This window comes from Cervus canadensis, chromosome 28, assembly GCF_019320065.1.
Source record: "Cervus canadensis isolate Bull #8, Minnesota chromosome 28, ASM1932006v1, whole genome shotgun sequence".
Classification (NCBI taxonomy): Eukaryota; Metazoa; Chordata; class Mammalia; order Artiodactyla; family Cervidae; genus Cervus; species Cervus canadensis.
The window spans coordinates 26,036,026-26,108,114 of NC_057413.1; the positions used below are offsets into that span (position 1 = coordinate 26,036,026).

The window sequence follows — 72,089 nt, forward strand, 5'->3', positions numbered from 1 at the left end:
GGATAATTCTATTCTTATACTCGAGTTACCACTATGCACTGTTCTTGAATCAGTAGCAATAGCTATTTGACTCAAAATATCAGCCATCACATTTAGCAAATCCTGTAATACAAAGCAAATTAGGGTTGCTTTACCAGATTTACCATTGGGTGGGGTGAAGGGAGAGAGGGCGTTGGCTAATTTAATGCAGACCTTGAAGGGTTCGCTGTTCCAGAAAATATACTTGTACCCTTACTATGGTCCAACATTTGCACAGAATTTGAGGTTTGGCCTCCAGCAGAGAGCTTTTTCCATGGCCTGGGCCCCAGAGCTGGCAGTCAGCCTTGTTCCAATTCCCGTTCAACTGTAAACTGCATAGATCCTTCCCCCTGGATAATGCAGTCCTTACCATTCAAAACCTGCCTCTGTCAGATACTGAAACAGGGCCCCTAATTCTGTTCGACTGAAAGCTGGACACAGTCCTCACTATTATGACAATTGCAGATCCTTCTTACTGCAATGGGTTCCTAACTGCTTTTTTTTTCTTTTTGAGATGCTTCTACAATGTTATTACTGATATGTTGGATTCATATGCTCAGAAAGTACCCTGTAAAATATAGCCTTAGAGAAAACTGCCTTCACAATTGGGAGCCTTAACCTACATTCCTTTGATTCACTTCCTTATTAATAGTTTCTTATGTTCTTTACATCTTATGTGAAGATTGTCGGAGGATTGATCAAAGACTATATCACTATTGAAAACTTACATTGAAAAACCTCGGAGAAACTAACAATCTATTTTACTCTTGTAGGAAGAGAGGAGATATTTGGGAAGTGGATATTAGGGCTGTGTTTGAAGAGGAAGGATGTTGACGTAAATCTTTGCATAAACCACGTTTACATGAATTGTGATGTATTATAAAATACTTTCTTTTCTAGCTAATAGGATGAAGAAAGGAAGGCAGCATCATTTGTTTCTGGCAGAATAAAGTGTTCAAAAGCCACACTCAAGTCGTGATGGTGGGGCAGGGATGAGGGGAAAGAAATTCCATTTACATCTCACTTTAGTGAAATTATTATATGGAATATTTGAATAAGGAGCATTACATAGAATTTCTGAGAAGCTATCTACCCACACCATCCCCACTGTATCTATTCTGTTTCTTCTTCTCCCACAGGCATTCATGGTTGCCCTGGGATTGTGGCCATAAATATGTAAATTTCCAATCTCAGTGAGCTCTCAAGCACACTTTTATATCCTTTTGTATATTTTTGGCCTTTTTTTAAAAAAAATTGAAGTAGAATTCTAGCTGAGCTATTTAAAATCCTAAAAGATATGCTACTAAAGTGCTGCACTCAATATGTTAGCAAATTTGGAAAACTTAGAAGTGGCTACAGGGCTGGAAAAGGTCAGTTTTCATTCCAATCCCAAAGAAAGGCAATGCCAAAGAATACCACTGTCACATCAGTGGGTCAAATTCACAGTTGATTTTATGAGCATGTTTGTTTGTTCAGTCACTCAGTAGTGTCTGATTCTTTGCGAGCCCATGGACTGCAGCATGACAGGGTTCGCTGTCCACCATCTCCCAGAACTTGCTCAAACTCATATCCATTGAGTCAGTGATGCCACCCAATCATCTCGTCTTCTGTCGTCCCCTTCCAATGAATATTCAGGGTTGATTTCCTTTGGGGTTGACTGGTTTGATCTCCCTGCTACCCAAGTGACTCTCAAGAGTCTTCTCCAACACTACAGTCCTAAACTCTGAACTACAAATACAGTTATTCATATGAGCAAATACAGTTTAGTAGACAGGAGCCTACACCATGAGACCTGATTGGCATATCACGAAACTCACTTAGGACTGAGTGAACATAAGGAAATTAAGTATCTTCAAGCATTTCCAGAAGTAGAAACACTTTAAGATGTTCGTACTTATGGTTGTCATTTCTCTACAGGTGTGTGGGTGAGAACCCATTCTTGGTTTAAATTCCAGCACTTGATCATGACCTACATTATAAGGATAATGCAGTACATGTTCACTCAGCTGACTGCTAAGCCTGTCTCTTCTCTTTTCATATGGGACACTTTTCTAGACAGAGAAGCAGAGCACCCTAGAAGGAACACCCATAAGTGCTATCTACATTTCCTCTCCCCCAGTCTCCACAATGCCTCTCCTCTAGCCACACTTTGGTGACAAACAAACTTTGCAGAAGTTGGGTTTAACTGAAACCAAAATGAGACACTGAAAATTTGCCTCTCAGGCAAGTTAAGACCACATGGGAGGCAGCATCATTTGTCTCTGGCAGACTTAGCCGTGAAAGACTATAAGAAAAAGTAGTAATAGAAAAAGCAGGACTTCCCTGGTAGTGCAATGGTTAAGAATCTGCCTGTCAATGCAAGGGACATGGGTTTGAAGATCCCACATGCAACTAAGCCCAGGGGTCACTAAGCCTGCACTCCACAGCCCGAGTGCCACAACTGCAGAGCCCCGTGTAACACAACTGTCTGAGCCCGCACACCTAGATCTGTGCTCGGAAACAAGAGAAGCCACCACCAGGAGAAGCCCGCAAGCAGCAACGAAGACCCAGTGAAGCCACTAAATAAGTAATTAATTAAAAAAAAACTTTTTTAAAAAGAAAAAATATCCATTAATGAGGGCAAATGCTGCAGTCCATGGGGTCGGAAAGAGTCAGACACTACTGAGTGACTGAACAACAACAACGAGAACAAAAGTCATACATTTAACAAGTAATCATTAGTAAAAATATTACAAAACTTTTCTGAGACCACCAAAGAAGATGAATAAGCAGGGGAGATTATGTTGTTCTGAGGAAAGAATATAACACATAGATATCATGACGCTTCCATCAAAAGCTACATGGGATATTGAGCTTTCAAAAATCAATATTAAAAATTACCTATTTATATAAGGTTGCTACCCTATTGAGCAATTTTTAATAAAATACTTAGCTTTCTTTTCCTCTGTATTGCTTAATTTTCAAAGCTGCTGTTTCTTTTTTGTATTATTTTGTTTTTCTTATATGAAGATGATTTATTCCATTATCTCTGATCACCACTTTAGTGATTACAGTTTGGGCCTAAAGAAATAAATCCCAGAGACAGATTCAAATTACCAAAGGGAACGAACAAACACATCCAGAGTGGCTTTACAGCCTAGTCTTGCTCAGCTCAAGTCCCACTCCACCACCACCTCTTGCCCACAAAGAAAGCATAAGCTAAAACTGACAAATAACGTTTGCAGAAGATATATTTAAGTGGAACTGCAATGTGTCGTTGAACATGTTCTCTCCAGCCAATGAGGATCAGGTATAGGGGAACATCACTTGTCTCTGGGAAACAAAGTTATCCAGAGAACTCACAGTAATGGAACTACAGTGTACAGAAGTGTCTGTCTTCACGATAACAACACAATGTAATGTGTAAGAAGCAAAGAATGTAACAGAACTTTACTAATGTATTTAATGTAACATGAAGAGCTGAAGAGATAAAATATAAATCAAATGCCACTTGAAACTGTAAAATTAACAATGTGATTCTGAAAGTCAGTAGGCATGATAACTAGATAAGACCAATGAACACTTTATTAACTTCACCACTTGGTTTATAATTACTGTCTTCTCAACTACACTGTCTAATTTTCAAAAATGTTTCCTTTTTAAGCATGCATTTCCTTTTCTTAAGGAGACAATAATTTCTCAAATATTTCTGTATTTTGAGGGGATGAAACTTTTCCTAAAGTCAGTAGTTGGAAGGGACACACATGTATGAACTAACTTTCCAGCCCTAAGTCCCATCTGGAACTTCATGGTGTCTGCATTTATCATGGAAGTGAGCTGTACACTGAATAGTGAATTTCACCTTTGTTCTGACTGTAAATTGAAAATCCCTTGTCACCTAACACCCAACCAGTAATGTCAGTGGTATATGCAAGGTATTTGAGAAATACAAGGCTAGAAAAAAGCTTTCTCAAAAGTTTATGCTTGTAACTTCCCTGATGGTCCAGTGGTGAAGACTCTACCTTGCAATTCAGGGGACATGGGTTCGATCACTGGTAGGGGAATTAAGATCCCACATGCCACAAAGCAGCTAAGCCCACGAACCACAACTACTGAGTCCATGCACTCCACAACCCTTGTGCCACAACTAGAGAGTCCGTGCATCACAACAAAATATCACACATGAAGCAGTGAAGAGCCCAGGTGCCGCAACTAAGACACCACAGAGTTTAATACATAAATACATTTTTCTAAGTCTATGATTGCCTCATATGCTTGCAGCCTGGAGGAGGGACCTTCACAAACATATCTACTCTTTCCATACCAGATGCTTAGGCTGTCACCTACAAAACTCGTCTCATCAGTCTTTCAAATTCTGTTGCTAGGGTGCTTTTTTAAGATTTTTTTTTTTTTTGATGTGGACATTTTTTTTAAGTCTTTATTGAATTTGTTGCAATATTGCTTTATGTTTTGGTTTTTTTGGCCATGAAGCATGTACGATCTTAGCTCCCCAACCAGGGATCAAACCCATACACCCTGCATTGGAAAGTGAAGTCTTAACCACAGGACCACCAGGGAAGTCCCACCAAGTTATTACAAAGAAGTAAGCTCTCCTAGGTTTATAACAGCTTGTATTCAGTTATCTGAAGGACCAAGAATCTCTCCTTTTCAACCCCAAAGATCTGGATGGCTCTAAGGAAAACAGATTTTTTTTTTAATTCATTATAGTAATCCATGGGGTGGGGAGTGAGAAAACCAATTGGCGTATTATAGAAGAGTAATTGCAACATCATCTTTTTAATGTGATTATTGTGCTGAGGACACTGACTGCTAATTGGGCTGTTCACTACCATGTCCTAAAAGCTCATGACTTACAGGTCACATAACCTTCTAGACTCAAAAAGAAGAAAACCAAGTTGGCAATGGTAGGAGAAGGAAAACTGTGTACTTGATCAACATGGTTAGTTGAATCTGGGCTCTAGACTTGTGCATGTCTCTTGTCCACACTTTGCCCACTTAGCAAAACTTAGATCTATATGTCCTAAAGCACAGCCTCTATGTTTTAAGTATTTAGATGACTCTACAAAAGTGATTACAGTTCACTTGACAAACCTCTCAAAAATATCAGAGACATCATTTTCATAAGCTACTAATATTTTATTATAAATTTCAACATCTTGACTAACACCCTCCCCACCCACTCACCCCACTCACCCGCCCCCAACCCACTCTGGTTGCCATCAGTCTCCCGATAAAGAACCAGAGTTCACCTGAATTCCAGCCACACCCTAGGTGTTGTGACATGCAAAGCATCTCTTAATATAGTCCAAACGGACACATCCATACCTACTGGAGACAGATTCCTCAACTCTTAGAGTGATCCAGATTTGTGGACATTATTTGCCAGAGACTATATCTTGTGCTTATTTCTTCCACAAATCAACACCAGAGAATCAATATTACTCATTATGAGAGAGAACTTGAAGTAGTAGACAGCTGTGAAGCAGTGAAGCTTTGAATAAAAGAAGCTTACTATGACATAAAGATCAAGCTGTTGTTGTTCAGTCACTAAGTCATGTCTGACTCTTTGCGACCCCATGGACTGCAGCGGACCAGGTTCCTCTGTCCTCCACTATCTCTCAGAGTTTGCCCAAATTCATGTCCATTGAGTAGGTAATGCTATCTAACCATCTATTCTCTGCTGCCCCTTCCTCCTTTTGCCTTCAATCTTTCCCAGCATGAGGCTCTTTTCCAGTGAGTTGACTCTTCACATCAGGTGGCCAAAGTATTGGAGCTTCAGCTTCAGTCCTTCCAATGAATATTCAGGGTTGATTTTCTTAAGGATTGATTGATTATCACTATGCAAACAAGAAATATCATCTCCTGCAAGCCACCACCAGTATGTCTCTCCATGAACCTCCTCTTAAGGAAACTGAAATATAAAATCACCCTGGAGTTGTTCCCACTATCCAAAGAAGATTCAGAATGTGATGCCCTGTTGTACCCTAGATCAATTAATTCAGGATCTATAAAGAGAATCTATGAACCACGCATCAGTATCTTTAAAGGTCTCCAGATAGTGCCAGGATACAGTCAACTTTGGGACTAGTACTGTAGAGCAGTAATTCTCAAAGGCAGTCCTCACCACTCTCTGCTGAGAGGATATTTGACAGTGCTGGAGGCACTTTTGGTTTTCAGTGGCATCTAATGGATGGAGGCAAGGGATGCTGATAAACTTTCTACAGCACACAAGACAGCCTCCCAACAACAAATAATTATATTGCCCCCAACATGGATAGTTTTAATGAAATAAATGTTTAAACTTTAAATAAAATAGTGTTCACAAGTTGAAAATAACACCTCAACAAATCCTCTCCCTAATCCATATGTTCTGGAAGCTCAGAGCAACTAATTGTCTATGTATAAGAAATGAACAAATTGTAAGTCACTCTGGGAAAGGAGGAGGGACAATACCACTTGCTTATCCCTGATGTCAAAGATGTTGAACATTTGTCATGTGTGGGTTGGCAATTCACAAAGTCTTTTATGAAATACTTTGCCTTTTAATTTTATTGACCCTTGTCTATATATTACTGAATTATTGGACTCCTTGATACGGTTCAAACACAGTGTTTTATCAGATATGATGCAAGTATTTACCCCTATTGTGTAGCTTGCATTTAGATGATGCTTCTTGAGGAGAAGGTTTCAATTTTCATGAAATGCAATTAACCAATCTTTTTAAAAATGAAGCTTTTATCATTAGTAGTTTTACAGTCTAGGTCAATAACTACCTCAAGGTCCAATGATATTCTCCTGTTTTCTTCTACACACTTCACAGTTTAGCTAATAAGTTGAAGTCAATTTGGAATTTTTTTTATACATTAGGAGTCAAGTTTATTTATTCTGTACAGATATTAATTTATAAAGTGTGAATGGGGATGCTAAGTTGCTTCAGTCATGTCTGACTCTATGTGACCCTATGGACTATAGCCTGCCAAGCTTCTCTGTCCATGAAATTTTCCAGGCAAGAATATTGGAGTGGGTTGCCATTTCCTCTTCCAGGGGATCTTCCCGACCCAGGGATTGAACCCATGTCTCTTGTGTCTCCTGCATTGGCAGGTGATTTCTTTACCACTAGTGCCACCTGGGAAGCCCAGTTTGTACAGGACCATATGTTAAAAGGATTATTCTTTCCCTGCTGAATTATCATGGTACCTATATTGAACACCAAATGATAGTGTATGTGTAACTCTATCTCTGGTCTATTCTGTTCCATTTATTGATGTGTTTATCTTTTACTAACACCAAGCTCTCTTTTTTATTGTAATAATATACACTAATCCAATATATCCAAAATATTATTTCAACATACAAGCAATACAAAAATAATTAATAAGATATTTAAATTTTTTGTTCATACTAATACTTTGAACTTTGATATGTATTTGACACAGCACATTTCCATTTGGATTAACACGTAAATATTCAGTAGTCACTCTGGTGAACATATTGGACAGTGCAGACATTGATTATAAGTGAAGAGAGTTGCAGAATAAGTTATATGAGAATCTGGGATTTCGAAGCTGAGCACTTCTGCTTTTAGGACAAAGAATTTTAAGCCAGAACTCAAACATTCTTGCTGGCCTTCACCTCTCATTTTTCCATAAATTGAGGGTAACGCCATACCTGCCTGATAATGCAAGTGTGAGACTCTAACAAGATAACATCCCTAAAGCACCAGCCATAGCTTATTGAAAAACAATGATTCTCTTACTAGCTGCTCCCCCTCAACTATCAAACATCCATGAGCCATTAGCAACCTTAGCTAGAACACAGGCTCACAGTGCTTGAAAGCAAAGGCATCTTTATTTAGAGTTGTGTTTGTGTGTCCTTTACAAAATCTTCACCCATTTTCCCAATCCAGATCAGGAAAGGAATTGTTGGGAGAAAGATATAATGCTATGTATTCTTTTAAAATGCAAAACATTTAATTAGACACCAAGGACTGAAAACCTTGATTCAGAGTCCAAAAAGGTTCTAAGGATTTTCCCCCCAGCTCTATTGAGATATAATCGACTTACTTACATTTATAAGTGAAGGTCCACATTATCTTGATTACTATAGTTTTTTCCCTCGTAAGTCTTACAGAATCCAGAGAAAACACTAAAAGATTGTTTAAAGTCACTACGTTTTGGAGTAATTTGTTACATTAAAAATCTGACTGATGCCACACTGGTCAAAGAAATTGGCCTAGTGACAATTAGTGTTCCTGTGTCTCGCAGACTCCCACAAAAACAGACTGCCACAGAGAGAAGGTTGGATGAATGAAGTAAAAGCTATAGGATGTCCCTGGCTTGTGCATGTTCAGTCATGTCTGACTCTTCGTGACCCCATAGACTATAGCCCTTGAGGCTTCTCTGTCCATGGGATCTTCCCGGCAAGATACTAGAGTGGGTCTTCACTTCCTCTTCCAGGGGATCTTCCTGACCCAGGAATTAAACCTGCATCTTCTACATTGGCAGGTGAATTCTTTACCACTGAGCCACCTGGAAATCACCTCTGGCTTAGACACCATTGCTGTTGTTGTTGTTGTTAAGTTGCTAAGTCATGTCCAATTTTTTGCGACCCCATGGAATGCGCCACTCCAGGCTTCTCTGTCCTTCACTGTCTCCCAGAGTTTGCTCAAATCCATGTTCATTGAGTTGGTGATGCTACCTAACCATCTCATCCTCTCTTGTCCACTTGCCCCTTCAATCTTTCACAGCATCAGGGTTTTTCCAAGTGAGTCAGCTCTTTGCATCAGGTGGCCAAAGTATTGGAGTTTCAGCTTCAACATCAGTTCTTCCAATGAACACCCAGGACTGATCTTCTTTAGGATGGACTAGTTGGATCCCCTTGCAGTCCCAGGAACTCTCAAGAGTCTTCTCCAACACCACAGTTCAAAAGCATCAATTCTTCTGTGTTCAGCTTTCTTTATAGTCCAACTCTCACATCCGTACATGACTACTGGGAAAACCGTAGCCTTGAGTAGATGGACTTTTGTTGATAAAGTAATGTCTCTGCCTTTTAATATGCTGTCTAAGTTGGTCATAACTTTTTAATTTCCTGGCTGCAGTCACCATCAGCAGTGATTTTGGAGCCCAGAAAAATAAAGTCAGCCACCGTTTCCACTGTTTCCCCATCTATTTGCCATGAAGTGATGGACCAGATGTCATGATCTTAGTTTTCTGAATGCTGAGCTTTAAGCCAACTTTTTCATTGTCCTCTTTCACTTTCATCAAGAGGCTTTTTAGTTCTTCTTCACTTTCTGCCATAAGGGTGGTGTCATCTGCATATCTGAGGTTATTGATATTTCTCCCAGCAATCTTGATTCCAGCTTGTGCCTCTTCCAGCCCAGCATTTCTCATGATGTACTCTGCATATAAGTTAAATAAGCAGGATGAAAATATACAGCCTTGACATACTCCTTCTCCTATTTGGAACCAGTCTGTTGTTCCATGTCCAGTTCTAACTGTTGCTTCCTGACTGCATACAGGTTTCTCAAGAGGCAGGTCAGGTGGTCTGGTATTCCCATCTCTTTCAGAATTTTCCACAGTTTATTGTGATCCACACAGTCAAAGGCTTTGGCATAGTCAATAAAGCAGAAATAGATGTTTTTCTGCAACTCTCTTGCTTTTTCGATGATCCAGAGAATGTTGGCAATTTGATCTCTGGTTCCTCTGCTTTTCTAAAACCAGCTTTGAACATCTGGAAGTTCACAGTTCATGTATTGCTGAAGCCTGGCTTGGAGAATTTTGAGCATTACTTTACTAGCGTGTGAGATGAGTGCAATTGTGTGGTAGTTTGAGCATTCTTTGGCATTGCCTTTCTTTGGGATTGGAATGAAAACTGACCATTTCCAGTCCTGTGGCCACTGCTGAGTTTTCCAAATTTGCTGGCATATTGAGTGCAGCACTTTCACAGCACCATCTTTTAGGATTTGAAATAGCTCAACTGGGATTCCATCACCTCCACTAGCTTTGTTCGTAGTGATACTTTCGAAGGCCCACCTGACTTAACATTCCAGAATATCTGGCTCTAGGTGAGTGATCATACCACCATGATTATCTGGGTCATGAAGATCTTTTCTGTATAGTTCTTCCGTGTATTCTTGCCACCTCTTCTTAATATCTTCTGCTTCTGTTAGGTCCATACCATTTCTGTTCTTTTTCGAGCCCATCTTTGCATGAAATGTTCCCTTGGTATCTCTAATTTTCTTGAAGAGATCGCTAGTCTTTCCTATTCTATTGTTTTCCTCTATTTTTTTTCATTGATCACTGAGGAAGGCTTTCTTATCTCTCCTTGCTATTCTTTGGAACTCTGCATTCAAATGAGAATATCTTTCCTTCTCTCCTTTGTTTTTCACTTTTCTTCTTTTCACAGCAATTTGTAAGGCCTCTTCAGACAGTCATTTTGCTTTTTTGCATTTCTTTTTCTTGGGAATGGTCTTGATCCCTGTCCCCTGTACAATATCACGAATCTCCATCCATGGTTCATCAGACACTCTGTCAATCAAATCTAGTCCCTTAAATCTATTTCTCACTTCCATTGTATAATCATAAGGGAATTGATTTAGCTCATTTCTGAATGGTCTAGTGGTTTTCCCCACTTTCTTCAATTTAAGTCTGAGTTTGGCAATAAGGAGTTCATGATCTGAGCCACAGTCAGTTCCCGGTTTTATTTTTGCTGACTATATAGAGCTTCTCCATCTTTGGCTACAAAGAATATAATCAATCTGATTTTGGTGTTGACCATCTGGTGATGTCCATGTGTAGAGTCTTCTCTTGTGTTGTTGGAAGAGGGTGTTTGCTATGACCAGTGCATTTTCTTGGCAAAAGTCTATCAGCCTTTGCCCTACTTCATTCCATACTCTAAGGCCAAATTTGCCTGTTATTCCAACTGTTTCTCGACTTCCTACTTTTGCATTCCAGTCCCTATAATGAAAAGGACATCTTTTTGGGTGTTAGTTCTAAAAGGTCTTGTAGGTCTTCACAGAACCGTTCAACTTCAGCTTCTTCAGCATTACTGGTCGGGGCATAGACTTGGATTACCATGATATTGAATGGTTTGCCTTGGAAACAAACAGAGACCATTCTGTCCTCTTAGTCTAATTCACTAATAATTTTAGTTTATGCTAAAATGACCTTATGCTTATGACCTAAGATAGAAGCAACTAGAACAACATTCATCGTGTGATAACAGGAAAAGGAGAGGCAAAATCAGGTTAAAGACAGAAAGTTCATCTTCTATCTCTTACTGAGTGCATTGCCTTGCTTGGACTTCACCTGCAACCCACAGCCTGTGAGATTGAGACTTCTCTTCAACTTCCCACCCAAGATATAATTCTGATCCTGCCTGTTTAACAATCAACCTTTCTAATTTGAGTTTAATTTTTTAACTGTAATATTAGTAGATGAAATTCTAAAGCATCATCAAGAAAACTTTTGACCATTTTCCAAATCATAAGTCATTTCTTTAAGATATTAAATAGATAAGTCTGGATCCAGAAAAAAAGCATAGTTGTTACTGCATAGTTGTTTACTGAAAAGAGGATGTTGCATGGTAAAAGAAGCATATCTCAAATAGAACCTCAAAATTTCTCCTGGTCCATAATGGTACAGACTAGACAGAATGATAAGGCCACCAATAGGGGTCAAATATCTATTCTAATTATGTTTGGACACTGCATTCTGAAGCCACACAGGAGACCCCCTCACTCCCTCCCTCCCTCCACAAGGACTCATGGCTTGCTCTTGTCACATTTCAGCTCATCACACAGCTGATGAGTGCAGAGCAAATTCTTTCACCTCTCTGAAATTCAATGTCCTCCTTGTAAAATGGAGATGATATTAATGTATTGCAAGTACAGTTAAAGAGCTCTGGGAATTTTTATTTCCAGGTGCAGCATATGTATGTTCCTCACAACAGTCTAAAGAAGTGCTGTTAATGTCTTCAGCCAAGGACCATCAGAAGCACACCCATGGATGAACAAGTTGGTTTTATTGTTCATCACAGTGAGGGAGACAACTCACCATGGAGACTCACGGACATGTCAGTATGATGTTGAAACCAAAGAAATACAACCTATTAGGGATGTCTTTTAAGAAATTCACTGAAAAGAATTCGTTTACACAATCATGAGGTTGAACTAGGCAAGTCCAAGACCCATAGGGCAAGCTATTGTCAGGAAAGGCAGACAGGAACTCTCAGGACAGGCTGAAGCTGCAGCCCACAGTGGAATCCCTTTCTTCCAGGAAAACTGGCTCTGCTCTTGAGACTTTTCATGAAATTGGTCCAGACTCACCCAGATTATCTAGAATAATTTCTCTTACTTAATGTCAACTGATTTTCGAACCTTAATCACATCTGTAAGATATCTTCAGAGCAACACCTAGATTAACTGAGGACCATAGCCTAGGCAGCACATAAAACTGACCCTTAAATGACTATAGGGTTTGGGATCCTGTTAGGTGAGCCAATGAATGTTGGCAATTTGATCTCTGGTTCCTCTGCCTTTTCTAAAACCCAGCTTGTACATCTAGAAGTTCTCAGTTCACATACTGCTCAATGGACATGAGTTTGAGCAAACTCGGGGAGATAGTGAAGGGCAGGGAAGCCTGGCATACTGCAGTCCATGGGGTCACAAACAGCTGGACACAACTTTAAACAACTGAACAATTGGTGATTTTGAGGACAATTTAAGAATCAGTGACTCTGTCCTCAGCTGGATTCTGTCAGGTGTCGGTATGGGGTTATCCTATAATTGGGCATCTAAATAAATCTTTCTAAGGAGAAAGGAAAACTATACCGAGGTTAAAGCTGTAATTAGTAAAGAAGCAGAGGTCATTCACATTATCTAGGAGATAAGCTTACTTGATCATTTTTGTGGTTTTAAAACTGTTCATATTTTGTCTGTGTTAAGACATCATTACTAAGTGGCCTTGTTTTCTGTTTTGATCCACCCTGCTCACAGGATGGTTGTCTGGTGGTGTTGTACCACATTGCTTATGTTCACCAAGAAAACACCAAAACCTAGTTGTGAGTAGCAGGCCAGCTCCTGGCAACACCAAGGCCTAATTACTAGTCACAGGCAGCACTAGACGCCAGGTCTCTTTCTGTTTCAGTTTTCTTTATAGTCTTTGTCACTGTGAGGTAAGACAGTGCTGAGAAACTGAGGAACATCTAACAAGGACAGGGTGATTGATTCCAAATGAAACCCCCATTAAACTATGGCTTCCATAACACAGAGAAAATCCATTTTTTTGAAAAATAAGTTCTCCTTTAAAAATTGTCTTTGACCTTAGTTCAGTCATTAATGCCTCACAAATACCTGGTGTTTTAAAGTGGCAGGATAATTGAAATATCGAGGCAGGTAGGTGGAGAGAACGTGCAGAAGTTTTTTCGAATTCACATCTCACCTTGGTTTTAAATTTTTTGCCATTTTCTGAAATTGCTTAGGGGGTACCAAGTTACATTCAGCATACCCATTATCAAGATAATGAGTTTCTATTACAGAGGGTTTTTTCCTCTTTTTCTTTCTTTTTTTTTTTTTTTTATTCCTTAACTCAGAAGGAAAACCTTCAGGGCTTCTAAACACTAAGGAGAATATTTTGGGTTAGACCACTGTTTACTCTAGTGCCAAACTTACAATGAAATTCAAATTCACACAGTAAGGAATGTATTCATAGAGGCTACCCTAAGAGAGTAATCTTTCACTTTGCTCTATTCAACTGTCTTAAAATTTCCTCTTTTAAGGTGCTGTTACTTGATTAGAACAGTATTAAAGGTATTTTTGTCTCTGCTTTAATATTAAATTAGCCTAAATTTTTGTTTATAGAATCAGAACATCAAAAAATATTGAGACAGAATATGAAAATATTGAGTATACTAAAAAAAGAAAATCAATTTTCTAAATCAGGTCAGTCCCCTGAATTCTACTGTCAGTATTTGGTATTCTTTAATACCAAATATTTAATACCAAATATTCTTTAATATTCTTTAATTAAAAAAAGAAAACTATATAGCAAGTCAGCCAGAGCATCCATTAACGTAGTCAATGCTCCCCAAATTCCTTTAAATATAGATAGGTTTAGCAAAAACACAGAGCACAAAGAATACTCAAAACAGGGGAAAAATCAGATGAAAGATCATGTAGTTATTTTAGGCAACACTACATGACACCCTAAGTACTTACATTGCCCTGGATGCAAATACTGGAGCTTTTGGGAGCATGAGAAGAATAATTTACTCAACTGAATTTCTACAGGTAGAAAAGGCAAAGATATTCACTGACTACCACCAGCAGAAATTACTTGAATCAGCTCAATATTCAGACAATTCCATATGTAGTATGTGACTTCTGAAGTGGCTCAGTGGTAAAAAATCTGCCTGCCAGTGCAGGAGATTTGGGTTCAATCCCTGGGTCAGGAAGATCCCCTGGAGTAGGAAATGGCAACCCACTCCAGTATTCTTGCCTGGGAAATCCCACGGACAAAGGAGCCTGGCGAGCTATAGTCCGTGGGGTCACAAAGAGTTGGACGCAACTGAGCATCACATGCATACACACATATGTACTCTAGAAGCAAAGAGAAAGAGTTAATCCACTTATGGAGGCCAGGGAAGGAGGTAGAGCTGCCAGGGAAGGAGCCCAACTCAGGGAAGAATTCTTGGAAGTTATAATCCAGAATATCCTGTAAGACATCATAATAGCAGTGTCTTCATCTGTCCGTGAGGCTGCAGAGAAACTCCCACTCCTCCTGTCACCAGCAGGCATAGACACATGTGAGAAGGCTGATTTAATATTCTCCCTCCTTTCATAGAAAGATCCCTCTGGTCCACTCTGAGTGGAGAATGCATCAGGACCAGGGGATTTCCCAGCCCCTTCCAGGCATCTTAGTACACAGTCTTCATCTAGCAACTGAGGTGTCATCATAGGGGATTTTTCTGATTGGACAAAACCTGACCAGGCAGAGTACAGTGTCTTTAGAGTTCCTTCTCAGCTCAACCCTCACCATTGCCCTGCAACTCAGAACAGTCACTACTGAGACTACCCTGAGAAGAGAATGGTCCTGAACAGAGCTCTGATTCTGGGGGCCCTCGCCCTGACCACCATGACGAGCCCCTGTGGAAGTGAAGACATTGTGGGTAAGTGCACAGCTGAGGGATGTGGAGAACAGAAAATTGGAGGGAAAAAAGATAAGCGATTAGCCTAGAAATAGTAGAGGCCCCTCAAAATGTTCCCAATATTAAGCAAATCTAAAAATGACAGTCGTTCCTTTTTCAGGAAACCAGAACCCAGGCCCACTCTCTTTGCTACCTGTGCTATTGCAGAGTTGACCAAGGACCTTATTCTGTCTTTGATATTGATCCAGTAAATATGTCCTGGAGGGTTCTAGGGCATTCATTCACAATTGCCTCAAAAATTAGAGATGTTTCCACCAGTTGATATTTTGCTATGAAAATTTCATGAACTATTGTTCCCAAATTTCTTTGAACAACTTTTGAAGCTTTTTAAAGATTTCTCCTACAGCTTTTCTTTTTTTTTCCCACAGCTTTTCTTAATGTAAATAGTTCCAGGAATTATGTATTCTATGTAGATATAAAGAAGGATGTCTTTTCGTAGTCTCAGACTACATACATTTCCATGCTGGCATCTGGCACAGGTGGGAAGGGGTGTGAGCCCGACTGAGTGCCTTCACACAAGGCATTTTACCACTTGGTCCTCCCTTTATCTCAGTTACTTCATTTGTGTCACCTCACAAATAATCAAGTAAAATAGGTATGTAGGAATGCTTTATAAGTAATTAAGACACAAAACTGTCAAGATTATTCTTATTATTTTTTAGTATTACCATTATAAGTGTGCATGAATGTGTGCAAAGTCACTTCAGTCGTGTCCAACTCTTTGTGACCATAGGGACTGTAGCCCCCCAGGCTTCTCCGTCCATGGAATTCTCCAGACAAGAATACTGGAGTGGGTTGCCATGCCCTCCTCCAACGGATCTTCCCAACCCAGGGATTAAACCCTTGTCTCTGGCATCTAACTGCGTTGATAGGAGCGTTCTTTTGTAGCTTTGTTTCATTTTCTTTAACAAAGTGAGAAGTTTACTCATTTTAACTTTAAAATTGAGAACTTTATGATAAGAAACTTGGTGAATTAAATTACATCGTTTTCAAATTGTTGGTCCAAATTACCTATTCTTTGACCCATCTATGGAAGTCTTTCAAAAAGAAGAATGGGCAGGCACAGATTATTTATTTGGCCCCTTGGGCCTTTGCTATTACCCCCGCACTTTCCCCTGTCTCTTCATACATTCCTTTGGCCTCCTTTTCTTCCAGGATCCAACTCTGGCTCACATTGCTGTTGTTTTATAGACATTAAGAGTGAGTTTGTAAAAACCAAAGTAGAAAGGCCAGACAGTTCAAAAGGAAAATAAAATAGAGTTTAATCTTCAGCAACTTTATTAACCACAGCAGCTCCCATTCTAATTTTGTGTGTTAGTGGAAGTTTCACTTGCTTCTCCAGAGCACTTCCACATTTTCTTTCTTCAACGTCACACCAGACTGTCATGGTCAGGCTTGACTTACCCATTAGGTCCAGTGGGCACAGTGCTGAGGGCCTGCAGCGCTTCTATGTCCCCATGAAAATATTTCACTATTTTAATTAGAAGAAAAATGAACTTTTTCTTTCTAGAAGTAAAAGAAAGAAAAGAAAAAATAAAGAAGAAAATGTTTTAATTTAGCCAAGGTTATGCTTGTCTTTATACCAGTATGATCATAAAATATGACTTTTGGTATTTTTATGGAAGAATGTCTACCTCAGCTTAGGGACTCGTGAGTTTTACTGCTGCCCTGGTCACTGCTGATCAGATTGTCTTATAATTCTGCTACCTATGTGTTTGTAAGTCTCCCTCAAAGCCTCTGAGATCCTCAAGAATAGTAACTGACACTTTGAACACATTTTTGAGCACATAGCAAGTGAAGTTTGAGGGATTCAGAAATGAAAAGATAAACTGTCTGCCCCATTGAGTGTGTGAAAATTAGTAATGCTAAGAAAATAGTGCAGAAAAGCAGGAGTATTGCTGAGCAGGGCAATGGACCCACCTGAGGCTAAAGCTATAAAAGTGAATTGGTTCCAGTTGGCACAGCAGTGTGATATACTTCAGTGTTGGCAGCCCAGGGCAAGTACCAGATAAAAAAGAAGAACTGCATATATTTATATTTGGAAAGGAGTCAAGGAAGGAAGCCTCCTTCCAATAAAGGGGGCATTATTGGAAGTCCTTTTTTTTTTTTTTTTTTATTGGAAGTCCTTTTAAGTGATCAACCAAGAACACCATGCTGAGTATAGAATGACTTGAAAGCAGGACATTGGGATGGAGAGGTTGGAGGTTACAATGGGATCAAAATATGTGTAATGAGAGAACTTAGCTAAAATAGTTGGTAACTAAGCAGAAATTTCAGAAATGAACTGGAGGTGGCCAGGAAATCCTAAAATATCATTTCATTTCAGGGGAAAACACAGATGCCTACAAAGACCAAGGAACAGGAAAGGAAAACCTCACTTAGTTTAACAGATGAGATCAGATGACGGTTTGGGATATACCCATCACAGAAATCATAACAGTACACTGTACTTGCTGTTTTACTCACCTGACTCTCCCATTAATCAATATTCTTCTTGTGAGCAGAGATCACGCCTGATTGATGTTTTACTCTTTCTCTCTAACAATGTTTGAAACTCTGTTGATGCTCAGTAAATGAGGAAGGAAGGAGAGAAAATGATAAAAGGCTCATATGTGTCTGGACAAAATTGTCCAGTTAGGCTCATCTGGGCAGAGTCAATCTGCTTTGGCATCCTCAAAAAAGTGCATTGGCCATTTGAAGAAAAGGGCCATAGTTTACCTTGTTATTGTTGTTCAGTCGTTCAGCCGCATCCGACCATTTGCGACCACATGGACTGTAGCCCACCAGGCTCCGCTGTCCATGGAACTCTTCAGGCAAGAATACTGCAGTGGGTTGCCATTCCCTTCTCCAGGGGATCTTCCCAAACCAGATTTCCTGCATTGCAGACAGGTTCTTTATCATTTGAGCCATCAGGGAAGCCCCAGTTTACCTTGAGTCCTCAACAAATATGTATTGAGTCAAAAAAAGGAGACGTTTAGTAACCTCCTTAAAGAAAAAAAAAGAAAAATAGGGATGGGAAATAGAAATCCAAAATAAAACTTCCATTTTTTATTTCAGAAGGAATCGGTCCCTCTCTTTTAAGGATCACTACCTTCCCTGGTGATGATAAAGAATCCGCCTGCAATGTGGGAGGCCCAGGTTCAATCTCTGGGTTGGGAAGATCCCCTGGAGAAGGGAATGGCAACCTACTCCAATATTGTTGCCTGGAAAATCCCAAGGATAGAGGAGTCTCATGCCTGGGGTGGAAAAGAGTTGGACACAACTGAGCAGCTACACTTTTACTTCTCACTGTTAACAAAACAACAAACTTAGAAACATTGTTTATTCTTTGTATATAATATTTTGTAATACTTTCACTGTCCTTGTCATACTCTTCCTTATACCCTATAACGGTTAGAAGAAACTCTTAAAATAATGAGATTCTCTGTGCTTTTCCTTCTTAAAAAAAATAAGAAATGAATCCTGTGTAGAAAACATCCTGCTCTGAGTCAGTCCTGAGGGGAAAAGAATCATAATGGATGTGTTATTAAGTGATGAAAGAATTAAGTGACAGAGAAAACTTACAAAGCAGAGGGAAGTATACCAATACCAGGATAATTCATTCATTCCTTTCTTTCTTTTTTCTTTACATCACAATCTTTATTACAAGCCTGCAATGTTCCAGGCTCTGAGCTGGGGGCAAAGGAAATAGCAATAAACAGGGCCTGTGAAATTCTGCCATTGTAAGCATATGTTATAGTGCAAAAACAGCCTAGATTCTAACAGGACAGCTACCAACACTGAGGGGAAAGCAAGTTGGTACTGGGAATTTTGCTTAGAGACTTTGTGCTAAAGACGAACCCCACAGTCTTTGAAAGTTTCTCTCTTCTGTTACATTGTTTAATATGGTCTTTTCTTTCCCTCTGTTTTCCACCTTCCTGCTCCTCACCCTCACTTATCAGCTGACCATGTTGGCATCTACGGCGCAGACTTCTACCAATCTCATGGTCCCTCTGGCCAGTACATCCATGAATTTGATGGAGATGAGCAGTTCTATGTGGACCTGGGGAATAAGGAGACTGTCTGGCGGCTGCCTATGTTTCGTGAATTAAGAAGTTTTGACCCACAGGGTGCACTGAGTGAAATAGCTAAATCAAAACACAACTTGGATGCCATGACTAAACGCTCCAACTTTACCCCTGCTATCAATGGTAAGTGTCCACCATTCTACTTCTCTTTACTGGATCTATTCTTTCATATCAGGCTTCACTCCCTTCTTCTCTAAGGAGAGATATCCTTCACCACTCTATAAAACTCTTCCAAGAGTCCCCAGATTTCATAGTATTTATTGAACACTCATCCTCTCCCATCTCAAAGATCACGTATTTCCATGTAATATAAGGACCCTTACTCCCATAACATAATCCTTGAATCCCTCAAGGAGGAGTCCCCAAGACCCCCCTCCTTAACAAGCATGCCCACAGACAGCACGGGGATAAAGCGCGGGCAGCACAGAGCATCTCCCAGCAGGAGGCAAACAAGAGCTCCTCCCCTGTCAGACTGGGAACCGTTGGTGGGAGGGCTTCCCCAGGAGGCAGTGCAGAATCAGGGCAGAGCAATTCCCGTGTCACATCTGTGCTGTTTCCTCACCATAGAGGTTCCTGAGGTGACTGTGTTTTCCAAGTCTCCCGTGATGCTGGGTCAGCCCAACATCCTCCTCTGTCATGTGGACAACATCTTTCCCCCTGTGATCAACATCACATGGTTGAAGAATGGGCATGCAGTCACAGAAGGTGTTTCTGAGACCAGCTTCCTCCCCAAAAGTGATTTTTCCTTCCTCAAGATTGGTTACCTCACCTTCCTCCCTTCTGATGATGATGTTTACGACTGCAAAGTGGAGCACTGGGGCCTGGATGAGCCACTGCTCAAACACTGGGGTACGTACAAATTTCACCCCTTTCAGTACCTTTTCTTCTCTGTCAAGTACACAAACATCCTGCCTTTAATCCCTAAATCTCATGGTCCAAAGCTTGTTTTCCACACTTCAAGGATTTCTAAAGATATACTTCATCCTCTGCTCTAAGCCTGGTGCACTGTCTTACAGAATGAACACCACCCACTACCCAACCCCATATATTGCACATGAACCAACACTGTATTCAGAGTTCCACAACTTCACTTTCACAGAGCCTGAGATTCCATCCCCCATGTCAGAGCTGACAGAGACTGTGGTCTGTGCCCTGGGGTTGACCGTGGGCCTCGTGGGCATCGTGGTGGGCACTGTCCTCATCATCCGAGGTCTGCGCTCAAGTGGGGTCTCCAGACACCAGGGGCCCTTGTGAGTCACACTCCAGTAGGAAGGTAAGGATTCAGATTTGTTTGATCTGGGGACACAGTACAGACAAGGGAAAGTGGGAAGAGGTTATGGACACAAATGTAGTTGAAAGTTGTGGAATTGGGAAACAGCATGATGATGGCAAAGGAGTTTCCTGGAACCCACTGATCTCATGTCTTTCCTGTTGCAGGTGCACTGTCCATCTACAAGAACAGAAAAATGGACATACTAGATGACCTACAACTATTTTCTGGCCAAGTTCATCATGTACCTTTTCTCCTTCTGCCCTCCTCTGCTCACCTCTTCTCTGGGAAATAAGATGCTGTATCACCTCAGAGTTCACATATACCTCAGAGTTCTTGCCCTGACTATGTGATATTCCTTTCTCTTCTCATTAGTTGCATACCATGGAATTTCTGCAGTATTCCACCCAAATACCTAATCTCTAATGACCCTGATCCCATGTCACCATGGAAGCAATAAATCCTTCTTTCATTGAAATTTTTCTGTCTTCCATCTCAGGGCTGACTAGGACCATGTTGTATTATGTTTTAGGCCTCTTTAATTTCATTTCTCAGATCATTTTTTATGCCCAATAACACGGGAACAACCTGTGTCAACTGATAATGTGTTGCCATCTTAACTGAGGTTAATGTTTCTCTCTTCCTTCTGTTCCCACCCTTGGTTCTGCCACCCATCTCCCTAATTCAGACATCAGTGAAGGTAATATACACCCCTCTCCCTTGGCTGTGTAGATTTGGTATAGCAGAAATACAGAAACCAAGAAATCTTTGTACTTTTCTAAATAAATCTTTTAAATTTATGACCGAGAAATAGAAGAAAAGAATTTTGAATCTCAAAAGTATCAAAATCAAAATGTGTTCCCAAAACTTCAAATTTGTGAAAAGTGAATGATGATAGTAAAAGCATTCCTTTCCTCTCTTCACCCTTAAAGAGATAAGGATACCCTAGGCAGAGAAAGAAAAGTCAGTTAGGAAAAGATTAGAATAAGACAATAATGCAAGTATTTGAGAAGGACTAAATACTTTGTCCTCATGTAGGGTTAGTAGCAATGGAGATAAGGATGGGTTAGAGGCCACAGACATATTTAGGGTCCCTAAAACAAGGTATAGTTTGCCTCATCTCCTAAGTGAATTCCTGCTAGATAACCATGTAGATTTTCCTGAGATGCCATTCACAATAGAGTGAATATGGCCACAGTACGTCTCTAGGCAGATAAGTCAAAGTCAGTCTCACTGGAATCCTGTGCATTTCTCTTTGCCCTGGGGTACAGCCAAAAAAAAAGCCCAGTATACCCAGCCTCCCTGGCTAAGAAAAGCATGAGCCTATGAGAGAGAAATCCTAAGGACAACATCACTGAGATAATGTAGCAGCAGCTCTGAGTGCTGTGGTCTCCTCTTGATTCACTGTCACCAGTGGAAGTCCTCATGGAGGAAATGGATAAACAGGTGAGATTATTTGGCTCTCCTGAGTGCATCCAAGAACTCACTCTTGAAAGTAGAGTGTGTGGGACCTGATTTCAAGTCATTTTTGCCCTTGAAAATCTTTTAGGTGCGTTGCCTCAAACTTTCCACTCTGAAATTACTGAGTCTATACATTGCATATCGGGTGGTATTATGGAACAGGTATGAGATGTATGAGACAGTCCCTATTCATGTACTGTCTTCATCAGTGAGCTTAATGTAATTGGGGAATAAAGATACAATATTAACATAATATGATACAACATCAATCAGTCAGTCAGTCAGTTGAGTCATTCAGTCACGTCCAGCTCTTTGCAACCCCATGGACTGCAGTACGCCAGACCTCCCTGTCCATCACCAACTCCCGGATCCTGCTCAAACTCATATCCATTGAGTCAGTGATTCCATCCTACCATCTCATCCTCTGTTGTCCCCCTCACCTCTTGCCTTTAATCTTTCCCAGTATCAGTGTCTTTTCCAGTGAGTCAGTTCTTCGCATCATGTGGCCAAATGAAGTTGGAGCTTCAACTTCATTCAGCATCAGTCCTTCCAATGAATATTCAGGACTGATTTCCTTTAGGATTGACTTGTTTCATCTCCTTGGACTGCTTTACAGTCCAAGGGACTCTCAAGAGTCTTCTCCAACACCACAGTTCAAAAGCATCAATTCTTTGGCACTCAGCTTTCTTGATGGTCCAACTCTCACATCTATACATGACTTCTGGAAAAACTATAGCTTTGACTAGATGGATCTCTGTTGGAAAAGTAATGTGTATACTTTTTAATATGCTGTCTAGGTTTGTCATGGCTTTTCATCCAAGAAGCAAGCATCTTTTACTTCAAGGCTGCAATCAACATCTGCAGTAATTTTGGAGCCCAAAAATATAAAGTCTGTCACTGTTTCCATTGTTTCCCCATCTATTTGCCATGAAGTGAGGGGACAGGATGCCATGATCTTACTTTTTTGCATGTTGAGTTTTAAGCCAACTTTTTCACTCTCCTCTTTCACTTTCATCAAGAGGCTCTTTAGTTTCTCTTCACTTTCTGCCATATCTGAGGTTATTGATATTTCTTCCTGTAACCTAGATTCCAGTTTGTGCTTCATCCAGTTCTCTGTGTATTCTTGCCACCTCTTCTTAATATCTTCTGCTTCTGTTAGGTCCATACCATTTCTGTCCTTTATCGTGCCCATCTTTGTGTGAAATGTTCCCTTGGTATCTTTAATTTTCTTGAAGAGATATCTAGTCTTTCCCATTCTATGGTTTTCCTCTATTTCTTGGCATTAATAACTTAGGAAGGTTTCTTATCACTCATTGCTCTTCTTTGGAACTCTGCATTCAGATGGGTATACCTTTCCTTTACTCCTTTGCCTTTTGCTTCTCTTCTTTCCTCAGCTATTTGTAAGACCTCCTCAGACAATCATTTTGCCTTTTTGCATTTCTTTTTCTTGGGGATGGTCTTGATCCCTGTCTTGACCCCTGTACAAGGTCATGAACCTCCATCCATAGCTCTTCAGGCACTCTGTCAGATCTAATCCCTTGAATCTGTTTATCACTTCCACTGTATAATCATATGGGATTTGATTTAGGTCATATCTGAATGGTCTAGTGGTTTCCCTTACTTTCTTCAATCTAAGTCTGAATTTGGCAATAAAGAGTTTATGATTTGAGCCACAGTCAGCTCCAGGTATTGCTTTTGCTGGCTGTATAGAGCTTCTCCATCTTCAGCTGCAAAGAATATAATCAATCTGATTTCGGTATTGACCATCTGGTGATGTCCATGTGTAGAGTAGTGTTGTTGGAAGAGGGTGTTTGTTATGACCAGTGCATTCTCTTGGCAAAATTCTGTTAGCCTTTGCCCTGCTTCATTTTCTACTATAAGGCCAAACTTCCCTGTTACACCAGGTATCTCTTGACTTCCTACTTTTGCATTCCAGTCCCTTATGCTGAAAAGGACATTTTTTGGTGTTTGCTGTCGAAGGTCTTATAGGTCTTCATAGAACCATTCAACTTCAGTTTCTTCAGCATTATTTGTTGAGGTATAGACTTGGATTATTGTGATATTGAATGCTTTGCTCTGGAAATGAACAGAGATCATTTTGTTATTTCTGAGATTGCACCCAAGTACTGTATTCCAAAGAAGACTGGAATGCAAAAGTAGGAAGTGAAGAGATACCTGGAGTAACAAGCAAGTTTGGCCTTGGAGTACAAAATGAAGCAGGGTAAAGGCTAACAGGGTTTTGTCAAGAGAATGCACTGGTCATAGCAAACAGCCTCTTCCAAAAACACAAAAGATGACTCTACACATGGACATCACCAGATGGACAACACTGAAATCAGACTGACTATATTCTTTGCAGCTAAAGATGAAGAAATCCTATAACAGTCAGCAAAACCAGCGTGAGTTGACTGTGGCTCAGATCATGAACTCTTTATTGCCAAATTCAGAAAATTGAAGAAAGTAGGGAAAACCACTAGACCACTCAGAAATGACCTAAATCAAATCCCTTATTATTATAATCAAAATTCTCAAAAATGCTCAAAATTCTCCAAGCCAGGCTTCAACAATATGTGAACCGTGAACTTTCAGATGTTCAAGCTGGTCTTAGAAAAGGCAGAGGAACCAGAGACCAAATTGTCAACATTCGTTGGATCATCAAAAAAGCAAGAGAGTTCCAGGAAAACATTTATTTCTGCTTTAATGACTATGGCAAAGCCTTTGACTGTATGGATCACAATAAACTATGGAAAATTCTGAAAGAGATGGGAATACCAGGCCACCCAACCTGCCTCTTGAGGAATCTATATGCAGGTCAGGAAGCAACAGTTAGAACTGGACATGGAACAACACACTGGTTCCAAACAGGAAAAGGAGTACGTCAAGGCTGTATATTGTCACCCTGCTTGTTTAAGTTATATGCAGAGTACATCATGCTAAATGCTGCACTGGATGAAGCACAAACTGAAATCAAGATTGCTGGCAGAAATATCAATAACCTCAGATATGCAGGTGACACCACCCTATGGCAGAAAACGAAGGGGAACAAAAGAGTCTCTTGATGAAAGTGAGACAGGAGAGTGAAAAATCTGGCTTAAAACTAAACATTCAAAAAACTAAGATCATGTCATCTGGTCCCATCACTTCATGGCAAATAGATGGGGAAACAATAGAAACAGTGACAGACTTTATTTTGGGGGCTCAAAAATCACTGCAGATGGTGACTGCAGCCATGAAATTAAAAGATGCTTGCTCCTTGGAAGAAAAGCCATGACCAACCTAGACAGCATATTAAAAGGCAGACATTACTTTGCTGACAAAGGTCCATCTAGTCAAAACTATAGTTTTCCATTAGTCATGTGTGGATGTGAGAGTTGGAGCATAAAGAAAGCTGAGTGCTGAAGAACTCATGCTTTTAAACTGTGGTGTCAGAGACAACTCTTGAGAGTCCCTTGGACTATAAAGAGATCAAACCAGTCAATCCTAAAGGAAATCAGTCCTGATATTCACTGGAAGGACTGATACTGAAGCTGAAGCTCCAATACTTTGGCCGCCTGATGCCAAGAACTGACTCATTAGAAAAGAGTCTGATACTGGGAAAGATTGAAGGCAGGAGGAGATGTGAACAACAAAGGATGAGATGGCTGGATAGCATCACTGACTAAATGGATATGAGTTTGAGCAAGCACTGGGAGATGGTGAAAGACAGGGAAGCTTGGCCTGCTGCAGTCCATGGTGTCACAAAGAATTGGACATGACTGAGCAACTGAACAACCACGAGGATCACCACAAGACATTGTTGCAAATAAAGTTGGTAAGCAGTCCTCATGATTTTAAATTATGTGATTCGTTTATAAATTATTTGATCTTTTTAAATTATTTCAGACTGTATCCATAAAGCACAATTTTATTAATACCTAATATAATACTTCTCAGAACTACTTTGCCTTCTTGCATTCCTTTTTCGTTAGGATGGTGTTGGTCACTGCCTCTTATACAATGTTATGAACTTCCATTCACCGTTCAGGCACCCTGTCAACGAATCCCTTGAATCTACACTTCACTTATGTATGATCATAAGGGATTTGATTTAGGTCATACCTGCATGGCTTGGTGGTTTTCCTTTCTTCAATTTAAGCCTGAATGTTGCAGTAAGGAATTCATGATCTAAGCCACAGTCAGCTTCGGTTACTGTTTTTGCTGACTGTATAGAGCTTCTCCATCTTGGATTGCAAAGACTATAATCGATCTGATTTCGGTATTGACCATCTGGTGATGTCCATGTGTAGCGTTGTCTCTTGTGTTGTTGGAAGAGCATATTTGCAATGACCAGTGCCCTCTCTTGGCAAAATTCTGTTAGCCTTTGCCCTGCTTCATTTTGTACTCCAAGGCCATACTTGCCTGTTACTCCTTGACTTATTTACTTTTGCATTATCTCTTGACTTCCTACTTTTGCATTCCAGTCCCCTATGATGAAAAGGACATCTTTCTTTGGTGTTAGTTCCAGAAGGTCTTATAGGTCTTCACAGAACTGTTCAGCTTCTTCAGCATTAGTGGTTGGAGCATAGACTTGGATTACTGTGATATTGAATGCTTTTCCTTGGAAATGAACAGAGATCACTCTGTTGTTTTTGAGATTGCACCAAAGTACTGCATTTTTTACTCTTTTATTGACTATAAGGGCTACTCCATTTCTTCTAAGGGATTCTTGTCCACAGTAGTAGATATAATGGTCATCTAAATTAAATTCGCCCATTCCCATACATTTTAGTTCACTGATTCCTAACATGCACCTAACATGGACATGAACTTGGGCAAATACCAGGAGATATTGAGGAACAGGGAGGCCTGGCATGCTGCAGTACCTGGGGGCTGCAAAGAGTCAGACACATCTTAGCAACTGAACAACAACGGACCGACAATTCCAAGTTCCAATGTCATATTGATGGGGGCCGCAAAGAGTCAGACACGTCTTAGCAACTGAACAACAATGGACCGACCATTCCAGGTTCCAATGTCATATTGTTCTTTATAGCATTGGACTTTACTTTCACCACCAGACACATCCACAACTGGTATCATTTCCCCTATGGCCCAGCCTGTTTATTCTTTCTGAAGAATTTCTCTGTTCTTCCCCAGTAACGTATTGGACACCTACTAACCTGGGGGTTTCATCTTGTGGTGTTATAGCTTTGGCCTTTTCATACTGTTCATGGGGTTCTCAGGCAAGAATACTGAAGTGATTTCCCGTTCCCTTCCCCAGGGGACCACATTTTGTCAGAACTCTCCACCATGATGTATCTGTTTTGGGTGGCCCTGCATGGCCTAACTCACAACTTCATTGAATCACACAAGGCTGTGATCCATGTGATCATTTTGGTTAGCTTTCTGTGGTCATGGTTTTCATTCTGGAAGCTGTGGAGCTGTTGGTCTTGCTTCTTCTGTCTGCCTTCTAATGGATGAGTATGAGAGATTTGTGCAGGTTTCTTGACAGGAGGGACTGGCTGAAGGGAAAGCTGGGTCTTGTTCTGGTGGGCAGAGCCATGTTCAGTAAATTTTTAATCTGATTATCTGTTAATGAGTGAGGCTGTGCTCCCTTCCTGTTAGTTGTTTGGCTGAGGTGACCCAGTCCTTGAGTCTACAGGTGCTATGGTAGGACTAACGGTGATAACTTAGGTCATCATTGGTCTCCAAGGACAGCTGCTGCCAGTGGCCCTGTCCCATGGCAGGCCACTGTCAACTCATACCTTCACAAGAGACCCTCAAACACACAAGCAGGTCTGGGTCAGTCTTCTGTGGGCTCAGTGCTCTTTTCCCCAGGTTTTTTTTACACACAAGGTTTTTTTTGTGCCTTACAAATAGCTGAGAAAATAAGAGAAGCAAAAGGCAAGGGAGAAAGAGAAAGATATACTCAACTGAATGCAGAGTTCCAGAAAATAGCAAGGAGAGATAAGAAAGCTTTCTTAAGTGAACAATGCAAAGAAATAGTGTTAAACAATTGAATGGGAAGGACTAGAGATCTCTTTAAGAAAATCAGAGTTACCAAGGGAATATTTCATGAAAAGATGGGCAATATAAGAAACAGAAACGGTATGGACCCAACTGAAGCAGATGATATTAAGAAGAGGTGGCAAGAATACACAGAACTATACAAAAAAAGTCTTAATGACTCAGATAACCATGATGGTCTGGTCACTCACCTGGAGCCAGACATCCTGGAATGTGAAGTCAAGTGGGCCTTAGGAAGCATTACTACAAAGTTAGTAGAGGTTATGGACTTCCAGCTGAACTATTTAAAATCCTAAAGGATGATGCTGTTAAAGTGCTGCACTCAATATGTCAGCTAATTTGAAAAACTCAGTAGTGGCCACAGGACTGGAAAAGGTCAGTTTTCACTCTAATACCAAAGAAAGGCATGCCAAAGAATGTTCAAACTACTGTACAATTGAACTCATGTCATATATGAGTAAGGTTATGCTCAAAATCCTTCAAGCTAGGCTTCAGCAGGGAACTGAGAACTTCCTGATGTTCAAGCTGAATTTAGAATAGGCAGAGGAACCAGAGATCAAATTGCCAACATCTGCTGGATCATAGAGAAAGAAAGGGAATTCCAGAAAAACATCTACTTCTGCTTCATTGACTATGCTAAAGACTTTGTGTGGATCACAACAAACTGTGGAAAATTCTTCAAGAGATGGAAATACTAGACGATCTTACCTAGCTCCTGAGAAATCTGTATACAAATCAAGAAGCAACAGTTGGAACCAGACATGGAACAACAAACTGGTTCAGAATTGTGAAAGGAGTACGTCAAGGCTGTATATTATCACCCAGCTTATTTAACTTCTAATGCAGAATACATCATGCGAAATGCTGGGCTGGATGAAGCACAAGCTGGAATCAAGGTTGCTGGCAGAAATATCAATCATCTCAGATATGCAGATGATACAACTCTAACGGCAGAAAGTGAAGAGGAACAAGGAACAAAAGAGCCTCTTGATGAGGGTGAAAGAGGAGAGTGAAAAAGCTGTCTTAAAACTCAATATTTAAAAAACTAAGATCATGGCATCTGGTCCCATCACTTCATGGCAAATAGATCAGGAAACAATAAAACAGTGACAGACTTTATTTTCTGGGCTCCAAAATCACTGGTGACAGTGACTGCAATCATGAAATTAAAAGACTCTTGTCCCTTGGAAAAAAAGCTATGACAAACCTAGAAAGCATATTAAAAAGCAGAGACATCACTTTGCCAACAAAACCCGTATAAGTAAAAGCTATGGTTTTTCCAGTAGTCATGTATGGATGTGAGAGTTGGACCATAAAGAAGGCTGAGTGCTTAAGAATTGATGCTTTTGAATTGTGTTAGAGAAGACTCTTGAGAGTCCCTTGGACTGCAAGGAGGTCAAACCAGTCAATCCTAAAGAAAATCAACCTGAATATTCATTGGAAGGACTGATGCTGAAGCTGAAGCTCCAATACTTTATTTTTTTTTTCATTCTGTGCTTGTTTTATTTTTTTTTCCATTTATTTTTATTAGTTGGAGGCTAATTACTTTACAATATTGTAGTGGTTTTTGTCATACATTGACATGAATCAGCCATGGATTTACATGTATTCCAATACTTTAGTCACCTGATGCGAAGAGCCGACTCAATGGAAAAGACCCTGATGCTGGGAAAGCTTGAAGGCAGGATAAGAAGAGGACAACAGAGGATGAGATGGTTGGATGGCATCACCAACTCAATGGACAGGAATTTGAGCAAATAATGAAGAACAGGAAAGCCTGGCGTGCTGCAGCCCATGGGTTTGCAAAAAGTCAAACATGACTTTGTGACTGAACTGCAATAATATAATACCATTTAAAAGCTACACAATTGAAAATAATATTTCTTCAGCAAATAATTTTCAAGGAAAAATAAAGAACAGAAACTACACATTTAAAAAACTGAAGAAACATGACAACCAAATTCTAGACTTTGCTAGAATTCATATTCAAATAAAACAACTGTTAAAAAATTCTTGTGAGACAATCAGAAAAAATGAATAGTGACTGTATTTAAGCAGTTATTTATCTAATTTTAGGTGTGGTAATGGCATTGTTTTGTTTCTAAAAAGTTGATATATTTTAGATTTTCATAGTAAAATATTTATGAATGAAATGATATAATTTCAAATATTATCCCTATTGAATATGTCAAAAATAATCCAGTGCATATGTAATATTAAGTGAGTGGATTTACAAAATTGTCCATGAATTGATCGTTATTAAAACTGAACTGTTGATACATGGTACTATTCCCCCTACTACTGCATACAGCTGAAATGCTGCATAATACAAAGTTGTTTTTACAGTGTTCCAGGAAACCTGAAAGAAAAATAAGCAGAGGAGCATTCTTTTTGAAGTTATATTGGTTTTTAAGGTTTTCCTCATTTTTATTTCAGTTAGGAAACCCTGAGTATCCAAATCCCATGCTAGACCATAGAACCTCTCAGAAATGTAACCCTAAAGAGTGTATATGCAACAAGGAATAATAGCAAAGGAAACAAAAGTTAATGCTCACTTTATTATTGGCTGAAATAGGCCCCAAACTGTCAGTCTAAAAATGCCATTAAATAGAAATGCTGTGACACATACTACATTCTTAGTACTTTAAAGTAATGTGAAAACAGATACATTTACTGTCTTGAATAATTTGCATTCCAATAAAAAGAAATATACACATATAAAACAATTTCACAAACACATAGTTGCAAAGTCTGTTTTCATAAAGGAAAAGAACAAGGTAATAAGAGAGAGTACTATACAGGAACCAAGTATAATTCAGTGGAGTGTAGAGAAGGCTTGAATAAATGAGATGAAACAAAATGGTTTATAGTAAGTGAAGGACAAGGCTTAGGAGGGCAGAGCAAATGTTTGAGAAAATCTTGCAGTGTGAAAGAAATAAAATAAAATGAGAAAAACAAAATAAAATGAAAATTATCATAGATTTAGCAGAATACAATAAAATGAGAAGGATAAAATGGATAAAATGCAGAATACAATAAAATGAAAATTATAACAGATTTAGTACAGAAAGTTTATATAAAAACAAGCAAGTTATTTAATGTCTTTCTAATTATAATACTTACTGAAAAGATATTATCTCTATAAAAGTAATAATGAGGGGCTAGAAAATTGAAATATGTGAACGAAAAATTGAAAAATTAAAACAATTTCCCCAAAATTAAAAAATAGAACAAAGAAATGTATGTTAGAAAAGATAAGAACAGAGAACAGACCTGGGAACATCAAGTAACAGAGCTAGAGAGAGAAAGAGAAAAATGAGAGAGGAAAATCATGAAAACAAATAAGAAAATGTTTTCAGATATACAATATCTAATTCTTCACATAGAATGGGGACTTCCAGATTTTTAGCACAATTAATGAAAAGACACAACCCTAAATACACCATTTTCAAAATTTCAGACTCTCAAGTGTAAAAGAAGATCATAGAATACCCCAGGGTGAGAAACAGAACAAATAATTTACAACATCAATGTTAAATTGTCAGATATTTCTATCATTAACATTATGAGAAAGGCCCAGAAGTTCTAATGGAACATTATTTTCTATAATAAATGCCTACCTTTTAAAATCACAATTAAAGTAAAAAATGAATAAAAATACTGTTAGAAAAAATAAATCCTGGAGATGATGTGGAGAAATGGGCTTCCCTGGTAGCTCAGTTGTTAAAGAATCCGCGTGCAATGCAGGAGACCCCGGTTTGATTGCTGAGTCAGGAAATTCCCCTGAAGAAGGGATAGGCTACCGATTCCAGTATTCTTGGGCTTCCCTGGCTGCTCAGCTGGTAAAGAATCCGCCTGCAACGCGGGAGACCTGGGTTCGATCCCTGGGTTGGGAAGATCTGCTGGAGAAGGGAAAGGCTACCCACTCCAGTATTCTGTCCTGGAGAATTCCATGGACTGTGTAAGTCCATGGGGTTGCAAAGAATTGGACACGACTGAGCAATTTTCACTTTCACCCACACTGTTGGTGGAAATGTAAATTGGTGCAGTCACTATGGAGAACAATATAGAGGTTCCTTTAAAACTAAAATTAGAGCTACCATATCATCTAGCAATCCCACTCCTGGGTATACATCTGGAGAAAAACACAATTCAAAAAGATACATGTACCCCAATGTTCATCACAGCACAATATTCACAATAGCCAAGTTGTGGAAGCAACCTAAGTGTACATTGACAGACAAATGGATAAAAAAGATGTGGTATATTTATACAGTGGAATATTACTCGGCCACACAAAAGAATGAAATAATTTCATTTCCAGTAACATGGATGGATCTAGAGATTATCACACTAAGTGAAGTAAACCAGATAGAGAAAATTAAATATCATGTGACATTGATTGTATGTAGAATCTAAAAAAAGGTGATATAAATGAACTTATCTACAAAACAGACCCACAGGGACCTACCTGGTGGTCCAGTGATTAAGACTTCACCTTCCAATTCAGACAGTGTGGGTTTGATGCCTGGTCAGGGAGCTAAGATCAGGCATGCCTCCTGGCCTGAAAACCAAAACTAAACAAAAAACATAGAAGCAATATTGTAACAAATTCAATAAAGACTTAAAAAAAAAAAAAAACAGACCCACAGATATAGAAAACAAATCTATGGTTACAGAAGGGGAGAGGGGGAGGAGGGAAAAATCAAATTAGGAGTTTGGGATTAACATATACACACTACTATAAAATCTGCCTGCCAATGCAGGAGACTCAAGAAATCCAGATTCGTTCCCCTGGTCAGGAAGATCCCCTGGAGAAGGAAATGACAACCCACTCCAGTATTCTTGCCTGGGAAATCCCATGGACAGAGGAGCCTGGCGGGCTATAGTCCATGGGGTTGTAAATGAGTCGGACATCACTTGGCAACTAAACAATAGCAAGAATAAGGGAAGAAAACTTGAAAAGGAATAGATACAGGTAGTTAGATAGATGGGCTCTTTAAGGTGGCTCAGACATTAAGATAGATACATACATATATACTTACATACATAGATGTATAACTGAATCACTTTGCTGTACATCTGAAGCTAACACAACACTGCAAATGAACTTAACTTCAATTTAAACACAAATAATGTTAGATAAGAAATAATATAAATATAAAATGTACTTATTTGGAAGTTGATTAAAAATATGACTTAGTAAAGTAAGATTGTTAGTCAGCAAGCAGGAACATACTTGTGGAATGACATTAGCAACATGGTCGAATAAGATGTCTCCCACTAGCATCCCCCTCTTAACAGTTTGGCATCTCTTAACTATGAGTAAGTTTCAGGGCCTTCAGGGATAACTCCCCAAGGACAGAGGTCAGCAAGCATTATCTTCACATTCTCCTTCTGCTATGCTAAAGTAGGTAGGCACCTATTTTTTTTACTCTAGGCATTTTTTTTTTCTTTTCAGGGGTTTCATTTTCATACTCCCTACTTGGTATCACTGTAGCCAGCAGGTGTTACCTTCATACTATCCCTGTGTCACACTCAAGAGCACCAATATTTCCTTCAGGGGAGCTTTCATGTGGGTTTGGTGTCCCAGTTTTTGTGTCTGGTGTCCCAGGTTTTGTGTCTGCCACCCAAGGAATGCCTTTGGATCACCTGGCTCTGGAGACCAGAGAGGTCTCCATTTTGGGGGTCCAATAGTATCGTAACAATCACATATGGTTCTTGGCAGACTAGCATCCCTCCCCCCAGTGCATTGTAGAGAGCAGACTGAACCACACTCCCAGTCTTCTGAGAAAGAGGCCAATTTTTTCTCCAGGAATTTTGGCCTGATGGGGCACATTTCTAGTTTGGCACAATTCTAAGGGGCCACAGAGGTGCTTTCACGAAACAGAAGTCAGCAAAGTCTTTGCACTCTCCCCCTGCCTTGCTCCAGCTCACTGGCATCCCCCAGAAAGAAGCTTATAACTTAGTTTGGTGCCCTGATTTTCCCAGCTGCTTCCAGTATATGCTTCTACATTTTCTGGGTCTGGTGACTGGTGGAGCTTAGGCTCAAGAGTCACAAAGCCCTGTACTGTAACAAACAGAAAAGTTCTTAAACAGCTACCAACCCAGGGCACAACAAGTGGAAATAGAACCAGGAGCCCAGTATTCCTGTGAAAGTGGTCTATTAGCTTACCATTTTAGCTGCAGCCTGAGGGGCAGGCTTGTAATTAAACACACATCTAAGGGCTTACTGTAACCCTTTACAGAAATTTTGGAGGGTCGCACTATCATTTCACCCTCCTCTGCTATGGTCCACAGTGCCAGTAGCTCTCAGAAGGGAGCTCTTACACACATCTGGGGCCCTGGATTTTGTGACTGCAATGCCCAACATCTGCAAATCAATCAATGTGATATGCCACATTAATAAATTGAGGAAGAAAAAAACACATGGTCATCTCAATAGACGCAGGAAAAGTTTTTGACAAAATTCAACACTCAGTTCAGTTCAGTTGCTCAGTCGTGTCCTACTCTTTGAGATCCCATGAACCTCAGCACACCAGGCCTCCCTGTCCATCACCAACTCTCAGAGTTTACCCAAACTCATGTCCATTGAGTCAGTGATGCCGTCCAACCATCTCATCCTCTGTCGTCCCCTTCTCCTCCTGCCCTCAATCTTTCCCAACATCAGGGTCTTTTCAAATGAGTCAGCTCTTCCCATGAGGTGGCCAAAGTATTGGCGTTTCAGCTTCAACATCAGTCTTTCCAATGAACACCCAGGACTGATCTCCTTTAGGATGGACTGGTTGGATCCCCTTGCAGTCCAAGGGACTCTCAAGAGTCTTCTCCAACAACACAGCTCAAAAGCATCAATTCTTCAGTGCTCAGCTTTCTTTATAGTCCAACTCTCACATCCAAATGTGACTACTGGGAAAACCATAGCCTTGACTAGATGGACCGTTGTAGACAAAGTAATGTCTCTGCTTTTTAATATGCTGTCTAGGTTGGTCATAACTTTCCTACCGAAGAGTAAGCGTCTTTTAATTTCATGACTGCAGTCACCACCTGCAGTGATTTTGGAACCCAAAAAAATAAAGTATATCACTGTTTCCACTGTTTCCCTATCTATTTCCCATGAAGTGATGGGACCAGATGCCGTGATCTTCATTTTCTGAATGTTGAGCTTTAAGCCAACTTTTTCACTCTCCTCTTTCACTTTCATCAAGAGGCTCTTTTGTTCTTCTTCACTTTCTGCCATAAGGGTTGTGCCATCTGCATATCTGAGGTTATTGATATTTCTCCTAGGAATCTTGATTCCAGCTTGTGCCTCTTCCAGCCCAGCGTTTCTCATGACGTACTCTGCATTTAAGTTAAGTAAGCAAGGTGACAATATACAGCCTTGATGTACTCCTTTTCCTACTTGGAACCAGTCTGTTGGTCCATGCCCAGTTCTAACTGTTGCTTCCTGATCTGCATACAGGTTTCTCAAGAGGTGGGTCAGGTGGTCTGGTATTCCCATCTCTTGGAGAATTTTCCACAGTTTATTGTGATTCACACAGTCAAAGGCTTTGGCATAGTCAATAAAGCAGAAATAGATGTTTTTCTGCAACTCTCTTGCTTTTTCGATGATCCAGAGAATGTTGGAAATTTGATCTCTGGTTCCTCTACCTTTTCTAAACCAGCTTGAACATCTGGAAGTTCACAGTTCACATATTGCTGAAGCCTGGCTTGGAGAATTTTGAGCATTACTTTACTAGCGTGGGAGATGAGTGCAATTGTGCGGTAGTTTGAGCATTCTTTGGCATTGCCTTTCTTTGGGATTGAAATGAAAACGGACCTTTTCCAGTCCTGTGGCCACTGCTGAGTTTTCCAAATTTGCTGGCATATTGAGTGCAGCACCTTCACAGCACCATCTTTCAGGATTTGAAATAGCTCAACTAGGATTCCATCACCTACACTAGCTTTGTTGGTAGTGATGCTTTCTAAGGCCCACCTGACTTCACATTCCAGGATGTCTGGCTCTAGGTGAGTGATCACACCACCATGATTATCTGGGTCATAAAGATCTTTTTTATACAGTTCTTTTGTGTATTCTTGCCACCTCTTCTTAATATTGTCTACTTCTGTTAGGTCCATACCATTTCTGTCCTTTATCAAACCCATCTCTGCATGAAATGTTCCCTTGGTATCTCTAATTTTCTTGAAGAGGTCTTGAGTCTTTCCCATTCTGTTGTTTTCCTCTGTTTCTTTGCATTGATCCCTGAGGAAGGCTTTCTTATCTCTCCTTGCTATTCTTTGGAACTCTGCATTCAAATGGGAACATCTCTCCTTTTCTCCTTGCTTTTTGCTTCTCTTCTTTTCACAGCTATTTGTAAGGCCTCCTCAGACAACCATTTTGCCTTTTTGCATTTCTTTTCCATGGGGATGATCTTGATCCCTGTCTCCTGTACAATGTCACAAACCTCCATCCATAGTTCATCAGGCACCCTGTCTATCAGAACTAGTCCCTTAAATATATTTCTCACTTCCACTGTATAGTCATAAGGGATTTGATTTAGGTCATACCTGAATGGTCTAGTGGTTTACCCTACTTCCTTCAATTTAAGTCTGAATTTGGCAATAAGGAATTCATGATCTGAGCCACAGTCAGCTCCCAGTCTTGTTTTTGCTGTGTAGAGCTTCTCCATTGTTGGCTGCAAAGAATATAAACAATCTGATTTCAGTGTTGACCATCTGGTGATGTCCATGTGTAGAGTCTTCTCTTGTGTTGTTGGAAGAGAGTGTTGGCTATGACTAGTGTGTTCTCTTGGCAAAACTGGATTAGCCTTTTCCCTGCTTCATTCTGTACTCCAAGGTGTTTCTGGACTTCCTACTTTTGCATTCCAGTCCCGTATAATGAAAAGGACGTCTTTTTTGGGTGTTATTCTAAAAGGTCTTGTAGGTCTTGATAGAACTGTTCAACTTCAGCTTCTTCAGCATTGCTGGTTGGGGCATAGGCTTGGATTACCGTGATATAGAATGGTTTGCCTTGGAAATGAACAGAGATCATTCAGTCATTTTTGAGATTGCATCCAAGTACTGCATTTCAGACTCTTTTGTTGACCATGATGGCTACTCTATTTCTTCTAAGGGATTCCTGCCCACAGTATCAGGGAATGCAAATCAAATAAATGATACCACAATAAGGTATCACCTCAAAAATAAACAAGTAAAATCTTAAGATTAAAAAACTAATTATTTTTTAAAATAGATATCACCTCAGACCAGTTAGAATGGCTACCATCAGAAAGACAAGAAATAACAAAATGTTGACTAAGCTGTGAAGAAAAGTGAACCTTTGTGCACTGTTGGTAAGCATATAAATTGATGCAGTTGTTATTGAAAACAGCATGATGGTTCTTCAAAAACTGCAATGTGATCTAGCAATTTCTCATCTAGGTATTTACCCAAAGGAAACAAAAACACTAACTTCAAAAAAATATATGCACCCCCCATGTTCATTATATATATATATATATATATATATATATATATATATATACACAGTGGAACATTATTCAGCCATAAAAGTGATATCTTGACATTTGTGATAGCATGGATGGACCTTGAGGGCATTGTGCTAAGCAAAATAATACAGACAGAGAAAGACAAACATCACATAATCTCATTTAGTTTATATGGACTTTTAAAAGAATGGAACTCATAGATGAAGAGAACCAATTGGTGGTTGCCCAGGATGGTGGGGGGTGGACAAAATTGTGAAGGTGGTCAAAAGGTACAAACTTCCAGTTATAACATAGATAAGTCCTGGGAATGCGATGCACAGCATGCTGACTGTAGTTAATAATACTGTATTGTATATTTGAAAGTTGCTAAAAGAGTAGTTCCTAAAAGTTCTCATCACAAGAAATAAGTTGTGACAATTTATTGTCGTTGTTCAGTCGCTAAGTGATGTCCAACTCTTTTGACCCCAAGGACTACAGCATGCCAGGTTCCATTCTCCTTCACTGTCTTCCGGAGTGTGCTCAAACTCATGTCCATTGAGTCGGTGATGCCATCCAAACTGTTTCATCCTCCGTATGATGATGTTAACTTACAGTTGTGATCATTTTACAATTTATACAAATTTTAATTATCATGTTATATACCTGAAACTAATATAATGTTATTTATCAGTTATACCCCAATTAAAAATGTATGATTTTTCTTGGCTATTTACAAATTTTTACTATTTGTAAACAGTGCTGCAATGAACCCTGGGGTGCACGTGTCTTTTGGAGTTATGGGTTTCTCAGGGTATATGCCCAGTAGTGGAATTACTGGGTCATATGGTCATTCTATGGTTAGTTTTTTAAGGAACCTCTATATTGTTCTCCACCGTGGCTATATCAATTTACATTTTCACCAACAGTGTAAGAGGGTTCCCTTTTAGACATTTAGGCTCAAGAGGGTAGGAATATATATATACATATGGCTGATTCACGTTGGTTGTACAGCAGAAACTAATGCAACATTGTAAAGCAATTTATTCCAATTTTTTTAAAACATGATTTGCATAAATGCAATAAAAAAGAAGCCTCAGGGTATAGAAAACTCATATTTATGTTTAATTATGGTATACTCTATAGCCAGGTAATGGTTTCAATGATCTTCTCTTGAACAGTCTTTGGAGGGAGAATGGAAAGAGAAAAACCCCTTAGGGTCTGATTAGACACTGATGGCAGCGCACAGGCAGAGGGTCCAGGGTCAGTGCAAAAAGCAGCTTCACAGCCAGATCCCTGGCAGGGCAGGGAGGGAGCGGAAGTGGGTCACAGGAAGTGATCTGGTGACTGCGTCAGAATCACTGTAGGATCTGATCTCAGAGGAACAGGCTGATGGGCAGCTGAGAATTCTGGGCAAGAACAGGCAGCTATTACAGAAGAGCAGAACCAATCCCTGTCAAAGCATCCTCAGGAGTCAGCGCGCGAGCCCTGTAGAAGAGAGAGTGATCACACAGAGCACTCTGAAGGAGGTGCCCCTCACCTCCTCTCGAGACCCCTGCAGTATCAGAGAAAGCTAAGGAGCGGGGCATGTCATCATCACCTCCCCTAACAACTGTGTAAAGGTGACTCTGCTAAAGAGGACACAGCACTTCAGCCTGAGGCAGATGTGTGGGAGGCTAGGGAGCAGCTGTTATCCTTGTGGGGAAGACTGATATTTCAATCTTTTTTAGTAAATTAGATGATAACTCTTCTTCTTTCCACCACAAAAGCACACTATCAGTCATACAAAAGCACACTCTCGGCAGCTACCAAGCCTGGGGCCCAAAGTGGGCATCATTCTAGTGTCTACAATGAAGATGTGGCTCTGCCTCCAAGTTCCACAGAAAGATGCCACCAGAGTTATGGACTGATTCTGGGGAACAACCTCAGGAGGACTGATTCTGGGGAACAACCTCTGTAGGAATACAGAAACTGGGTGAACTTCTCCCCTAACTCTTGATCCCATAGCACGGAACAGGCCATGAACAAGACCACTGTGCTCAGGCACACTAACCTGAACACTTTCTTCCTTGACCTGTTCCCAAAACCCCCACCAAATCAGAACCTGCTCCATTCACCCCAGAGGAAAATGAAATATTCAACTTAACTGGAAATTTATTTCCTTCCTATTCATTGGCCACAAGGCTTTAACTGCCTTAGCAAAAATTTCCCAAAATAAATGAAACTGTCATTAGAAGAAAGGGAAGCCAATGCTCTGATCCTCTTAAAAGAAGAAGCTTTGGAAAGGAGACTCTGAGGAAATAAAGAAATCTAAGGACGTACTGTTATACATTCCACCTGTCACCTCTGTGGCAGGGCTACCTTTCAACCAGTAAAATCAAACTCCAATGTGTCCCTAAGTTGTTCCATTTCCTCTCACCCCCAGCCTTGCCTCCTTCCTTTCTGGATCAGGAGAAAAGAGCTACATATAGAGACAGAAGCCTCCCTGGAGAGAGGGTTTCAGTCACAGCCTTCCCCATTTCCCCAGAGTTCCTTACCCTTCTGACTCCTGTGATGGATGATGAGGCCCAAGCCGAGGAAGATCAGCCCCAGCACGAATCCCCCAACACCACTCAGCATCTTGCTCTGGGCAGATTCAGACTGTGCCCCTGGAGAGCAGAGCCTGAGTGTCAGCGTTTGAACCCACACTCCACAGTGACCCCTTAAGAAGCCTGAAGTATAGGAGGTGGAGGTGTCAGGTGAACCCAGTTCTTCATTCTGACCACCCTTAGGGGAAGGATGCACCAGTAGATTCTTGGACACAGTGGGCAGGTGGGAGAAGAGGAAAGTGTATCTCAGCTCCTCAGGGACACTTCCATAACCTTAGACCCTAAGTTCTAAATTAGACCCTAGTTCACCAGTCAATCCTGCAGAGGTTCCAGGACTGGGCTTTGAGGCCATGGTGTGTAGGGTGAGCTCCATGTATCTGGAAAGACAATATGACTAGGCTCTTCTGAGGCCCTTGCTATGAGGCATGAGCACTCTTGTGTCCTATGACTTCAGTAGTGATGCCAAGGACAAGGGGTGAGATGGGACGAACCCAGGAAACTGCCCACCCCTCTCCTGTGGGGCCCACAGTGAAAGGAAACCAAGTGCCCTTACGCCACTCCACCATGATGGGGCTCTGGAGGCTGGGGTGCTCCACGCGGCAGGTGTAGACATCTCCTCGCTGGGGGGTCATCTCCAGCATCACGAGGATCTGGAAGGTCCAGTCCCCATTTCTAATAAGAGGGGTGGATACAATGCCAGCTGTCTCCTCCTGGTCATTCCGGAACCACCGAACCTTGATCTGGCCTGGATAGAAATCTGTCACCGAGCAGACCAGCAGGTTGTGGTGGTTTAGAGCCTCAGTCCTGGATGGGGAGATGGTCACTGTAGGTTCCACTGAGGGAGGAACAGACAGGAAAACACACAGTGAGATGTGAGACTGCACAGCATGTCTCCCCACAGGGAAGAGTCCTTCCTTCGTACCAGAATGGGAAGATCCCCAGATTCCAAATCTTGGATTTGATCCAAGCTGGGCCACTTTATTAGCTTGAATAAACACATTATTCAGTTTACTTTTCAGAGTCTCAAGAGATTACCGTAATCATTCTATGAAAGCTACTCTGTTTATACCAACTGATAAAAGTGAAGCACTTCAAAATTTTAAATCACTGTATTATACAGGCCACTATTCATAAAAATTTTTAAATAAAAATAATAAACTTAAACTTGTCCTCTCCTCTACTTCATTTATGCCACATATGCTTTATTTGATTAATTCATTTATTCAGCTATTTAACAAATATAAATTTGACAAGCACTGGGAATCTAAAGATAGACCATAGACCTTGAATTTATAGAACTTGCAATCTAGTAACACATACACATACAAAAAAAATGTTATTCCAAAAATTGATAATTTTTGAAGGAAAAGAACGGGAAACTTGAAAACAAACAGCAGTAATAAAAAATAAGGTTAGTCCATGCCCTGATTCCTTTATCTTTTCAGATTTTTACTCATGGTCAAATATAACATATCTCCTTACCTATTTTACACATCTTATTCTTTACCTCTTCAGTCATTTTACCATATCTCCCTCATTCTCTTAGTGTGAACTATCTGTAAATATGAGTAAATATCTGTAGATATGAGTTAATATCTCATGTAATGTTTTATTTATTTGATAATATATTATATATTCTCATTTTCTTTTTTCCACTGTCTTTCAACATTCAAGTGAGCCACCAACCCTACTCCATTCCCTTGCTATTAAGAATAACTGCCTTTTTCAGAAATCAGACATTATTATAATGTATGTTCTCTATATAAAATATTGTAAGATTCTTGCAGAAGTTGGTCTGGGTTAACAAGAAGGTAATGTGAACATTTAACTAAGACTTCCTTAGGTCAGCAGGCAGTCTCGGCACCACAATTACATGACACTCATGAGCCATCATCTGGAAAGAATCATGTCTTTTATTTTGACTTTAACTCTTGATCAGGTTCCTCTTCCTGGGCTCTGACTGAAGTTATGATCAGCTATGTAGGCTTATAAAATCTGCACATCTCAAACAGGTTGTGAGTAAAAACGTTAGGATCATTTTTATGAAAAAGAACTGAAATAGAGAAAATACACCAATGTACTTGGCAGCATTAGGATGAAGAAGAAAGCAAGAGAGTGAAAAGTAAGATAAGGGTTATGTGAACATGTTTGGATAAAAGTGGGGTCAGACTAGGGGTTAATCAGTGAGTTTTTTAATCTCTCAAATGCCCTACCCTACCAACATTGAAAATAGGTAGGAACAGACACATATTGCTGCTTCTGATCATAACTGGCTTTCACGAGGCTTTGCTTGTAAACAACATGATAACAGTTTTGTTTGGGGGAAGGTTTCAAGACAGTGAATAACTGTTTGTAATTACTTAAAAAGTTATTATATAACAATATTAGCATATACAAAGTGGTGATGCTAATCATTAATACACAAGGTTGCTGTGAAATTAAGGGGCATAATATAGATAGTGTTTGGTAAAACAGTTGTCTAGGAGTAGGTGCTTATCCATCAAGTATAATACACTTTCAGAATGTCTACCCTTGACATGGATGTTGAGGGGAGCTGGGGAAGGTTTAGGCCAGTGGAATCTGAAACAATTTTTATTCAATAATTAAATAGGATTAACTTATTTACTCCCAAACTTCAGCTCTATTTTGCCATTTGTTAAACTTATCTAAGAAGTTAAAATTTTGCCTTACAAAACCATTCAAGTGTTGTTTTTATTTTTACTAAACACTTTTTTCCTCAGGCTTTGCATTCACAAATTCTAAATTGTAAAGATCCAAGTCAGTAATAGTTTACTTTAAAGCATTAAGCAAAATAGGAAAAAAAAAAAAAAATGAATAAAGTCAGTTCTTAAGGCCCTTTTTACTTTTCTGTTTTCTCTTGAGCATAAGTGGTTGGGCAACCCAGTACAGTTAGTCATTAATTTAACCAAGGTTTATGGAACTCATAGTATCTGCCAGTGTGTCAAGTACCAGGCACTCAGGGATAAATAAGGCAATCCCTTGCCTGAAAGAGGTCCAGGCCTGGTGATACAGTGACATCCATTTAAGAAACCAAGATTAAGATGAATAACTATCTGAAACCAAAAAGTGAAAATGTATTATTTCATGACTGTAACACATGTGCAAAATACACAGAGCCCGGCTGTGGAGCAGCCCTAACGCCACCAGGCTGAGCTGTCAGGCACCTGGTGGGAATGTGCTGAATTAGTGGAAACAACCACCCAAGACGGGACCCTGAGGGGTGACCCTCACCAGGCAGGCAGGGCCGCCTCTGCAGAGAGAGTTCCGGGGCAGCCAATTTCGATTCCCCCCGCGGTGCCCTCGGTTCCCCACTTCTCCGCGCAGATCTCCAGGCCTCGCTGTCCCCTACGTGAGCCTGGGGACCACGCCCCGAAGGTCTGGTCCCCTCCCCGCGCTGAGTCTCGGAGGGTGGAGGGCGCGTCCCCCACAGCCCCCACCCCCGAGGGCAGCCAGCGCTCACCTTGCCTCTGCAAGGATGTGGTGAGCTCCAGTTCGTAGTTGTGTCTGCACACCGTGTCCGCCTCGGCCCGCACCCGCTCCATGATGTCCTTCTGGCTGTTCCAGTACTCGGCGTCCGGCCGCCCCAGCGGGGTCACCGCCCGGTACTCGTTCACGTCGCTGTCGAACCGCACGTACTCCTCCCGGTTGTAGATGTATCTGTTCACACTCCGCACCCGCTCCGTCCCGTTGGTGAAGTAACACAGGCCCAGAAACTGGACTATGAAATTCTCTGCGGAGAGACAGCCGCTCGGTCAGGTCTCAGCCCCAGACCCCCACGTCGGCCGCCGCCAGATGGGTCCATAAACCTCAAACTCAAATTCTGAGACTAGAGACCACTGCTGCTCTACACTTCCCCAACCCAGGAACCCATAGTAATAAGTTCAGACAAGGTCTTGGGGGACCTTGAAATGACAGATCCTGCAGTGTCTTCTCTGGATAAATCATATCTTTAAAAAAAAAAAAAAAGCCACGCTCACTTTGTCTTGGCATGTGTAGTAGATACACACCTGTCTCCTCCTCCCCACTATAACATCCTCAGGCTCTCGCCTGTGGGAGAGGGGACTGTCCTCACCTATGTAACATAGGTCTCATTCCCATAGGGAGGAAATGTGTGATAAAAGACAGTATCCGGCGATGACACCCCACCCCAAGGGTCCCTCAGAGCCTACTCCCCAAAGTAGTGGCTCCAGGGAGCACTTACGTGGAGAGTCTCTGCCCTCGGCCCCTGGGGTGCTCAACACCGCCAGTGTCACCATCACAGCTGCTGTCCAAAGGCCTCTGGAGATCCGCAGAGCCACCATCCCAGACATAATAGAGAAAAGGAACAATCAATGATAGTCAACACAGCTCAAACCTAGTGGATCTGGTGAACCCACTTCACAGAATAAAAGCCTATGAAAGCTCCCGAGTATGGCAGGATTGGAGAGTCCCTAGGAAAGGAACCAATCAGCACTGAGGCTGAAGTACCTCATCTGTCCCTAGGCAGACATTTTTTTTGAAGGTTCTTAATCTAATGCTTGGCACAGTGTCCTCATCAAATTACACTGGATTGGGCTGAAAATTTTCTCTCAGTTACAAAAGATCTGAAGATTGAATCCCTTAAGAGTTTAAAAAAATGAAAGGAAAAAATGATTCAAGACATCTCTGATATTTATTTACAACCTATTGTTCTTAGGATTTTGGATAAGGGGGGAAAAGATGCGGTCATACTTCAGAAAGAGAAAATTATTGTCACCGAGATGTTCACTTTTATTATTTTAAACACCCTGAGGAGCCTTAAGTTGTGGTGGGAAACGCAGAATTCTTGAAACAAATAGTTTTGAGCTGCAGTTCTACCACTGATGTGCTTTATGAGAGTCAACAAAATACTGAAAATTTTTGCCTCAAACTTCTCTACAAAATGTGAATCATGTTTCATACATTTTATATCTAGACCTTTATATATACAAACCTAAGGGTAATATGACTTGTTTAATATTGTAGAATGTTCCTCAGTTGTCATGTGTAACTGTTGGCAATATCAGGTTAATATGTGAAATAAGAAAATAAGCAAAAAAATTGACAACCAAGACGTTCCTGGCAGTCCAGTGGTTAAGACTCTGCCCTTCTACTGCAGAAAGCATAGGTTCTATCCCTGGTTGGGGAACTAGGATTCCACATGCCACATAGCAAAGACAATTTTTTTTTTAATTGACAGTCAGTCCTGCTGGCAAATGATTTTTTTCATTACTCAAGAATCTGTTGTATTTATTGAGTTAAAGTATTTGAAAAGTTAAGTTGACTTTTCTCTTAAAATGTCTTCAGCTGCTCAAATTCTCCCGGAACAATCTGTCAGCAAAAGCACAATCCACTAACATTAACAGCATTAAGGTATAGTCAACTTTGGTTTTGAGGACAGAGAGCAAAATTATGGAGAAGCATTTCCTGGGGCTTGAATAGTGTTGATGAGGGAACAGATGCTTAGAGGGTTGTGCCAGCCCTAAGCATCAAATCTCAGTGGCAGAAGTATCAGGGTGTTTTATTAAATAAATATTTTATTTATCAGACCTCTCTTACCCATGACTAGGGGCAGTATCAAATGGATATAAAGCGATTAGAACAATGCCTTACATATGAACAAAACAATAAGTATCTCTCCTTCTAATCTCTCTCTCCTTTTCTCTCCTGAATTTTAGGTTCTTTCGAAATAGAGGACAGGATCTTAAAGCAAAATGTAAAGAGTTTAACCAGGTAAAAAGCAATAGGGAAGAGGCAATAACAAGAAGTTTCCTTTAGTTGCACACGAAAGCAATGAGTTATTTCAACATTCTGAATTAGGTGCATAGCTCCAGAGCACCTGAGACTGAAAAATTCATCACTGGGCTTCCATCTACAGTGGTGAACTCAGGACAAAGGTAGCTCCAGAATAAGGAGGGTTTCCAGGGTGGTATGGAAGCACAAAGAAGGAACACCAAACTCAGACCAGTAATTGGGTTGTGGGGCAACAAAGCACAGTCAGAGAGGGATTCTGAAGCTGTCTCAGTTCCCTCAGGCTCACCTCAGGGTCTCTAGGAATAAACAGAGGCTTCTGATCCTTCCCCTCCCTCCTCTCATAAGAGGGAAGCTCCCTCCCCCCTGTTCTGGGGCTGTGCAGTGGAGGCTGCCTCAGACCTAGGGATTACCCAGTTTCACAGACCTCCTCACACAGAATTTTCAACTGGCAACAAGAGTGTCACCTTAAAATCCTTCTTCTGATTGGCTAAAACCTCATGCAAGGCTGTGGTTTGGCCTTCACCTACTGCTTTCCAAAAGCCAAGCAGCATTCTTTACATGTTCTAGAGTTCTCTGCCCTGTCCTTATCTCTGCTGAGTTACTTCGGGCAGTCACTGCTGGCTTGGCCTGAGAGGAGGCAACACGGACAACATTCTGATTCCAGGTATTTAGCTGAATCACCCTGTGGAGGCAGGGAGCTTAGGATGAGACAGTGTGTATCCCACATGAGTAGATGGAGGGATCAAGAAATTGTCATTGATATGGGTGAGGGTCGCTGTAGGGAAACTCTCATGGTACGTTCTCTGTTTCCCTGAAGTGAAAGATAAAAGCTGTGAACTACATCCTTGTGAAAATTCAGGGAGAAATCATCTTCTTTGGTCAGCATCCATTGGAATCTGTACTTGGTCAGTGGGGTTAACTGTGAAAGTAATAATCATCTTGTCTGGAAGGGCCATCCAGGACCCTATTCTGCATTCAATAAAGGAAGCAACATTCGTTGTATATTATGAAAGGTTCCATGACCTCATTAATGCCAGTAGTAATATAATTAGAATTATTTCTCCTCAGGATATTATTTCTCTTTCATATAAAATTGTCAAACCATTATCCTTAAATTTTTCCAAATGTTTGTGAAGCTACCCATATATGTCCCCTATATGAACACTTAGATGTAACCCATTACGTGAATTTTCCATGACATATATAAAGTCCTTTCCATTTGCACAAAGTTATCTCTTTAAAAGGACATTTTACAGAATCTGAAGGAAGAGTCAAATTAGTAACAGAGTGATCATGTATAAGCCATTTCAGTTCTGAAAAACAGTTTTGCCTCATTGGCAGAAAGAACACACACATCACAGGACCACTTCATGAAAACAGATGTAATTTGTAAATGTGCACTGCAATCTATGGTGAGGTGCATACACATTGGTTTTTAATGTAATAGTTGTTAGTTCATCTTTCCTGAGGTCATTAACAGCCTTGTTATTTCTCATTTCTGTTCAGGTGACGGAATCATTGTGATTTCAGATCCCTAACTCTTACCTCTTTATGGAGATAAAGAGAAGAGAAAACGCATTAGCCATATTTGATCATGAATCCCCTGCATTTTCTCTCTGAACTCCATGAGTACCCTTGCAGAAAACTGCCATTTTAACTATAATTTCAGATCTCAGAGCCTTCTTCTCAGCAGGCTCATAAATGTGGAAAGATAAGTGCAAAACAGAATGTAATAAAAGTTGATGAAAGAAGAAAATGAAGGCAACTTTGTGAGCTTCATAGATTGTTAATGACAGAGTCCAGGGTTGTATGTCACACATCCTGATTTGATTTAGAGGAAGAGGGACTGGCCAGTCCTCATTGTACCTTCTTCCAAACGTCTAAACCCTGTCCTATTCCACATGCCTGAGTGCCCTACTTTCCTAGCCCACATCATCAGGGGTTTCCTTGTGTCTGAGCTCTGACACTTCTTTGTGGTTTAGTCTCTAGTGGCTTTTGTCTTCCTTCCCCAAAAGCCAGCAGACCCAGATGGTGGTTACTGTCGGTTACCAATATTTTTATACACCTCCAGAGTTAAGGTCCTGGGTTCCAAACATGAAAATACATAGATCCTGGCTTCTAGGAGTCCACACACTGGAGGGGAGAAAACTATGGGAAAAATAAAAGAGACAAAAGTTTGCAACAGCCACTAAGGAAGGAGAATGTCAGATACTGACTAAAGACAAGACTGCAGTGTTCAAGGTTCAGGGGACATTTAAAACTACAAGCTGATAGTGATACCTATTGGTTCAGCTACTTTCTCTTCTCTTAGAAAGGACTGGCAATGCAGACCTAGGAGGTGATGATTATTTGTGAATTAATTCATAAATAATAATTTTTCAAGACGATGAGGTGGGGAATTAATGGTGTAGAGGTCATGACACGGTTGAAAGAAAGGCTTTTAAGATGCAGTTCTCAGAGGAAATGTTGGCTTAGAAGATAGGCTGTGATCATTCCAGGCAAAGACACACACTTGAGTGCAGACACAGAAGTTTGGCAAGACTGCGGTTGAGGAGTCAGGGATCATTCACAACCTGTGGTTTGGTATGATTAGAGGGTGGGATTCAAGTACTCTATGCTCTGTGAGATTTGATCATAGTCCCATTGGAAGTTGCCTGGATTTTCATCAGCTTAACAAGAAAAACAGAAGGAATTCAAGAAGCAGAGTGCCATGGCATGCTTTTTCATTCATGAGGTTACCTTGGAAGCAGTGTGAAGGAGACCTTTTCAGAGGGACTGTAGATTACTTTCTGTAATCCAGAAAGGATCCAGGTTAATGTGATGAACCCAATCCACCAACAGCTATCTTACAGAGGAACCAATGTACCAATGACCAGTTTGGTAAATTTACCAAAATTAATGTACCCTAAACTCTTTTCATTTTTATTCTGTTCCTGATGTTTGCATAAGTTCATATTTGGAAGTGTATCAGAGGCCCGAGAATCATAGACCTCCAAATGTCTGGAGCCCTCCCGCTCTCCCACGGGAGCCCTATTCTCTTGCTCCCTGGAACTCCACTCTTTCTGCCAACAAAGAGCTCCAGTTTCCATGAAGCTTTATATCAAATGCACTTGTAAAGGCAAAATGAAAACAGGTCACAGATAACTTCAGAAGTTGTTTTAAATGTTTTTAATATAAATTGGCTTCCCTGGTGGCTCAGATGGTAAAGAATCTGCCTGCAATGAAGGAGACTTGGGTTAGATCCATGGGTCAGGAAGATCCCCTGGAGAAAGGAGTGGTAGTCTTGCCTAGAAAATCCCATGAACAGGGGAGTCTTGACAGTCCATGGGGTTGAAAAAGGTCAGACATGACTGAGCAACTAACACGTTCAATATAGATTGGAATAAACATTATAAGTAGTTGTAAAACATTTTGCTTGAATTTTGTAAATTTTATGAATTGATCCTCCAAAGAAATTAGCAAAATAACCCTTAAAATACTAAAATTAAAAAAAAATACTAAAATTGTGACTCAACAAAATGTAATTTTAAAAGGATTTGAGAGCCAATATAAATATAAACTGAGATTTTTCTATATGAAGTGATGACATAGCTATAATGTTCATGTCCTACACAACGCCAACACTTCAAAACTGGAAGAGGTGGCTATTTCAGCTGATGCATATAAATCAATATATAAATTCAATCAAAGTGAAGAAATAGAGGAATGTGTTCCAAGTGAAAGAACAAGAAAAAATCTCATTAAAAAAAGATGATGCTCACTTAAAAAAAAAAAAAAATCCTATGCAGGTCAGGAAGCAACAGTTAGAACTGGACATGGAACAACACACTGGTTCCAAATAGGAAAAGGAGTACATCAAGGCTATATATTGTCACCCTGCTTATTTAACTTATATGCAGAGTACATCATGAGAAATGCTGGGCTGGATGAAGCACAAGCTGGAATCAAGATTGCTAGCAGAAATATCAATAACCTCATGTATGCAGATGACACCACCCTTATGGCAGAAAATAAAGAACTAAAGAGCCTCTTGATGAAAGTGAAAGAGGAGAGTGAAAAGTTGACTTAAAGCTCAACATCCAGAAAATGAAGATCATGGCATCTAGTCCCATCACTTCATGGCAAATAGATGGGGAAACAGTGGCAGACTTTATTTTGGGGGGCTCCAAAATCACTGTGGATGATGACTGCAGCCATGAAATTAAAAGACACTTACTCCTTGAAAGAAAAGTTATGACCAACCTAGACAGCATACTAAAAAGCAGAGACATTAGTTTGCCAACAAAGTTCTGTCTAGTCAAGGCTATGGTTTCTCCAATAGTCATGTATGGATGTGAGAGTTGGACTATAAAGAAAGCTGAGCACCGAAGTATTGATGCTTTTGAACTGTGGTGTTGGAGAAGACTTTTGAGAGTCCCTTGGGCTGCAAGGAGATCCAACCAGTCCATTCTAAAGGAGATCAGTCCTGGGTGTTCATTGGAGGGACTGATGTTGAAGCTGAAACTCCAATACTTTGGCCACCTGATGCGAAGAGCTGACTCATTTGAAAAGACCCTGATGTTGGGAAAGATTGAGGGCAGGAGGAGAAGGGGACAACAGAGGATGAGATGGCTGCACAGCATCACTGACTCAATGGGCATGAGTTTGAGTAAATTCCAGGAGCTGGTGATGGATAGGGAGGCATGGCGTGTAGCAGTCCATGGGGTCGCAAAGAGTCAGACACAGCTAAGAGACTGAACTGAATTGAACAAAAATAATCTGTGGGAAAAGGTGAGGGTGGGATGTTCTGAGAGAATAGCATTGAAACAAGTATACTATCAAGTGTGAAACAGATCGCCAGCCCAGGTTTGATGCATGAGACAAGTGCTCAGGGCTGGTGCACTGGGAAGACCCACAGGGATAGGATGGGGAGGGAGGTGGGAGGGGGGATCAGGATGGGGAACACATGTAAATCCATGGCTGATTCATGTCAATGTATGGCAAAAACTACTACAATATTGTAAAGCAATTAGCCTCCAACTAATAAAAATAAATGAAAAAAATGTAATCCAAGCTCAAGTAATAAATAAAAGTAGATAATATGAGTCACACACACAAAAAAAATCCAGGACCGGATGTTTCCACTGATGAATTTCACTAAACATTCAAGGAAGAATCTGTATCAATTCTATTCAAACTCTTCCAAAAAATAGAAGAAAGAATACTTCCAAAACATTTTATGAGGCCACAATTACATTAATACCAAAACCAGACAAGGACAACACAAGAAAATTACAGGACAACATCCCTGGTAAGCATAGATCCAAAACCTCTTAAAAGAATATTAGCAAACCAAATTCAACAATACATTAAAAGGATCATACACCATGATAAACAGTATATATTTCAGGAATGCAAATTTCAACATCTGCAAATCAGTCCGTGTGATACACCACATTAACAAAACAGAAGATAAAAGTATGATCATTTTACTAGAAGGCAGAAAAAACATTTGACAAAATTCAACACCCATTTTTGATAAAAATGCTAAACAAAATCGGTGGAGAGGGAATGTGTCTCAACATAATAAAGACCTTTTATGAAAAGCCCACATTTAATTTCATACTCAATGGCAAAAAGTTTAGAGCTTTTCCTCTAAGATCGGGAATAAGGCAAAGATTTGTACTCTCACCACCTTTATTTAGCATAGTATTAAAAGTCTTAGCCAGAACAATTAGTCAATAAAAATAAATAAAAGTGTTCAAATTAGAAAGGGAGAAATAAAACCATTGCTAATTTGCATGTCACATGACATTATATATAGAAAATCCTAAGGACTCTGCCAAAAAGCTATTAGAATTAATAAATGAATTCAGTAAAGTTGCAGGTTGCAAAATCTATATACAGAAATCTATGCATTTCTATATACTAATAACAAATTAGAAAGAGAAATTAAGAAAACAATCTCATTTATACTTCCATCCAAAAGAATAAAATAACCCAGGAATTAATTTAACAGAGGAGATGGTCAATCCATACACTGAAAATAATAAAACATTAATAAAAGAAATTGAAGAAAACACAAATAAGTGGAAAGATATCCTATGTCCATGGATTGAAAGAATTAATATTGTTAAAATGTCCATACTACCCAAAGCAACCTATCTGATTCAGTGCAATCCCTATCAAAATTTTAATGGCATTTTTCATACACATAGAAAAAATAATTCTAAAATGTGTATAGAACCACAAAAGACCCCCAAATAGTCAAAGCAATCTTGAGAAAGAAGAACAAAGCTACAGGCATCATATATTCCTAACTTCAAACTATATTTTAAAACTATTAATATATTTGTGGGGACTTCCCTGGTGGTTCAGTGGTTAAGAATCTGACTTTCAATTCAGAGGACTTGGGTTCAATCCCTGGTCAGGGACCTAAGATCCCACGTGCTTCAGAGCAACTAAACCTTCATGCCACACTGCTGATCCCATGGGTCAGAACTAGAGTGTCCATAAGCTGCAACAAAAGATCCTGCATGACACAACAGAGACCCGATGTGGCCAAATAAATAAATAGATTTTTTAAAAAAAAACTGTTTGTAATATAGTTTTCTTGACTAATTTTATAGTAATCAGAATAGTATGATCCTGGGTTAAAAATAGACACACAGATTAATGAAACAGAACAAAGAAGCCAAAATTAAACCCATGCTTCTATGGGTCAATTAATTTACAACAAAGGAAGTCAAACATACACTGGAAAAATCACAGTCTCTACAATAAAGTGTTGCAAAAACTGAACAACTGCATGCCAAAAAAAACAATTACACTGAACCACTATCTTACATCATACTCAAAAATTAATTCAAAACAGATTAAAGTCCTGAAACCATTAAATTCCTAGAAGACAGCATAGGTGGTAAGATCCTTGATATTGGACTTGGTAATCATTCATAGGGTGAAACTACAAGGTCTAGAAAAGAGTAATCCAGTAGCTGTAATCTGAAGAGTTCCTAGAGGACACACACTGAGTGGAATAGAAATTTTAATGAGAAAGAGCAGAGTCCCTTTGTGGTTAATGAATTTCCATTTGACATTAAGCTATAGACTCAAAGGGACACTATGTAGATTTCTGGAGCTCTTTCTTCAGCTTTTTCAGTTTTTCTTTGATATCTGCCTTTCAAAGTTTATCCTTCTTAGCCTTCCCAAACTCAAATCACTTTCTCTTCAACTCATCAAATTCATCCTGTTCTGCTTGAAACTTCTTCCTGTGTGCCATGTTTTGAAAAGGTACGTTAGGCAGAAATCCAAATGAATCATACTGTTCCTCTTGCTTATGTTCCCCTTGCAGGAATCACAATCTGATAGGATTTGTTATCCAATATTTGAAAACAATCTCCTTATATATTTTTCCTGTTTTTTAGTTGTTTACATCAGTAGGTGATGTCTGTTACTAATTACTCTATCGTGGCCTAAAGTGAAAGTCCTAGCTCAAAATTTTGACCATTTCTGTCATAACACATGTTCCAAAATTTGACCACTGGAAAACTTCTGTTACAGTAGGTTTGCATGAACTCACATCCCCTAAAGATAAGACCAAGTGTGCATCTTCTTCCCTATAAGCGCTTAGAATATTAAATCACTATTTGACTTGATGCTGGATGTTATAGGATTCATAGAGTCATAGGTTTGGACATACACAACCACAATCCATTGTGTAATTAGAGTGATATAGGTGGAACCAGATTTGAATAGATCCAAGGTACATTAATGAATGAACAGTCTAAACTCCCACATGTTACCTACTTCTACTGAGCTATCATTTCTCCCTGAACCTACGTCATGACAATTTTGTTTAAACAACTAGTGAAGGAAGAAAGAATTCTGACTCAGTTCCCAAAAGGGTTGGATGCACAGTGACATTATTTGTAAGTAGACTGCTGCTACATCACAGCCTCACTTGATGATGGCTCTCCAGGACTTGATTACCACCTTAGAATATCGGGAGATGTGGAATGAGGTATAGATACTCACTCTTGGGCAGTGGTGAATAGTTCATCTGAGTGATCAAACTTCTAAAAGGAACAAGCCTAGTAGATCTGGGACAGAGGAATGTGAAAGAGGTATATAAGTGGATCTCTATGAAAGATAGCAAAGTGTCACTCGTGTTATTTTTTCTGGTAAGACTTAATGTGTTGCATATAAAGTCTCACCAGAAAGCATCTACATCAAATATCATTCTTGAAAGTGACTAGGACAACTCACCCAATGGAAATCCTCTTGCTTCTCTCCTTGGCCACAGCAGTGATTGTGCAATAAGCCCATGAATAGCATGGCCATAACAGTAGGGAAGAAAGATATACATGCACTCAGTAATAGACTTGTACTCAACAAGGGTGATCTAGTTAATGGTACAGCTGAGTCCCAATGTACTAAAAATAGAGAATGACACTGAACTTTTAATATGGCATCATTCCTTGGAAAGATAAAATTAATTGGCAGCAGATTGACTATATCAAAACCTTCCACCTTGGTAGAACAGTGATTTTTCCTTCCTAGATTTGGTATATATTTTGCATATGGGTTCACCATTTTTGCCCACAGTGCCTCCAATATTATTATCATCCAAGGATTCATGATATATCATATTTATTGGCACCATACCCAGCCACAATATTGCCTCAGATCACAGAACCCATTTAATAACAAAGGAGTAAAAGCATTGGGCAACATGGCCCATTATAAAGATGTATCTACCCAATAGAATGATTGAACAGTGTTGACTGGAGGACACTGTCCTCTAAGATGTGATATCAGCCTTAAACTAAGGATGTAAACCAAGATGGAGGGACTCCTCTTACTATGAAACTTAGTTGTGGAATTTATGCTAACTGTTCCTATAAACTTGGGTTATCCCAATTTAAATGTCCTGATTCCTGGAAGAGAAATGCTTCTGCAAAATTGCACAGTAAGATTTTAATAAAATTTGACTATGATTGCCATCTCATATCAATGGACCAAGAGGTAAACAAAGGAGTTAATGTACTGAATGAAGAAACTAATCTTAATTGTGATAGAAAGCAGGTGGCTTACACACAATAAGGGCAGGGGGGAATATATTCGCAACCCATGAATTTTACTGGACAGTCTTTCAGCACTTTTATGTGTGGTAATAACTGACAACAGATGTTAAAACAATCATAACCCAACAAGTGGAGAGTAAATAAGAATACAGAAATTTATGGGATGGTAGTCTCTATAATCAAGTCAGAAAAATAATCTATACTAAATTCATAGGATGGGGGGAATCAAGAATGGCTTGTGAAGGAAAGACATGCTAAAGATTACTTACAGTCACAAGGTTGATTGTAGCAGTGGACACTAGCAAATCTCACTAACCTTCTTCTTTTAGTCTTCCAGACCAAAATTGTCCACCTTTCCTGACATCTCTTCTTGAGGAAAAATTGAGGTGTTAATTTTCATTTAAAGATGGAAGGAGACATGTTGAAATATGGGATATTGGGTCCCTGAATCACCACCTAGAGGAGAGTTCCTAATCATCAACATCAACTACTTGTTGTTACCTAGTGAGATACAAACTTCTGTATTTGAAGCCATCATACATACATTCATGAATTTGTTACAGCAGTTGGACCCACTCTAATTAATATAGGAGGAAAAATTGAGGTAATTAATTTTTACTTGTAAAATAAGCAAATCTCAAGAAGTGTTAATAATAAACTCTCATACATTGATGATGAGTTGCAAATGGAGGAAAATTTGGCACTAATGACCAAGATTTCAAATATGAAGTCTCTGACCTAGCAATTCTACCTCAAACAATTTATCTTCCATATATCTTGAAGATGTATAAGTTAATGAATTTATGAAGTTATTCATTGCATCATTGTTTAAAAGAACAAAGATAGAAAACAACATGACTGTCTCTCACTATCAGACAACTAAGTGGCTATTTTCAAAATGAAGCAGATATTTAGGTCCAGATATGAAAACACATTAAAGATAAATGATTAATTAGAAAAGTCAAAATATCTATAACAAATAACGCCAGGGAGGCCTGGCCTGCTGCAGTCCATGGGGTCTGCAGCAAAGAGTCAGACACAACTGAGTGACTGAACTGAACTGAACTGATTATGATTTAATGTTAACAATAGACAGATATTCAGATAATAGATGGAATATATGATTTTTTACTTGCATATATTTAGAATATTTCTGGAAGCATAACCAGAAAGGGCTAACAATGACTGCCTTCTCAGAGGTGCACTTGATAACTCTGTGTTTGGGTTGGGGAGATAGATGATAAATTTTCTACTATAATGATTCTTTGTACCAAATTTTTGCTATGAACATGTATCAGTTATTCAAAATAAGTTGGATTTTAAAACAAACCGAGAAAAGCATGAAGAAAAATAAAGGAGAATATGACCATTTAATGGTTCTGTGGACAGGTTTCAATGAAATGACTCTCAATTTGGATCTTAGAATTGTCAGAGATGTAAGACAGGATGTCACAAAAACATTCAAGCTGATGATGCCAAATTAGCAGCTAGGGTATGTGTCTAGAATTCAGACCATGCCAATCCTCCCTGCCCATTTCATATCCTATCCTTCAGGGCAGGGCATTTTCCTCATTGACCTCTCTTCTCATGTGCTAAATCAGACCACAGTGTTTGCCTTTCCTTGACATATTACCTCCTAAGTCTACATGGATCAAATCAATTTTTTATTATTTTGAAAGCACCTTATAGAAAGATAACCTTGTTGAAAATTATATTTGAATCTGGGCAGTCTGTCCTATGCTCTTGTACTGATATTACTTCAAAACTGCATATATCTATATTCTTCTCACTTGTGGGAAATTATTACACTGTAGATCAGCTTGAAATAGTTGTGAATCAAAAGGTACTGTATGAAGTTGAGAAGAAAGGCTTTAGTTAGAAATAAATTTATCAAACTAGCAGCCCAGACACTCAGGACAAGAGGAACAATAGCTAAGTGACCACAGAGGATTCTTTTTAATCACATGCCTAGCTCTTGGAGTAGCGGAAGGTGTCCGTGGCAGCATAAAGTGGTTACTTCACCACAGAGTAACCAAATATGGAATGTTGCTTTTAAAAAAAATTACAGAAGTTGTAATTCAACAATGTAGATCAAACCATTAAATACTTCCCTCTCCAGCTAGTAAGGCAGCGTCACTTGTCTCTGGCAGACTAAGTCACTAAGTCTGGTCTAGAAAACAACTTATTTAGAAGAGCAATAAATGTACAAAATATCAGAGCAATAAACTCTACCAGTTGTTTGTACTGTCTAAAGGAAAGAACAGGAGTTAGACAGAAAGTAGTTTAATAAATAAATAAAGATACCATGTTCTGGAACAGAAGAACTGTTGTCAATTTCCCAAACAAGATATAGATTTGGAGTTACTTAATCTAAATATCAATAAGATAGATTTTTACTAAAATGTTTTTTATTTTCTCAGTAATAATAAATGTACAAAAATAGTTATTAGTAAGAAAAGTGGGATGAGTTTCTCTGTGCTCAGTTGTTCAGTCAAGTCCAACTCTTTGTGACCCCGTGGACTGTAGCCCACCAGGCTGCCCTGTCGATGGAATTTTCCAGGCAAGAATATTGGAGTGCATCGCAGTTTCCTACTCCACGGGCCCTTCCTGACCCAGGGATCAAACCCGCATCTCTTGTGTCTTGTGCATTGACAGGCAGATTTCTGATCACTGTGCCATCTGGGAAGCACAAGTTTTTCTGTAGATGTGTACAAGTGATTATAAAGTTAAATAAAGTATGTTTGTACAGCTACAAAAAAAGACAATTGTGCCATAAAATTGACTGCACTGAATTATATTAAGATTAATAAGACTGAAATTTTTATTTACTGTATTTTTAGGAAGCGGTTAGTCCTATGAGAAAATTTTAAGATGGGAAACAGAAGCTTTCATATTATAGATTGTGTTCTCCACTTTTTCATGACACAGAAGGACCCACTTTACACCCCTGTAATCAATCCTGGTCTATCAGATAAAGGGCAGTAGCTCATGGGGACTGGAAGCCAGTGGTGTATGAGAGGTCAGGAGACAAGTCTTTTGAGAGACTTTTGAGATATGCTTGATCATCATGACACCTAGAGGTGGAATGGAAATGAAAGCAGCACGGTGGTGAGGAAATGCAGTGAGTGAGGACATTCTAGTGTGAGATTTTGGGGGAAGATGATATTTGAAAAGAATTTTACATCATACTTCTTGGTGTTAGAAATATAATTCAAATTTTATATTCCTCAAGAGACTAAAATAAAGGTTTGAACTGTGTTTTAATTATATGCAAGGAAATTTACGTATTTAAAAGAATTCTACACTGGGGACTACTTTCAAGGCAGAACAAGTTATCCTACTTTTATGTTGGATAAATTCAGAAAATAGTATATACATAATAGAAAGTAAATTTTTTTAATTCAGTGGAGTGAGGAAAATGTGCTAAAAATGGCATTGACAATTGCTTTGTTGCTTGAAAGTAAAAAGAGACTATAGGTGAACAAACACATGGATGGTATTAAGATGAATTAAAAGTTCAAATGTAAAATAATAAGGAACTATGCAAATCAAAACCTCAATGAGATACCATTACACGCCAGTCAGAATGGCTGCTATCCAAAAGTCTACAAGCAATAAATGCTGGAGAGGGTGTGGAGAAAAGGGAACCCTCTTACACTGTTGGTGGGAATGCAAACTAGTACAGCCACTATGGAGAACAATGTGGAGATTCCTTAAAAAACTGGAAATAGAACTGCCATATGACCCAGCAATCCCACTGCTGGGCATACACACCGAGGAAACCAGATCTGAAAGAGACACGTGCACCCCAATGTTCATCGCAGCACTGTATATAATAGCCAGGATGTGGAAGCAACCTAGATGCCCATCAGCAGACGAATGGATAAGAAAGCTGCGGTACATATACACAATGGAATATTACTCAGCCATTAAAAAGAATACATTTGAATCAGTTCTAATGAGATGGATGATACTGGAGCCCATTATACAGAGTGAAGTAAGGCAGAAAGATAAAGACCAATACAGTATACTAATGCATATATATGGAATTTAGAAAGATGGTAACGATAACCCTATATGCAAGACAGAAAAAGAGACACAGATGTACAGAACAGACTTTTGGACTCTATGGGAGAAGGCGAGGGTGGGATGATCTGAGAGAACAGCATCGAAACATATATATTATCAAGTGTGAAACAGATGGCCCGTCCAGGTTGGATGCATGAGACAAGTGCTCGGGGCTGATGCACTGGGAAGACCCAGAGGGATGGGATGGGGAGGGAGGTGGGAGGGGGGTTCAGGATGGGGAACACATGTAAATCCATGGCTGATTCATGTCAATGTATGGAAAAAACCACTACAATATTGTAAAGTAATTAGCCTCCAACTAATACAAATAAATGGGGAAAAAAAACAAAATAATAAGGAACTCAAAATATAGAAAAATATGTATAAGTTAATATTTATTTTATTTAAAGTGGTAGGATGCTTTTAAATAACAAAAAAGAAACTGTAGAGAAAATATTCAGCTATATGTTTAAAGCTTCTTATTTCCACATTAAAAAGTTGAAATCTGAAAGAGTGGATATATGTATACATATGACTGGTTCACTTTGCTATACAGCAAGAAACTGACCAACACTGTAAAGTAACTACAGTCCAATAAAAATTAATTAAAAATAATTTCTGAGAAAAAATGTCATCATAAATATGACCACAAGTTACATGAAAAATCAGGAATTACTATGTGAAACACATGTCAATCATTAAGTTTTCTAGTTATGTTTTTTAATAAGTATTTAAACCATAATGGAAAAAATATTAAAAATAGCATATGTGCATATATGTGTGTGTGTGTGTGTGTGTGTGTATAACTGAATCACTCTGCTGCTGCGGCTGCTGCTGCTGCTAAGTCGCTTCAGTCGTGTCCGCCTCTGTGCGACCCCATAGACGGCAGCCCACCAGGCTCCCCTGTCCCTGAGATTCTCCAGGCAAGAACACTGGAGTGGGTTGCCATTTCTTTCTCCAGTGCATGAAAGTGAAAAGTGAAAGGGAAGTCACTCAGTCGTGTCTGACTCTTAGTGACCCCATGGACTGCAGTCTACCAGGCTCCTCCATCCATGGGATTTTCCAGGCAAGAGTACTGGAGTGGGTTGTCATTTCCTTCTCCGAATCACTGTGCAGTATAGCAGAAAAAAACACAATATTATAAATTAACTATACTTCAATAAAATAATTCTTTTTGAAGTACTTAAGATGCAATATGTAAAACTGAAATGAGCAAGCAATGCTGTATTTATTTTCAGCCACTGTCATAAATTAATTCAAACTCAGCAGTTTAAAGAACACCCATTTATTATCCAGTGCTCTCAGTCAGAAGTGTATGCCAGTCTCTCTGCTTAAGGTCTCACCATACTGAAGTCACAAACTGAGATTGCAGTTCTCATCTAAAGGGTAGGGTCCTCTCCCAAACTTGCTGGATGTTGGCATAATTCATTCCTACCCATTCACTTGTTGCTTCCATTCTGAAATTCCAAACTTTCTTCTGTTATCATTTTCTTTCTGTTTGGAGAACTTCCCTTAGCCATTGTTTAAGGGTAGATTTACTACCAATAACATTTTCCTAGTTCTCTCTTGTCTAGAAATGTCTTTATTTCCCCTTAATTCCTGAAGGATAGTCTTGCCAGATACAGAATAATTCATGATTGACAGTTCTTTACTTTCAACACTTGCAAAACATTTTGTCACATCTGTCTGGACATTGTGGCTTCAGGTGACAAATCCATGGTCATTTGTTATATAATTTGATGCTCCCTTATCATAATGTATCATTTTTCTCTGACAGATTTTAAGACTTTTTTTCCCTTTAATTTCAGGAGTTTAATAATCCATGTTTCTTGGTGTGAATTTCTTTAGGTATAACCTATTTGAGTTTTGTTCAGATTCTTGAATCTGTAGGATTCTTATGTCTTTATCCAAATTTGGGGGGTTTTTTAATCCATTATTTCTTTGACTACTTTTCAACAATACTCTTTCCTTCTCTTGGGCTCTGATAATTAAAATGTTAGATATTCTGTTATTACCCCATAAGTCTAAGAGTCTCTGTTTATATTTTTTAGTTTGTTTTCTCTCTATTGCTCAAATTGAGTAAATTCTATTAATCTGTCCTCAAGTTCACTGATTCCTTTCTCTGTTGTCTCCAGTCTACTATTGAATCTTTTTGACAATTATTTTATTTATTTTTTAGTTCTGTGATTTCTACTTGGTTCTTTTTTATAACTTCTACTTCTTTACTTAAATTTTCTATTATTTTCATTTGTTTTGAGATGATTTATAATCGCTAATCGAAGCACTTTGTGATGGATGTTTTAAGTATCTTCTCAGACACTTCCAACATCTGACCTGTCTTGGTATCAGTTGATTGTTATTTCTCATTCAAGGTTTGCTTCCTGATTCTTGGTATGACAAGAGCAATATTTTATCATATCCTGGACATTTTGGCTGTTATGTTAGGAAACTCTGGATCCTGTTCAAATATTTTATTTTAGCTGGTGGTCACCCAATTCTAAAGGAAGTCAACCCTGAATACACATTGGAAGGACTGATGCTGAAGCTGAAGCTCCAATACTTTGACCACCCGGTGCAGAGAGTCAACTCATTGAAAAAGACCCTCATGCTGGGAAAGAATGCAGGCAAAAGGAAAAGCCGAGGACAGAGGATGAGACGGTTAGATGGCATCACTGACTCAATGGGCGTGAATTTGAGCAACCTCTGGGAGATAGTGGAAGACAGAGGAACCTGGCTGCAGCCCAGGGGGTTGCAAAGAGTCAGACATGACTTAGTGACTGAACAACAACAGCAACTTGATCTTCATGGCATAGTAAGCTTTTATTCAAAGCTTCACTGTCTCAAAGCTGTCTACTACTTCAAGTTCTCCCTCATAATGAGTAATATTGATTCTCTAGTGTTAATTTGTGAAAGAAATAAGCACAAGATAGAGTCTTGGGTAAATAATGTCCACAGGTCTAGATCACTCTAAGAGCTGAGGAATCTGTCTCCAATAGGTATGGATGTGTCAGTTTGGACTACATTGAGACTATATTAAGACATCCCTTGCATGTCACAACACCTAGAGTTTGGCTGGAATTCAGGTGAACTCTGATTTTTTATCAGGAGACTGATGGCAGCTGGAGTGGGTTGGGGGTGGATGAGTGGGGTGAGTGGGTTCAATAGACATGAACTTGGGCAAACTTCGGGAGATGGTGAGGTTCAGGAAGCCTGGTGTGCCACAGTCTATGGTACCGCAAACTGTCAGACACAACTTGGAGATTGAACAACAACACTCTTCTTGATCTTGGCACTTGTTCCTGGCCCAATTTTCAAGCTGTGGTTCTGAAGACAGTTTTGTTTTAGGAACCCCTTCAGTGCTACTCTGGTCTGTTTCATTTATGTTATACCACTGGGGCTTCCATTCAGACTAAGCCTGTGTCAGCCACGGTGGCAGAAAGCACTTCCAGGACCAACCAGTGCTGCTAGGTGGAGGATGGGCAAAGGTATTTCTTGGCTGCCACTAACAGAATTTCCCTGGGTCAGCTCAATATTTAGGGAATTCCACGTGCACTATGGAAGCAAAGAGAAAGACAGTTAATCTACATATGGAGGCATTGGGCTTCCGTGGTAGCTCAGCTGGTTAAGAATCCACCTGCAATGCAGGAGACGCTGGTTCGATTCCTGGGTCAGGAAGATCCCCTGGAGAAGGCATAGGCTACCCACTCTAGCATTCCTGGGCTTCCCTGGTGGCTCAGCTGATAAAGAATCTGTCTGCAATGTAGGAGACCTGGGTTCGATCCCTGGGTTGGGAAGATTCCCTGGAGGAGAACATGACAATCAACTCCAGTATTCTTGTCTGGAGAATCCAATGGGCAGAGGAGCCTGGTGGGCTATAGTCCACAGGGTCACAAAGAGTCAGACATGACTGAGAGATTAAGCACAACACAGCATGGAGGCAGGGGAAAGGGGAAGTGGCAGGGCCTCCTAGGGATGGGACCAACTCAAGGGAGAGTTCTTGGGAGTTGTAATCCAGAAAATCCTGTTGCGATAGCATATCAGTGATGGCCTCATCTGTCCATGAAGTTTCTTTGAAATTCCCACCCCTCTTGTCAGGAGCGGGCTTACACACATGTGAAAAGACTCTGATTTAATATCGTCCCTCTTTTCATAGACATATCTCTCTGGTCCACTCTGAGTGGAGGCTGCATCAAAACCAGGGTATTTCCCAGTCCCTTCCAGGCCTCTTAGTACAAAGTCTTCATCTAGCAACTGAGGTGTCATCAAAGGGGATTTTTCTGATTGGCCACAACCCGACCTGGCAGAGTATGGTTTGGGTGTCTTCAAAGTTCCTTCTCAGCTCAGCCCTCATCATTGCTCTGCAACTCAGAACAGCCACTGCTGAGACCACCTTGAGAAGACGATGGTCCTGAACAGAGCTCTGATTCTGGGAGCCCTCGCCCTGACCACCATGATGAGCCCCAGTGGAGGTGAAGACATTGTGGGTGAGTGCACATTTGAGGGATGGAGAGATCAGAATTGGGGAATAGGGGATCAGAGGGAAAATCAAGAAAGATTGGCCTAGAAATAGTAGAGATCCTCACACCTTTCTCCATATTCAGTCAGTGAGTTCAATCGCTCAGTCGTGTCCCACTCTTTGCAACCCCATGGACTGCAGTATGCCAGGTTTCCTGTCCATCACCAACTCCCAGACCCTGCTCAAACTCATGTCCATCGGATCAGTGAGGCCATCTAACCATCTCATCCTCTGTTGACTTCTTCTCCTCCCGCCTTCAATCTTTCCCAACATCAGGGTCTTTTCAAATGAGTTAGTTCTTCGCATCAGGTGGCCAAAGTATTGGAGCTTCAACCTCAGCTTCAGTCCTTGCAATGAATTCTCAGGACTGATTTCCTTTAGGATGGACTGGTTTGATCTCCTTGCAGTCCAAGGGACTCTCAAGAGTCTTCTCAATATTAGGCAAATCTAAAAATTATAGTCATTCCTCCTTCAGGAAACCAGAGTCCAGACACGCTCTCTTTCGTACCGGTACTGTTGCAGAGTTCACCAAGGTCATCACTCAGTTTCTGAGATTGGAGCCAGTGAATATGTTCTGGAGGGCTTTAGGGCAATCAACTCATTTTTGATTGCCTCAAAGATTAGCGATGTTTCCACAAGTAGATGTCTTGTTACAAAAAATTCCATGAACTATCACTCCCAAATTTATCTGAACAACTTTGGAAGCTTTTTATATATTTCTTCTAAAGTTTATCTTGGGGTGAATAGTTCCATGAATTATGAATACTGTGTGGATATGAAGAAGGTTGACCTTTTCTTAGTCTCAGATCTACATACATTTCCATGCTGGCATCTGGCACAGGGGGTAGATGAGCCAGCCCCATCGAGTATCTTTTATATAAAGCATTTTGCCACACGGTCATCACTTGATCTCAGTTACTTCATACATGTCACCTCACAAACAAAGTTGTGTAGGAATGCTTTCTAAGTAATTAAGATACACAAATGTCAAAGATTACTCTTTATGTTTTAGTATTAGCATTATAAGTGTAACTTTGACTTTTTTTCTTTAACAAAGTAAAAATGTTCCTTATTTTTATTTTAAAATTGAGAACTTTATGATAAAAAAACAACTTGCTGAATTAAATTATATTGTTTTCAAATTGTCAGTCCAAATTACCTGTTCCTCACCCCATCTATAGAAGTCCTTCAAGAAGAATGGGCAAGCACAGGTTATTTATTTGGTCCCTTAGGCCCCTCTGCCTTTGCTGTTCCCCTCTTTCTACCCTCTGTTCATACATTCCTTCATCTTCCTTTGCTTCCACGATCCATCCCTTGCCCACATCTCTGTTGTTTAGGGACAATAAGAGTGAGTTTGTAAAACCAAAGTAGAATGATCAGATAGCTCAAAGGGGAAGAGAAAAGGAGGTTATTCTAATCTTCAGCACCGTTATTAGCCATGGCTGCTCCTGTTCTAATTTTGTGTGATAGCAACTTTCATCTGCTTCTCCAGAGCACTTCTGCATTTTCTTTCTTCAACATCACACCAGAGTGTCCTGGCCAAGCTCAACTTACCCATTAGGCACAGTGGGCACAGTGCCAAGGGCCTGAATGCTTATAAGGCCCCATGAAAATACTTTATTGTTTTAATTAGAAGAAAAACAAAATTTATGGTAGAAGAAAATGTTTAAATATAATTTAGCCTGTATTATTTTTGTCTTTATACCAGTATGGTCATAAAATATGACCTTTAGTATTTTTATGGAGGTGGGCCCACCTGATCAACAGTGCTTAAGGCTCACAAGTCATAATGCTTCCCTGGTCACTGCTGATTCTGACCGTCATATAGTTCTGCTATCTCTGTGTCTTTAAGTCTTCCCCAAAGTTTCTTTGATCCTCAAGAATAGTAGTTGATATTTTGTACACATTTTTGAGCACATAGAAAGCTAAGTTTTGGGGGATTCAAAAATGAAAAGACATGCTATCTGCCTCATTCGGGTGCTAAGATTAGTCATGCTAAGAAAATGGTATAGAAAAGCAGAAGGTGTATTGCTGAGCAGGGCAATGGACCCAGCTGAGGCTGAAGCTATAAAAGTGATTGGTTCCAGTTGGCACAGCAGTGTAATGTGGTTCAGTGTGGGCAACCCAGGACAAGTACCATATGAAAAGGAATAATTGCATATATTCATGTTGGAAAAGGAGTCAAGAATATTCATTACAAGGATAAAGAAGTTTTGTTAGAAGGCCTTTAATTATAACTGATCCAGAAAGGGTGTAAGAATGAGCAATAGACTAATTTGAAAGCAGGACATTGGGATGGAGAGATTGGAGATTATAATGCAACTAAAAAAAAGTGGGTAATGAGAGAACTTGGTTAAAATAGTTGATAACTAAGTAGAAACTTCAGAAATAAGCTAGAGGTGTCCAGGAAATCTTAAAAGATCATTTCATTCCAGGGGCAAAAAATAGACCCCTTAAAAGACCAAGGAACATGAAAGGAAAATCTCATTTGGTTTGATTGACAGATGAGGTCAGATGAGGGTGCAGGATATACCCATCACAGAGCTGATCAGTACACAGCAGTTGGTCCTTTTCTCACCTGACTCTCCCATTACTCAACAGACTCCTTGTTGACAGAGACCATGCCTGATTGATGTTTTATTCTTTGTCTCTCCCAATGTCTGAAACCCTGTTGATATTCATGAAATGAGGAAATTGGGAAAGAGAAAATATTAAAAGACTCATATGTGTCCGGACCAAATTGTCCAGACTTGGACAGAGTCAAACTGAGTTGGTTGCCACTCTGCTTTAGCATCCTCAGAAAAGTACATTGTCCATTTGAAGAAAAGGGCTATAATTCACTCTGAGTCCTCAACAAGTATGTGTTGAATCAGAAAAAGGAGAAGTTTAATTATCTCCTTAAAGAAAAAAAAAATCATCTTCCCTGATGGCTCAGATGATAAAAAGTCACCTGCAATGCAGGAGACCTGGGTTTGATCCCTGGGTTGGGAAGATTCCCTGGAGAAGGAAATGGCTACCCATTACAGTATTCTTGCCTGGATAATTCCATGGACAGAGGAGCCTGGCAGGCTAAAGTCCATGGGATCGCAAAGAGTCAGACACGACTGAGTGACTTTCACTTTATAGAAAAAAAATAGGGTAAAGAAATGTCAGAAATCCAAAATAAAGCTTCCGTTTTTTTATTTCAGAAGGAATCAGGCATTCTAAAGAAGAATCACTACAGTTAACAAAATGGACACCTGAGAAGCATTGTTTATTCTTTATATGCTTTGTTATATTCCCACTGTCCTTGTCATACTGTTTCTTATATCTTATAAAAGAGGAATCTCTTTTAAAATATTTCAGATCATGTGTGGCTTTCCTTGGTTAAAAAAAAAAAGAAGGAATCCCTGTGCAGAAAATATTCTGCTCTGAGTCAGCCCTGAGGAGAAAAGAATCACAATGAATGTGTTATTATCTGATGAAAAGTTAAGTGAGAGAAGAAACTTTTGAAGAAGAGGGAAGAAAGCTAATACCCGGAAAATTCCTTCATTCTCTTCTTTCTTCTCTCTTTCCATTATAATCTTTATTACAGACTGACAATGTGCCAGGCACTGAGCTGGGCAGGCAGGAAATAGCAGTAAACAAAGCCTGTGAAATCCTGCCCTGTGAGCCCCAGAAAGTGAAATTGAAAGTCACTCAGTCCTGTCTGACTCTTTGCAACCCCATGGACTGTAGTCCATGGAATTCTCCAGGCCAGCCTACTGGAGTGGGTAGACTTTCCCTTCTCCAGGGGATCTTCCCAACCCAGGGATCGAACCCAGGTCTCCTGCACTGCAGGCGGATTCTTTACCAGCCAAGCCACAAGGGAAGCCCAAGAATCACAGGTGTTACAGTGTCCTGTTCTAACAGGACAGCTATCAACACTGAGGGAGAAGGAAGCAGGTGCTGGGACTCTGCTTACAGACATTGTGCCAAAGGTGAAGCCCACAGTGTTTGAAAGTTAGTTTCTTCTGTTACTTTGTTTAATATGGTCTTTTCTTTCCCTCTGTTTTCCACCTTCCTGCTCCTCACCCTCACTTATCAGCTGACCATGTTGGCATCTATGGCGCAGAGCTCTACCAATCTCAGGGGCCCTCTGGCCAGTACACTCAGGAATTTGATGGAGATGAGCTGTTTTATGTGGACCTGGGAAAGAAGGAGACCGTCTGGCGGCTGCCTATGTTTAGCCAGTTTGCAGGTTTTGACCCACAGTTTGCACTGAGTGAAATAGCTACAGTGAAACACAACTTGGATATCCTGACTAAACGCTCCAACTTTACCCCTGCTATCAACGGTAAGGGTCCACCATTCTACTTCTCTTTTCTGAATCTATTCTTTCATATCAGGCTTCACTCCCTTCTTCTCTAAGGAGAGATATCCTTCACCACTCTATAAACTTTTCCAAGAGTCCCCAGGTTTCATAGTAGTTATTGAACACTCATCCTCTCCCATCTCAAAGATCACACATTTCCGTGTAATATAAAGACCCTTACTCCCATAACATACTCCTTGAATCCCTCAAGGAGGAGTCCCCAAGACCCCACTCCTTAACAAGCATGCCCACAGACAGCATGGGATAAAGCGTGGGCAGCGCATATCATCTCCCAGCAGAAAGCAAACAAGAGCTCCTCCCCTGTAGGACTGGGAACCATTGGTGGGAGGGCTCCCCCAGGAGGCAGTGCAGAATCAGGGCAGAGCTATTCCCGTGTCACATCTGTGCTGTTTCCTCACCGTAGAGGTTCCTGAGGTGACTGTGTTTTCCAAGTCTCCCGTGATGCTGGGTCAGCCCAACACCCTCATCTGTCACGTGGACAACATTTTCCCCCCTGTGATCAACATCACATGGCTGAAGAACGGGCATGCAGTCACAGAAGGTGTTTCTGAGACCAGCTTCCTCCCCAAGGATGATCATTCCTTCCTCAGGATTGGTTACCTCACCTTCCTCCCTTCTGATGATGACGTTTATGACTGCAGAGTGGAGCACTGGGGCCTGGATGAGCCCCTGCTCAAACACTGGGGTACGTACAAGTTCCACCCCTTTCAGTACTCTCTGTTTTTCTACAAAGTACAAAACAGTCTGAGTTTTGGTCCCTCAATCTCACAGTCCAAAGCTTGTTTTCCGCACTTCAAGGTTTCTAAAATTACACTTCATTCTCTTCCCTAAGCCTGGTGTCCTGAGTTTTTGTAGCATGAACCCCACACCTCCTGCCCAATCTCATGCACAGGCACACGAACCAACACTCTGTATTCTGACTTTCATAACTTCCCTTTTGCAGAGCCTGAGATTCCAGCCCCTATGTCAGAGCTGACAGAGACTGTGGTCTGTGCCCTGGGGTTGACCGTGGGCCTCGTGGGCATCGTGGTGGGCACCATCTTCATCATCCAAGGCCTGCGCTCAGGTGGGGCCTCCAGACACCAGGGTCCCTTGTGAGCTGCACCCTAGAAAGGAAGGTAAGGCTTCATATTTGTCAGTGCCACAGACACACTTCAGGAGAAAGTGAAGTGGGAAGAAGTTGTAGACACAAACGTGGTTGAGAAGTCATGGGAGAATTGGGAACCAGCGTGACCACGGCACAGAAGCTCCCTGGGACTCATCAGTCTCATGTCTTTCCTATTGCAGGTGCTCTGCCCATCCATGAGAGCAGAAGAGTGGACGTGCTAGATGACCTAGAACTATTTTCTGGCCAAATTCATCATATATTCTCTCTCACCCTACCCTCTGCCTTTCCTCTCTTCTCTGGGACTTCAGATGCTGTATCATCTCAGAGCTCACATATACCTCAGAGTTCTCCCCCTGACTTCCTGATATTTTTTTCTGTTCTCAGTAGTTGCCTACCATGAGATCACTGGGGTATTCCACCCAATTACCTACTCCCTAGTGACCCCAACCCCATATCACCATGGAAGTAATAAACTCCCCTTCAATAGAAACTTTTCCTGTCTTTCATCTCAGGGCTGATCAAGATCATGTTCTCTTATGCTTTAGGCCCCTTAATTTCATTTCTCAGATCACGTTTCATGCCAACAAACATAAGAGCAACTTGTATAAACTCATAATATTTCAGTATGTTCACTATGGTTAATATTTCTTCCTACAGTTTCTGCTCTTGGCTCTTGGCACTGCTATCCACCCCTTAATTCGGGCACCAGTGAAAGTAATATATACCTTTTTCCCTTGGTATAGATTTGTTATAGCAGAAATACAAAACCCAAGAGAGAAGTCTATACTCATCTTTTTAGGTTTTTGTTTTTGTTTTTTGTTTTGTTTTTTTTTTTTTTTTTTTGGCTGCTCTGTCTAGCTTGTGCAATCTTAGTTCCCCAACCTGGGATCAAACTCAGAACCACAGCAAAGAAAGCTGGGTCTTAACCACTGGAATGCCAGGAAATTCTCAATTCTGTACCCATTTTAATACAGCTTTTTAAACCTATGACAGAAAAATAAGAGAAAAGAATTTTGAACTCAAAAGTACCAAAAGTTAAATTTTTGGTACCAAACATCAAAATTTTGTTTCCAATACTTTAATTTGTTAAGAATGCATTATAATAGTAAAAGCATTGTCTCCTGTCCTCACCGCCTTAAGGAGATAAGAATTCTCTAGATATAGAAAGAACTAAAAATCAGTTAGGAGAGGGTTAGAGTAAGATAATAATGCAGATATTTGAGAAGGACCAAAAACTTGTCCTTACTTAGGATTAGTAACCCTAATGGGAAAGGGGATGGAGTGGAAATCACAGACATACTTAGGGTCCCTAAAACACAAGTGTAGTTTGTCTCACCTGCTAGATGAATTCCTGCTATATAAGCACACAGACTTTCCTGACATGGCCTGTGAGGAACAGGAGAGTGAATATGGCTGCAGGATATCTCTAGGCAGATAAGCCTAAGACAGGCACACTGGATCCTTGTGCATCCCTGTTTGCCCTGGAAATAGCAAAACACCCCAATATCCCCAGCCCTCTGCCCGTGACCCTCCTGGCTAAGGAAAGCATGAGTCTATGAGAGAGAAATCCCAGGAGGGACAACATCATTGAGGTAATGTAGCAGCATCTATGAGTGCGATGTTTGCCTCTAGATTCACTGTGTCCAGTGGAAATCAATGTGGAGGAAGTGAATCAACAGATGGATCCTCTGGCTTTCCTGAGTGTGTCCAAGACATCACTCTTGAGAGTGTGTGTGAGCCTTTGAGAATGTTTTAGGGACATTGCCTCAGACTTTCCACTCTGCAATTATTGCGTCCATGCATTGCATCTTGGATGGTATTATGGAACGGCTATGAAATGTATGAGACTGTCCCTGCCCATGCCTGCATCAGGGAGCTCAAAATATAATTGGAATAAAAGACACAATATTAACCCAATATCGTACAGCTTAGTTTGGTGCAAAGAAACCAAAATTCAGGTTCAGGATTCAGCACTTTATACCTAGTATTTATATTTTATAACCCTGGCTAAAGTATCTAACATTTCCAAGCTGTAGTTTTTTCATCCATTATATGGGGGTTTGGTATATTTCCTTGTAGGCCTAGTGACAGAATTCAAATAATCTGGTTATATAGGAAGTGTCTTACACATATTGTACAAATACATAAGAAAAACATTGCTAGTTATAGTCACAATTAGTTTATTAAAAAGAATACATCAAATCATATAGAAAGCACTTTTTCTGGGCCTCTTAATGATTTAAGAGATTCCTTTTAATGATTTAAGAGACTCCATATATGGAGTATGAATGAATTTTTTCATATATTAGATGGACAATTATTTTTTCCAGAATGAAAGAAGCTGAGGTTGAGTTAGACAGAGAGAATAAATAGGGTCCAATTGTCAACACCTATCATTGGTGAAGGGGTTGCTAAGAGAACTCTTCAGGAAAGTTGTAACATTTAATTTTGGATTTGTTACTCTTATCGGGAAACAGTGGAAACAGTGTCAGACTTTATTTTTTGGGGGGGGCTGGGGCTCCAACATCACTGCAGATGGTGACTGCAGCCATGAAATTAAAAGATGCTTACTCCTTGGAAGGAAAGTTATGACCAACCTAGAAAGCATATTAAAAAGCAGAGACATTACTTTGCCAACAAAGGTCCATCTAGTCAAGGCTATGGTTTTTCCAGTGGTCATGTATGGATGTGAGAGTTGGACAGTGAAGAAAGCTGAGCACTGAAGAATTGATGCTTTTGAACTGTGGTGTTGGAGAAGACTCTTGAGAGTCCCTTGGATTGCAAGGAGATCCAACCAGTCCATCCTAAAGGAGATCAGTCCTGGGTGTTCATTGGAAGGACTGATGCTGAAGCTGACACTCCAATACTTTGGCCACCTCATGCGAAGTGTTGACTCATTGGAAAAGACCCTGATGCTGGGAGGGATTGGGAGCAGGAGGGGACGGGGACGACAGAGGATGAAATGGCTGAATGGCATCACCGACTCGATGGACATGAGTTTGGTGATGGACAGGGAGGCCTGGTGTGCTGCGATTCATGGGGTCGCAAAGAGTCGGACATGACTGAGCGACTGAACTGAACTGAACAAAAACTATGTTCCCCTCTCCCATAACCTATAATTTTTAGTCAAGCTA

At 40.1% G+C, this 72,089-nt stretch overlaps 3 protein-coding genes across 3 annotated transcripts; 2 read left to right on the top strand and 1 right to left on the bottom strand.

The window, feature by feature from the left end:
* The first annotated feature begins 15,032 nt into the window (after positions 1-15,032).
* On the top strand, positions 15,033-21,037 carry LOC122429364 (HLA class II histocompatibility antigen, DQ alpha 1 chain-like). Its single transcript, XM_043449609.1, has 5 exons — positions 15,033-15,183; positions 19,164-19,412; positions 19,857-20,138; positions 20,389-20,562; positions 20,727-21,037. Exons 1-4 carry the CDS (start codon positions 15,102-15,104, stop codon positions 20,541-20,543), a joined length of 768 nt encoding a protein of 255 aa, XP_043305544.1. The 5' UTR covers positions 15,033-15,101; the 3' UTR covers positions 20,544-20,562; positions 20,727-21,037.
* Positions 21,038-38,513: 17,476 nt separating this feature from the next.
* On the bottom strand, positions 38,514-44,500 carry LOC122429361 (boLa class II histocompatibility antigen, DQB*0101 beta chain-like). The gene is made up of 5 exons (XM_043449606.1): positions 44,298-44,500; positions 43,557-43,826; positions 40,629-40,910; positions 40,025-40,135; positions 38,514-38,975 (listed from the first exon to the last, which is right to left on the bottom strand). Exons 1-5 carry the CDS (start codon positions 44,404-44,406, stop codon positions 38,962-38,964), a joined length of 786 nt encoding a protein of 261 aa, XP_043305541.1. The 5' UTR covers positions 44,407-44,500; the 3' UTR covers positions 38,514-38,961.
* Positions 44,501-63,309: 18,809 nt separating this feature from the next.
* On the top strand, positions 63,310-69,445 carry LOC122429365 (SLA class II histocompatibility antigen, DQ haplotype D alpha chain-like). Its single transcript, XM_043449611.1, has 5 exons — positions 63,310-63,461; positions 67,560-67,808; positions 68,251-68,532; positions 68,791-68,965; positions 69,135-69,445. The coding sequence occupies exons 1-4, from the start codon at positions 63,380-63,382 to the stop codon at positions 68,943-68,945; spliced, it is 768 nt and encodes a 255-aa protein (XP_043305546.1). The 5' UTR covers positions 63,310-63,379; the 3' UTR covers positions 68,946-68,965; positions 69,135-69,445.
* The last annotated feature ends 2,644 nt before the right edge of the window (positions 69,446-72,089 follow it).

Excerpts from the sequence above, each read along its gene's own strand:
- LOC122429361 (XM_043449606.1), bottom strand. The coding sequence starts at position 44,406 with ATGTCTGGGATGGTGGCTCTGCGGATCTCCAGAGGCCTTTGGACAGCA. Across the intron at positions 40,911-43,556 it reads CACATCCTTGCAGAGGCAAG|TGGAACCTACAGTGACCATC; the intron begins GTGAGCGCTGGC and ends TTCCTCCCTCAG. Across the intron at positions 40,136-40,628 it reads CCCCATCATGGTGGAGTGGC|GGGCACAGTCTGAATCTGCC; the intron begins GTAAGGGCACTT and ends TCTGCTCTCCAG.
- LOC122429365 (XM_043449611.1), top strand. The coding sequence starts at position 63,380 with ATGGTCCTGAACAGAGCTCTGATTCTGGGAGCCCTCGCCCTGACCACC. Across the intron at positions 63,462-67,559 it reads TGGAGGTGAAGACATTGTGG|CTGACCATGTTGGCATCTAT; the intron begins GTGAGTGCACAT and ends CTCACTTATCAG. Across the intron at positions 68,533-68,790 it reads GCCCCTGCTCAAACACTGGG|AGCCTGAGATTCCAGCCCCT; the intron begins GTACGTACAAGT and ends TCCCTTTTGCAG.
- LOC122429364 (XM_043449609.1), top strand. The coding sequence starts at position 15,102 with ATGGTCCTGAACAGAGCTCTGATTCTGGGGGCCCTCGCCCTGACCACC. Across the intron at positions 19,413-19,856 it reads CTTTACCCCTGCTATCAATG|AGGTTCCTGAGGTGACTGTG; the intron begins GTAAGTGTCCAC and ends TCCTCACCATAG. Across the intron at positions 20,139-20,388 it reads GCCACTGCTCAAACACTGGG|AGCCTGAGATTCCATCCCCC; the intron begins GTACGTACAAAT and ends TCACTTTCACAG.